Genomic DNA, 72,089 nt, shown 5'->3' with positions numbered 1-72,089 from the left:
TTTTAAGGGAATTTATTATTTATTTATTTTTTATGTTTTAACTTAAAAATAATGTATTGGTTTTGCCATATATGAAAATGAATCCGCCACAGGTATACATGTGTTCGCAATCCTGAACCCTCCTCCCTCCTCCCTCCCTATACCCTCCCTCTGGGTCGTCCCAGTGCACCAGCCCCAAGCATCCAGTATCATGCATCAAACCTGGACTGGCGACTCATTTCATATATGATATTATGCATGTTTCCGTGCCATTCTCCTAAATCATACCACCCTCTCCCTCTCCCACAGAGTCCAAAAGACTGTTCTATACATCAGTGTCTCTTCCGCTGTCTCGTATACAGGATTATGGTTACCATCTTTTGAAATCCCATATATATGTGTTAGTATACTGTATTGGTGCTTTTTCTTTCTGGCTTACTTCACTCTGTATAAAGGGCTCCAGTCTCATCCACCTCATTAGAACTGGTGCAAATGTATTCTTTTTAACGGCTGAATAATACTCCATTGTGTATATATACCACAGCTTTCTTATCCATTCATCTGCTGATGGACATCTAGGTTGCTTCCATGGCCTGGCTATTAGAAATACTGTTGCAATGAGCATTGGGGTACATTTGTCTCTTTCAATTCTGGTTTCCTCAGTGTGTATGCCCAGCAGTGAGATTGCTAGGCCATATGGCATTTCTTTTTCCAGTTTTTTAAGGTATCTCCCCACTCTTCTCCATAGTGGCTGTACTAGTTTGCATCCCCAGCAACAGTGTAAGAGGGTTCCCTTTTCTCCACACACTCCCCAGCATTTATTCCTTGTAGACTTGGATGACAGCCATTCTGACTTGTGTGAAAAGGTACCTCATAGTGGTTTTGATTTGCATTTCTCTGATAATGAGTGATGTTCAGCATCTTTTCAAGTGTTTGTTATCCATCTGTCTGTCTTCTTCGGAGAAATGTCTGTTTAGTTCTTTGGCCCATTTTTTGATTGGGTCATTTATTTTTCTGGAGTTGAGCTCTAGGGGTTGCTTGTATATTTTTGAGATTAGTTCTTTGTTAGTTCCTTCATTTGCTATTATTTTCTCCCATTCTGAAGGCTGTCTTTTCACCTTGCTTATAGTTTCCTTTGTTGTGCTGAAGCTTTTAAGTTTAATTAGGTCCCATTTGTTTATTCTTGCTTTGATTTCCAATATTCTGGGATGTGAGTCATAGAGCATCCTGCTGTGATGTATGTCAGCGAGTGTTTTGCCTATGTTCTCCTCTAGGTGATGTCTTAAAGAATCATGCATGTTGTGGCATGTGGCAAAATTTCCTTTATATGGATAAATAATATTCCATTGTATGTATATATCACATTTGATGGATGTTTAGATACTTCCAACCCTTAGATGTTGTGATTAGCACTGCTTTGAGCATGGCTGTGCAAATATCTCAAGACCCCATGTTAACTTCTGTTGAATTTACATCCAGAAGTGGAATTGCTGAATCATGTGGTAGTTCTATTTTTAGTTTACTGAGGAGCCTTTATACTGTTTTCTGTAGCAGTTGCACCATTTTAAAATCTATCCATAACACACAAGGATCTACTTTCTGTACCTGCTTGCCAAGAATTGTCCTTTCCTTTCTTTCCTTTTACCTTTCCTTTCATTCATATGTAAACACGCACACATGCACACACAATATTTTCCATATCCTTTTCCATTATTATTTATCACAAACTATGAATATATTTCCTTGTGCTATAAGTAGGATCTTGTTTATCTATTGTATATACTAACATTGTAGTTTGCATCTGCTAATAACCAGCTCCTAATCTATGCCTCCCCCACCCTTCCCCTCTTGGTAATCACATAGTCTCCTCTCTATGTCTCTCAGTCTGTTTCTGTTTCATAGATAAGTTCGTTTGTATCATATTTTGGAGTCCACATATAAGTGATACCATATGATATTTGTCTTTCTCTTTCTGACATCCTAAGTATTCTTTTTAATGCTAGTGTACAGTCAAGTGTTTACTTAATTTCATTTTCAAAACTTTTGTTGATATTGTATAGAAATCTGCTTGATTTTTAAAATATTTATCTTGTATTCTGCAAGCTTTTTATTACTTCTAATACTTGTGGTTTCTTCAGGATTTTCTATATATAAAAGTATGTTATCTCCAATATACTTTGACTTTTTCCTTTCCATTCTGAAGGCTTTTTTTTAAACAACAAAAACAATAATTCCTTTTCTTACCTGATTGCTCTGGTTATAGAACTGCCAGTATAATATTGAGCCAAAGTGTGGGATAGACTTCCTTGTGTTGTTCCCATTCTTAGGGGGAAAGCTCTCAGTTTTTCATTATTAAGTATGATGTTAGCTGTGGGTCTTTTACAGGTACCCTTTGATTGAGAAAGTACTCTTCTGTTCTTAGTTATTATGTGTTTTTAACCCCTATTAGGTGCTAGACTCAGGGAAATGCTTTTTCGGCAGGCAGATATGTTTTTTCTCCTTTATTGTATTAAAATGGCATAATGTCGATTGACTTTCATATAATGAACCAACTTTGCATACCTGCATAAATCCCACGTGATCATGTCATATAGCCTTTTTTATATGTTGTTAGGGTTTTTTTGCCAGTATTTTGTTGAGGACTCTTGCATCTGTATTCATAAGGGACATCGCTTGTATGTCTGTGTGTGATGTCTCTGTCTGATATTGGTACTAGAGAAATACTGACCTCATTTTGCCTGCTATATAGGGAAGAGACATGTGGAGTGAAGGATAAAGCATTGTTGGATTTAAGTTTAGTCAAGATTAGAGGGAGAAATTCTGGATGTATCAGTGTGGATTTGGGGTGAGATTATCAAGAGATTTTATTCTTAATTTCCTAAGCCTGTGTTAAGTGCTTGACATCGAATTATGCTGTTTGTTAACTATGTAGAGATACTATATACTTTGAATTTGTGCCCTATTTTCTGTATTAATATTTATGAAATTAGTATTTGTGAATCAGTTGTAATGTGCATTTAAAATAAGTTTTTTTTTTCAATTTTCCTACAAAGCAAGATGCCATTGAATAGCTGATGCTTTTAAAAAAGAGCTGTTAACCTTAAGTCTTGGAAATAAGCTTGTTTGTCTTTAAGATACGGAAACACATTTAAAAATTATAAATTTGCCGAAAAAGATGCAGCTGGTGTGTGGTTAACTTAGAATTCCAGTTTAATCTTCTTTGACTCCAAAGTCCATGTTTCTAAACAGTGTAAAATAGTGCTTTTGTAAAAAGATTTGTCTTTTACATGTGATTTGACCTAATGATCAGTGGTGTTTTTTTTTTTTTTTTTCTTTCTTTCTTTTTTTAAATAGAAAAGATTAAAATCAACATGGGACAAAGCTATGATTCTCGAGTCATGTAGACTTGTAGTCATAGGTTTTTCAGCTGCCATTTAGTCTCTTTGATGCTAAATGTCCTTATCTGTAAGATAAGGGTGTTTATAACTCCCCTAGAGTTTTGGAGATAAACAAATAGCACATTGTTCTGTACTTAGCTAATATGTAATATATTTATACTTAGGTGGAAGTTTATTTAAAGGAAGCACTGGGACTTGTGGCCACATCCTCCAAGAATAAAAGAAAAAAAGTACTTAAAATATGGAACGACCATGTATGTGAAAAAGAACAAGAGCCAGAACCACAGAAAAGCGAGGGAGAAACCAAACAAGTAGATGATGAAGATGCTGAACTGATCTTGGTTGGAGTGGAACATGTAAATGAAGATGCTGATGTGATCTTTGTGGGGATGACCTCAAATTCAAAACCAGTTGTTTCAAACATACTGAACAGAGTTACCCCAGGTTCTTGTTCAAGGAGAAAAAAGTATGTTCACTTCAGGAAAGATAATGCTCAGAAATTACAGTGTGTTAGTCATGTGACTCCTACATCAGAAGCAAAGATTGTCTTGCCAGTTTTGTCTTTGAATCCAAATGGAGAATCTTGTCCAACACATTTTCCAAAGGACAATGTCCATTGCAAGCCTATAAGTGCTTTAGGGTAAAATGGACTGACAAAAATTGACTTTCCAAGTGTAGCAAGTCAAAACAAGATTGTTGATCCCACAGAAGGCAATCTGATTGTGTTACTCTGTGACTTCTACTATGGACAGCATATAGGAGATAGGCAGCCAGAACCGCAAACTCACACAGCCTTTAAATGCCTCAGCTGCTTGAAAGTTCTAAAAAATGTCAAGTTTATGAATCACATGAAGCACCATTTGGAGCTTGAGAGGCAGAGAGGTGACAGCTGGAAATACCACACCACCTGCCAGCACTGCAACTGCCAGTTTCCTACTCCCTTCCAGCTGCAGTGTCACATTGAAAGTGTCCATACTTCCTAGGAGACCTGCACAGTCTGTAAATCTGTGAATTGTCCTTTGAGACAGATCAGGTTCTCTAACAGCACATGAAAGATAATCATAAGCCTGGAGACATGCCCTATGCATGCCAGGTTTGCAGTTACAGATCATCATTCTTTGCAGATGTGGATGCACATTTCAGAGCATACCATGGTAACATTAAGAGTTTACTTTGCCCCTTTTGTCTCCAAATTTTTAAAACTGCAACACCATACATATGTCATTATAGACAGCACTGGGAAAAGTTTTCATCAGTGTTCCAAATGTCGGCTACACTTTTTAACTTTTAAAGAGAAAAGGGAGCACAAGACACAGTGTCATCAAATGTTTAAGAAGCCTAAGCATCTAGAAGAATTACATTACTGTGAACACAACTGATTCTGAATCATCACCCCCAAATCTAAAAGTAGGAGGTCAAAAAAACCCCATTAATTCTACTTTCAGTAAGTCTGAAGCAAGTATTTCAGTCAAAGTTAAAAACCCCATTAAAAACAAAAAATTCAAATTATAGAATTATTCAATAATATCAAATATAGGGAAACCAATGTGTAATTTATGTGTTTTTGTTTTAAATACATGAAGTACACCTTTGTTTAAATATTGAGATGTTATTTAAAAATATAGTACATATTTTTCATATGTGTTTTAAAATGTAAAAATTATGTGTGCATGTGTTCATGAGAGAGAGAACGAGAGAGGTGGAGAAAGGAAAAGTAACAATGTATTTTGGTATTTCATGTTATTTGCAAGTTTGAAAGCTCTGCTGCTGCTGCTAAGTTGCTTCAGTCATATTCGACTCTGTGCGACCCCATAGATGGCAGCCCACCAGGCTACCCTGTCCCTGGGATTCTTCAGGCAAGAACACTGGAGTGGGTTTCCATTTCCTTCTCCAATGTATGAAAATTAAACGTGGAAGTGGAGTCACTCAGTCGTACCTGACTCAGCAACCCCATGGACTTCAGCCCTCCATCCATGGGATTTTCCCTGGAAGAGTACTGGAGTGGGGTGCCATTACCTTCTCCACTATACATATAATCTGTAGAGTGTTTTAGCAATGAAATTTTCCACTGTTTTCATGCCTTGAAGATCTCAGTATTAACTATATAGCCAGCTTGGAATGGCTTTGTTATGGTATGGTCCTGTGTGCTGCTGAACTCTGTGAAGTGCCTCTGTTGTGCTGATCTAAGTTAAAATGGTTCCAAAACCTGATGTGGAGAAGTTGATGGAGAAACTATGATGTGAGTTTGGACCAGACATGGGATTTAGTTAGAGGAGAGCTGTGGCTTCTCGTCCCAGTGGAGGAAGAGGCATGCATGCACTCCAGGCATGGAGCCAAGGCAGAAGGAACACTGTCTGAGAGTGTCTTTACCCAGCCCAGGGACATCTCAAGGACACAAACCGTTAAAATGCCTGTTAGGTGAGAGGCACCTGCAAAGATCAAGCAGGCCCTGTGTATCATTGACTGCAGTTGGAGAAGCAGAGATAGTTAATAGAAAGAGGCCTGGTGCCTGTGTACCTCCTGTTTAGTGATCAAAAGGGGAATTTGATTCATTCCATCCCCTTTCCCATTTGGCTGGCCTTTAGTCAATGTGAAGTAGCCCTATCGGTCTCCATCACAGTAGTAAAGCAAATTAAGATTCCCAAGGAAAAAAGGCTTGACATCCAGTTTGATTTGTACTGGACCCATAGTTTTAACTGAAAAGGATCAAACACAGGGACTCTTTTCAGTTTATGACTTGGGCTAAATTTAGTTCTCTTTCCCTTAAGCTACAAAGGAGTTATCTGAGAATAGTAAATGTAGTGGATACAAAGGTGATTAAACCCTCTATAGAACTTTTCCTTACCTTTTCCAGTTACATGTGTCTTACCCTAGTTTAAACATGTGACGATTTCAGTTTTGTATCTTATCTTGCCTTGGGCATGAATGTATTAAAGTTAACAGCTAATTCTTTGTTTAATTTCCCATTTTATCAAACTGAGTTTAGGTCTTACTTGACACAGTCTGATGTGCAGGAATTTTCTCGTTTATTTCAGTAATTATCAGGTCATAGAGTTATCATCCTTCCTCTACTCTATCCAACTATCTAGTCTATGATTATACTTGGGGAAACCTTTTTTCTTGTGATCTCCAAGGGTTCTTTCACAGACCTGCGGTGTACCCTCTAAGTATTGGTTCCTGAACATCAGCACACTTGGCTTCCTCTGTGGGTTCCTGGAGTTGAGTCTCCTCCTGGAGTTGAATGCCATACCTTCTCCACTTCTGGCACAGATACCTAGAATCTCTGTGCACCATTCAAGGAACCTGGAATCTTGGCTGTAGACCTATGCCAGGAGAAATCTCTCTGTTTCCTCTTCCTTTCTCCTCCTCTTTGTCTCTCCCCACTCTTTTTTCCCCCCTCCACAATTCATTTAAATCCTCTAAGCTTTCACAAAATGCTAGAAAGTGATCATCACCAAGGGGTTACCATCCCTCTCAGAACAAAAGAGGAAGGACTACAGATGACTAAGCTGTAGTGAGTCTCTTGTCTCCATTTTAGGTAATTTCCTGAGTGTGAATTCAAACACAAGTAAATTGTATTTATTTACTCAATGCTTGATTGATTGGTTTGCACTTTGAATATTTTACTAGGCCTTTCCAGTTAGTTTGCTTGGGCCAAAGCACTTTGCTAAGTGTCAGCTTAAACCACTTTTAGGTGTATAAAGAGTGTGTGTGTGTGTGTGTGTGTCCTTCTGGTCTCAGGTGAAAACTATGTATAAATGTGCAGACTATTGCATTCTTATCTCCTTTATTCTATTTCTGTAGTAAAAATATGAAATGTTTTATTTATATGTTTTTATTGTTGCTTAGGATTATCAACACTGTTACTGTTGTTTGCTCTGTAGTATGCTCCTAAGGAATACAAGTTGTATTTATTGCCAAATGAAAAGTTTCCAGTGATATGGTCCCTGACTACTTCCTCTCTTCCATTCTCTGTCATTCTACTCTACTATTTTCCCCACTGGTGCCCTGTTTTTGACAACACTGGCCTTGCTTTCCCTAAGCAAATTCCATTTCTTCCCAATCCAAAGACTTTGCAAATGCTCTTCTTCTGGAAATGCTCTTCCCCTAGGAGTGCATGGCTTGCTACATCCCTTGTTTGAGCTTCACAAATGCTGTTCAAATCACACAATGAAATCCTCACGCCCCTCCTTTTCCTTCTCCTCCTTAAAGGCACTTTAAGTCTCTACACTCTTCTTCCCTGTCCAGCCTAAAGTTCCTAGATTTTCACACACAGACACACACACACACACACACAAACACACACACACACACACACACACACACACACAACCTGAAAAGAGATAATAACATCAGGGCTTTGCTTCGTAAAATTAACTTGAGTAAGTTTCTGTGCCTGCAGAACAAAGATAGTTAATACTGAGTTGAGTTCTTTCAGGAGCTTCCTCTCTTTTTCTATTGATACCTCTCTATTTTTTTCAAGCAATGACACTTTGTGTTTTTTTACAAATGTATTGAATATCTGTCAAGATGACTATTTTGTTATTGCCTTTGGTGAATTTCCTTGTCTACTTTGCTTGTCCTTTCAGGTAAAATTTATTGTTTTATTAATGTCGCCAAAACATTGTAAGAAAAATTACTATTTATAAAAATAAAATGTTTTTTTAAAAATTATTTCTGCTGTTCATCTTTTTACAAGTAACATGAAATATTTTTGTTTATTTCTTTTTTTAAAAATAATCTTATTGTGTTGGCCAGAAATTCTAAACACTGATGTGTAAATGGGTTTTCTTGTTCTTAGTACCATCAAAGGCAATGAGGCTTAATGAATTTTTATTTCTGTTTTTAGATTTTAAAGAGAATTGTTCATTGGATATTTACAACATCTGTTGAGACATTTACTTTTCTTTCTTTCTCCCTTCATTTCCTTTTCCTTTCTTCCCGTGACTCTCTTCGTCTTTCTTTCCTTCCCTTTCTTTCCCCGCGTTTTGCTTGACTTGACCTTTCCTGAAACAAAAGGAATTCCACTCAGGGTTGAATATTACCGTCTCAGAATCCCATTCAATGTGTCATTTCTAGTATTGGAATTAACCTCCTCTTCCCCTTATTAGATTGGCTACAGTTGTATCAATGTTTCTGATTTTTTTTTTCAAAGAAGCAGCTCTTGTATTATTATCCCAACAAGTTTTATTTTTGTTGTTTTCTATTTTTGTTTCAATTCATATATACCTTCTACTTTCTTTAGGATTTTTTCTTTATAATCATATACTTTAAAAGCTTTCTTTACAAATTTTATGGAAATATATTTGATTTACAATGTTGTGTTTCAGATGTATATCAGAGTGATTTAGTTATGCATATTCATATCTATTTTTTTAGGTTATTTTCCATTATAGGTTATTGCATGATACTATTTCTTTTTTTTTTTTAACTAGATGGTTTAGGGCTTGACCTAACTTTATTTAAATAACCTATTTTGTCTGAATCCCAAATGGTTTTATGTATACATTTTTTTAAATTAAAATTTCATTCTCTATGATTTTCTGGCACGTTAATTCCAAAGATTTCACTACTTGCAGGCTGAATGTTTTAATTTATAGCTTACTGAGAATTAAGTTTTCCTTGGAGGTCTGAGGGTATGTGTGTATATACACTGGCATGTCTATATACACATCCTTTTCAGATTACTACATTTTTTAAAGATATATAAATATATTTTAAAAGATATTTTCTGTTTGTACGGTAAAAACACGAAATGTTTTCATTCTAGAAATTTGCTCCCCAAAGGAATATAGTATAAAAAGTAAAAGTATAAAACTATTCCTTTGAGAATAATCCCTACTAACAGAAATTGGAAATGTTAAACAAATGATTCATAACACTTCCTAAAGGTGGTAAGAAAAACGTTATTCAAGGTAAGAGTACTACAGCTGAGGTCTTATAATACGGGAGAGAGATTGATTTTAAGTCTGACTCCAGCAGGGACACAGCTGGGATTTATAGCTAAGGAACAGGGTGGGTCCATGTGATAGCAAAGAGAGACTGGGAGACTGAAAAGCAATGAACAACAACAGAGTGGGTGTCAGTGGATGGAAACTTATTAAGACGACCATAAGTGTGCCGGTGGATTCTGGCTCAACTGAGAGGATCATTGCTGAGGCTAGGCAAGACTGATAAGATATTGAGGTGAGTGATAAAGAATTTGATCTGATCTGAGGGTGGTCAGATCAAGGGTGAAGTATGTTTTCTAAACTGAAGTAGCAGAATCTAGCTTAGATTAGACTAAATGGACAGGCACCCCGTTATAAAGACATGAACCAAAGTTGGCAGTGCATTAATGAACTACTGCTGCATAACAAATTATCCCAAACTAACAGCTTAAAACAATATTATCTCATACTGCTGCTGAAAGTTGGGAATCCAGGAGTAATTCAGTTGAGTGTTCTGGCTCAGGTTTTCATGAGATTTTTCTCATCTGAAGCCTTGACATGGGCTGGTGGATTTCCTTCCAAGATGGCTTACTCACATAGCTGTTGAAACCAGTTTCCTTGCTGGCTGTTGGGAGAAAGCCTCAGTTCTTTCACATGGGCCTCTCTACTGGGCTACCTGAGTGTTCTCAAGATATGACTAAGCTGGCTTCTAGAGTGAGTGATCCAAGAGGATGAGCAAGGAGGCTGCAGTGCCTTTTATGACCTAGTCTCAGACACTTCATTTTCATTTCTACAATATTCTAACATTAGAAGTGAGCCACTAAGTCCAGCCTACATGTAAAGGGGAGTATAAGGTCCACCCTTGAAGGAAAGGACTTGTGGACATACTTTAAAACCCATGGCCACAAATTGTTTACATACTTGTATGTCCAAAATGCATTTTCCTGCAAATGCTTTCAAATAATTTATCCATTATAGCATTAACTTGAAGTTCAGGACCTTGTCATCTAAGTCAGGTCCAGATATGGACCAGGGTGCACTTGGGCACTATCTCAAGTGTTCAGTCACTCAGTTGTGTGCTACTCTTTGCGACCCGATGGACTGCCGCACGCCAGGGTTTCCTGTCCACCATCAACTCCAGAGGCGTGCTCCAACTCAAGTCCATTGAGTTGGTGATGCCATCCAACCATCACATCCTCTGCCGTCCCCTTCTCCGGCCTTCAATCTTTCCCGCATCAGGGTCTTTTCCTATGTGTCAGTTCTTCGCATCAGGTAGCCAAAGTATTGGAGCTGCAGCTTCAGCATCAGTCCTTCCAATGAACATGCAGGACTGCTTTACTTTAGGATTGACTGGTTTGATCTCCTTGCAGTCCATGAGACTCTCAAGTCATCTCCAACACATCAGTTCAAATTATAAAAGTGTAGTTCCTGTAGACCTGATGATCTGTGAGCAAAAGAGATGAGTTGATCTGCTCATTTCACAGCCAACATACAGTGCTGGGTCAGGCATAGATAACCTTCATAGACACTCCTGTTCCAGAAAGGGGAGGGGAGATGGGAGTCAACAGTAGCAGTTCTGAAATCCCACGGGTTCTTGTTGGCAGTCCTTTGATTAGGATTTAAGGCCTGGAAACTTCCTAGGCTTCAGTCTCTGAATTTTTAATTCTGCCCTCTGACATGATTCCATTGCAGGAAAGGTGGGTAGTATATGGTTACAGTGAAACAGTCTCCCTAGCCTACTTTCTGCTTGTCGAAGGTAGAAATCCAGAGGTCTCTTATTTTGTACTATTGCTGGTCCTTTCAGTCCAAGCTGAACTTAAATATGTTACCTTAAAAACTTGGTGTGTCTCCTGATAGTCTTACTGGTTTTCATGGTACAGCACTCCACTCCAAAGCCACCATCACACATATTTTCATAATAAGGCCTACTGTGTCTTGGTTTTCTGCTGAGATAGCTGAGGGATAACACCCTGAACCTTGGTAGAAGTCTTATTGTGTGACTGAAATGATCTCTGAGTGACACCCCTAAACTCTTTGGAGGGCATTGGCCTGCCTAAATAATGCCATGAAGCATCCCCTTCCAGCTTTATGAGGTTTAACAAAGAATTTTAAAGCCACACTCATTTTTAGACCACCTTTATTAAAAATAAATAATTAAATAAGAATTGATGTATAGGTGCTATAAAATGTTATATTTTAGACCACCTTATCTCAATGCTCGGGATAGAACCTTGTTTGAGAGCCATTAATTTTAGCATCCTCTGTCATGTTAAAAGACTGGAAAATTTCCAAATCAGCAAGTTCTGTCTAATTTTTTAATAATCTTCCTCTTAAACATTTTTTTAAATTTCCCTTTACACTTTACTATAGGCAGCAAGAAGAAATCAGGAAGCACTTTTGGCTGTTTGGCTGGAAATCTCCTTAGCTAGATATCTCAATTAATTAAGTACAGTTTCTCCTTCCTGGTACATTTTCTACTTTTCACAAACTGCAGATGTAGTGGACTTTTCTCTGCACACTCCCCAGGCTTATTTTTCCTGCTTCTACTTTCTGGCAGACATCCTGGGTGCCCCCATGTGATCCCACGTAGAATGTGTTTGCTCAGTGAGATAACGGGGATCGAATCCCTGGCTTCAGTGCTTCTGCTGGCCAGAGTTTATGTACCTTTCTCTAAGATCTTCATGTTTTTGCTATCCAACTTCCATCACCTGGCTAGGTCAATTCTGGAAGCTCATACTCACAAGCATACTGGCAGGGACTTCTATGCGCATGTGAGCACACACATGTACATGTACACAGTAACATCCCTGAGAGGAAACTTGCACACGTGCAGAATTACAAGCTTTCTTCTCTAGGAATATGAATTTTGGTAAGCACCTTTGTACTCACAACGAAAAAGTAACTTTCTTTGTCCTGGTTGTTTCCTTTCACTTGTTAATTAATCATGTCACCTTGCACTTCTAACTCTGTGCTGCTACTGCTGCTAAGTCACTTCAGTCATGTCCGACTCTGTGTGACCCCATAGATGGCAGCCCACCAGGCTCCCCGTCCCTGGGATTCTCCAGGCAAGAACACTGGAGTGGGTTGCCATTTCCTTCTCCAATGCATGAAAGTGAAAAGTGAGAGGGAAGTCGCTTAATCATGTCCGACTCTTCGCGACCCCTGCATAGGACTGCAGCCTCTCAGGCTCCTCTGTCTATGGGAATTGCCAGGCAAGAGTACTGGAGTGGGGTGCTATTGCCTTCTCCATCTGACTCTGTGACTTATCCTCAAAGGTTACAAAATCTTGGCATTTGCTAGTGACACGGACTGACCTGCAGAGCAGCGAGCAGGGTTGGAAGCACTCGCCATGAACAGCTGTATGACATGCGCTTGCGTTCTGCATTCTCCCATCACCTTGGACAGCTTCACAGTACCAGTCACATTGGTCTGATCCATGTGGGGACAGAAAACAAGGACCTTTGGGCTCAGCTGACTTGGAGAACCGCTCTCTCGGTGTGCACCTATCTAGGTCATTCCTTGTCAATGTTGTGCCCCTCTTGCTAGCCTACCACCCTTTATGGACAACAACATTCTGAGTGAGGCCTTCTGTTCTTCCTATCTGTGTAGCTTTCTGTGTGCTCCTGTCTACATGTGCCCCCAAGTGCTAACTCCATGTAGCAGGAAAAGGCCAAAGAGACACCTGAGCCTCCAAGAGCCCCAAGAGACTGTGATAGGCCTGGGTCTTATCCAATGTTGTGAGAAAGGTGCACATGGATACAGGGTCTCTTCAGATACAAAGAACAGAACCTGAGACCATAAAGGTAAGGTGGCATCCCTACACATCGTCCCTTCTGTTTAACACTACCCATGTACATGGAGTCCTGAACAGATGATGCCCTGCAAAACCTTCCCTTTCTGGGCCCACAGCTCATGCCTCCCTTGGGCAGAAAGCAGCTTTTCTAGCTCAAAGGCACCAAGAGGGCTTGAACCACCCAGGCCACAGTGATTTGCTAAATGTCAAGACTGTCTTTCAGTTGCTCTCATTAGGCCCAGGTAGGACTCCCTACAGTCACGCATCTCTGCTTGCCTACACAGCCCACATGCCAAGGAAGCCAGCCCCAAGTTGGGCCCAGGAGCGTCCAAGACGGTCACCTGGAATGCAGCTTCCCTCTGAGTGTCACCTGGTTTCAGATCCCCTATGACTAAATCAGAGATTTTGCTTCATCGAGACTGCTCGAATTCTCTCAGATGCAGACGCACACTTTTGCCCCTCAGGCCCCCAAAGCCAGTGGCAAGACCCCAGAGGAAAGAAGGAATTCACGTCAGGACTTTCAGCATGCACCATGGGGTATCTTTGGCAGGACTGCTATTGCCTAGACCCTGGACCCTGAAAACCAGCAGGCCCCGAACTGCCCCCAGGGGCTTCCCTGTCTCCCACTCTCCTGAGGTCCTTTGGGACATGCAATTACTCCTTACTCACTCCGTTCCCTCCCTCACAGGCTCATCTGGACAGAGGGTCAAATACGTACAACCATTTGTGCTTTCCTCGCCTTACTGCACTGAGAGGGAGGCAGGCTGGAAGTGCCTGGAGGCATGCCACGCTCACATCCTGTCTCTCCTAGGATGCCTGTGGTTTTGCAGGTACAGCTTACTTTAGCATGTCTCGCATTTTGTGTCACAGTGTGTGCCACACTCAGGGAGGGAATGTGCTGGCTGATGGGCTGCTCCTGGGCAGCACTGGCCCAGGACCTTCCCAGTTCTCCTTCTCACATGTGTGGAACAAGTCTCCAGTGCAGCAGGCAATCTTAGCCTCCTCACCATCCTGGGTCTTGCCATAGCCACATCCACCATTTCAACAGGCCAGCAGTGTTCCCCCAGACTCAGGGATCCATAGGCAGTGGTTTCAAAGTCCCACCCCACCTGATATGCCCTGAGTGAACCCTCAGACCATGAATCCCTTTTCCCAGTCCAAACACACACAACAACACAGTAGAAATGGTGAGCGTGTTTTGTGTTTGGTCTAATTGCAGATATCTGGAGCCATGGATGGGAGTTACCACTGGCCATCCTTTCTTCATTCCCATCCTGGACAGGGTCAGTGCAGAGATACGGAACAAACCACCTTCAGACTGGGAACGCCTCGTGCCTCCTCTTCTGGTTACTCAGCACCTCCTCTCCTGTCACGATCTCTGCATCTGCCCTGAGCTGGATACACACAAACACACACATAAACACAGCCAACACAAGCACATGTGTGTATACACACATGCTTGGCATAGGGACACAAATGCAAACAGGGAACACAGGTGTTTCAGGAGCTGACGACGCCCATGTCCAGCAATGTCGGAGATGGTGTCAGTCGGCACCATGTCCTGCCTTTGGGGCTCCCTGTCCACCTCTTCCCAAATTCATCCGATTTTCCCAAGGCAGCCTGAAGCCACTTCGAGCGCAGCATGTGTGGTGGTGGTGGTGAGATCTGAGTGGTGAATGTGGAAATTCACCCAAGATCCCAAAGTCAGCACACAGGTGCATTGGGACCACTGAGAGGATGCCCTTTCAATGATAGGCCATTGCAGGGTAAGGGGCGGGAGTGAAGGGCCCAGTTAATCTCAAACTCAGTGAGCAGCAGGAGGCTGGAGGATGGCAGGACCCAGGGACGGATGATTCTGACACAGACACTTAATTCACCCTGCCTCTAGGACTCTAGAGGAATAGGGTATCACCTAGGTATCACCTAGGACTCTCGCGCTGCAACCATAGCTGACTTGAGGGAGACTTACTTCACTCAGGGACACACCGAGTCCCCCATGCCCCCAGTCTCAGCAAGTCACCTGCTACATGCATAACCCAAATGCCGGCTCTGCAGCCAGCTTGCATGAGCCTGAGCATCACCATTTGGGAATGGATAGTGTCCCGGCTACGATAAGGCTGTCCCTCAGGGCCTACCTCCAGACCCCCTCACCACATATGTTTCTGTCAGTTATCTCTGATGGAAGAACCTTCCTCCCTGAGGTAGTACTTCAGGGGATCGTCCCACACGTCATTGCTGATGAGCTGCTGGCAACCCGAGCAAGGTCAACCCAGGGCTGACCAGGCCCCGAACCTTCCCATGAGCAGCCAAGAACTCCACCATCAATCATCAACTTTGTGCAGGCCCAAAGCAACCCCACATCAGCAATCCTGTTCGATTCTGGGCCATTGTGGCCTGACAGCCAGTTGAGAAAATTAAGGCTCCTGGTGTCCAGACTGTGGCTGGGGGATCCCCATTCAAAGTCCCAGAACCAGTGGACTGGAGTGGAATGACGTGCCCTGTATGTACCCTGCAGAAAGACAGGGAAGACTGGGGTGGACTCCACAGGTGGATCATCTACACGCTTGCACACCCACACTCATCACCCCGGGAGCCACCTTTTACCAGTGATGTCAAGGTAATACTCCTTAATGATCACGGTGTTCAAGAAGTAGGGTCAGTCCTTTTTCCTGAAAGGAAAAGATCAGCTTGCAGCAGGACTGCAAATGTCTCCACACCTGCACCTGCCAGGATAGGGAGGAGGGAAAAGGTGCAAGGGAAAAGGTGCAAACTGCTAGGGGCCTCAGCCTGCCTCCCAGGCAGGCATTAACAGCTTCCATGACGCCTCCTGAAAGTCTCACAGTGCAGGAACATGGCTAACAGGATCCTCCCACTCCCCGCCAGGTCCCATACCCACCCTTCCTCAGACTCCCTCACTGACCTTCAAGTCGATCATGTAGCCGAGAAAGTCTTGATCTTGGTTGCTGATCATGACGGAAACTTGAGGGTGGCTCATAATCTGCTTTAGGTCAAGGAGCCATTCAGGCCACACGCCGGCCAAGAAGAGCCAGGAGCATCAGCCCTAGTCTGGGGTGGAACAAGGATACTGGAACAGGCATCTGCAAGGAGCTGGGCACTGCCTGTTACCCGGCCACCGCTGATGTCATCAGGCTTTGCCATACTATCGGACACACTCATGGCTCTGGGCCCCTTGTGGTGGTGTGCATCTGAGGTGGTCTGCATTCTCCAAGCAGGGGCTGTTTCTGACCACTACTGTTCTCCTCCAGACCTGTGTATGCTGGGTAGTGGCATGTCACTGCTTACAGTCAGATTTGCAGTCCTGTGACAATCCTTGTTTGAAAGCAAAGGGGTTTTTGTGTGTGTGTGTGTGTGTGTGTGTGTGTGTGTGTGTGTGTATGTGTGTGTGTGTTGTGTGTGTGTATGTGAATGACTCACATGTCTCAGCTATATGCCAGGATCACCCACATTTACAGCACTAACTGTGTGCTGATGCTGCTCTGGTGTACCATCTCTGGTCATTCCTGACTTGGAGGCCTCAGGTGCTGCTCCTCCTCAGATGCAGGCCTGAAGGAGACACTCAAAGGCATGGCTGCAACATGTACATATGTAGCCCTGCCCAGACCCTACTCGGCTGTGCCTTTGGAGCTTGCCAATTGCCCAGGACCACATTTCCTTCAGGGGCCTCCAGCGCCCTTCCTGTGCCCTCGCCCCATCCCCTCCTCCTGCTCCTGCCCCATCTCCTCCTCCTCCTGAGCAGCGGACCCCAAGGAGCAGCGCAAAGGATACAGCTTTGGCCCAGAAGCCAGGGATGCCCTGGATGATGGCACTCCCCCAAGCCAAGTGATGCTTCCTCCTCTGATGGTAGGCCCTGCGGTTTTGCTCACACTCAGAGCTCAGTTCCACTTGCAGGGTGGCCAGTGCCTGTAGGGCATCTAGTGCCTGGTGCTCACTTGGGCTTCCCGGCCGGTCTTGGCCCTGCTTCTCCACCGTCTTCTCCTCCAGGTCCTGGGAGGACCACTGTTCCTGCTCCTCATCTGCCACAACCTCCACCTCCTCCATGATGTCTTCCGCAAGCAGCTGGAACTCCCGCCCGATCCCTGCCACGTCTCCGTTCACCAGGGTCTCACTGTCTTGCACCACCTCCACCCTAAAGAGCATGGCCTCTACACCTAGCTTGACAACTGGTGGTTGCAAGGTTCCAGCTGCGCACAGCATCAGGACGGCAGGCCGCAGGGTGAGGGGTGGGGGCTTCTCCCTGAGTACTGGGGCTCACAACTAAGAAGGTCCGGGGTCCCGGGACGCTCCCGCCTTCCTCTGACCGCCTCTCACGCTCCTCTTGGCCCAAGCTGGGGCAGATGTGAAGGGACACGATATAACAGCACAGACAATGGTGCATAATGGCGGCCCAGGCTGCAGTAAACCTGTGGGACCCACTAGCTCTTTGGGGGCGGGGAGTGAGGGGGATGGTCGGGAGGCTGGGAGTGGTGTGTTGGGGTTGGCGTGAGGCCAAGGAAAGGGGTGCCGGACAGCCCAGGCCAGGGTGAACGGGCCCTGGGACATCAGCCGAACAGGCGGGAGCCTAGGCTGTAAGCCACACACAGGCTCCTTGGCCAAATCTAGACCAAAGGCCGAGAGGGTAGTGGGTGGCACCCTTATGGACATGCCCCTAGACCGGAGGGCATCTTCCGCGGTTCCTGTGCTCCAGCGCCCCCACGTGGCCAGATTCTGCCCCAGGAATGTAGAGGGTTTTGCATGTGGCTGGGGTAGCCCCAGGCGCTGTCATTGACCTGGCTCTGGAAATTCCAACCACGGGTTCCTGCTCCGTGATCCGAACAACACACTCCTGTGTCCCCCAGACCGGCAATAACTGGGAGCTCTCCCTGAGTATCCAAAGGATATGCAGGGGTGCCAAGTGGCCGGATACTTTTCTTCATGGGACAGAGAGCCTGTTGCTGTCCTGATGCTAGGGGAGTAGGGAAAAACCCCAACATTTGCTACAGTTGATCTCCACTGTTCAGGGAGACCAGAGCCTTAGGGTGCAGAGCTCACTCTTTGTCTCTCTATCTTTGCTTCCGGCATAGCACTGTTTTGGGCAATCCTTCTGTATGTGTACCAGGGGCTGATGTCTGTGTGTCTCTGTCTCTCTAAGTAGTGTTGTTGCCGTCTGCCACTCTCTGGACAGCAGCTCTCAGAAAAGACGCTTATCCTTTGCAAGCCCTTCGCGTCCTGAGTGAGTTGCAGCAATGGGAGGTCAGACGGTTTTAGTCCACACGTTCGGAGAGTGCTTTCTCAACCTTGAGAGCCAACAGTGGGCGGTCACTGCTGAACTGCAGAATTGGACGTGCGACCCTCCCTCCCTCGCTGGACAGATGTGAACACTGCACAGGCCTGAGGTGGCTTGGCCACACTTTGCACAGAGGGAGAAATGGGGCCCGCTCTGCTGGCATGAGGGAACTCCCTGAACCTTGTTCAAATGCTTGCCGGGGAGACTCTAAAGACAGTTCCCCTTAAGTTCCATGACTCACCGGTGTCGGAGACATGCATGTCTGCCATTTACCCTATTGAGGCCCTTTCAAAGTGGTTCTGTTCTCCATGTGAGAACACATCCCAGCCTGCCCTGTCACCCAAGCCTGTGGGGCCTGGAGCAGCAAGAGGATCGAGCTAAGCCAGCCATCCTATAGTCCTGATATATGATATATGCATTCTACAAAGAGCTTGAACATGGGCAGGACCCACCTGATTCAGTGCAAGGACTGAGATGTGGGCTCAAGAGTGTTTGTTGGGGGCTTGAACAAAGGCAGGACCCAGCCTGGTTCATTGGAGCGACTGAGATGTGGCCTCAGGAGTGTCTGTCTGGATGAACAAGGGGTGGATCCAGCCGCGATCAGTGCAGGGACCGAGATGTGGGCTCAGGAGTGTTTTTCGGGTGCTTGAACAAGGGCAGGACCCGGCCTGGTTCAGAGAAGGGACCCAGATATGGGCTCAGGAGTATTTCCCACAGGTTTCAGCAAGTGCTGGACCTAGCCTAGTTCAGTGTAGGGAACGAGATCAGCCTGAGAGTCAAATGCACGCCAAGCAGTGTTTGTCAGGGTCTTGAACATATGTAGGACCCAGCCTAGTCCAGTTCAGGGGCAAAAAATGGGGTCAGGAGTGTTTGTCTGGGCTTGAATATGGGCAGGACCCAGCCGCTATCAGTGCAGGAACCAAGATGTGGTCTTAGGAGTGTTTGTCGTGGTTGATATGGGCAGGAACCAGCCTGGTTTGGTGCAGGGACCAGGATGTTGGCTCAGCAGTATTTGTCATGGCTTGAACTTTGGAGGGACCCACCCTGGTTCAGGGCAGCGAGTGAGATGCAGGCTCAGTAGTGTTTCCTGGGGGATTGAACAAGGGGAGCACACACCTTAGTTCAGGGGCAGGGAGCGATTTGTGGGCTCAGGATTGCTTGCTGGGGGCTTAAATAAGACCAGAAACCAGCCTTTGAGTCAGATGCAGGCCCAGAACAGTTGGTCAGGGACTTGAATATGTGCAGTTCCTGGCCTGGTTCAGTGAAGTTTCTGATGTGTGGGCTCAGGAGTTTGTCGGGGGTTTCAATAAGGGCAGGGCCCAACCTGCTTCAGTGCAGGGACCATGATGTGGGCTCAGGAGTATTTGCAGGGGACTTCAGCAAGTGCTGAACCCAGCCTAGTTCAGTGTGGGGAACAAGATATTGGCATAGGAGTGTTTGTCAGGGTCTTGAACAAGTGTGTGGATCACAATAAACTATGGAAAATTCTGAAAGAGATGGGAATACCAAACCACCTGATTTGCCTCTTGAGAAATTTGTATGCAGGTCAGGAAGCAACAGTTAGAACTGGACATGGAACAACAGACTGATTCCAAACAGGAAAAGGAATATGCCAAGGCTGTATATCATCACACTGTTTATTTAACTTATATGCAGAGTACATCATGAGAAATGCTGGACTGGAAGAAACACAAGCTGGAATCAAGATTGCCGGGAGAAATATTAATAACCTTAGATATGCAGATGACACCACCCTTATGGAAGAAAATGAAGAGAAACTCAAAAGCCCCTTGATGAAAGTGAAAGTGGAGAATAAAAAAGTTGGCTTAAAGCTCAACATTCAGAAAACGAAGATCATGGCTCCAGTCCCATCACTTCATGGGAAATAGATGAAGAAATAGTGGAAAAAGAGGCAAACATTATTTTTCTGGGCTCCAAATCACTGCAGATGGTGACTGCAACCATGAAATTAAAAGATGCTTACTCTTTGGAAGGAAAGTTATGACCAACCTAGATAGCATATTCAAAATCAGTCTAGTCAAGGCTATGGTTTCTCCTGTAGTCATGTATAGTTGTTAGAGTTGGACTGTGAAGAAGGCTGAGCACCTAAGGATTGATGCTTTTGAACTGTGGTGTTGGAGAAGACTCTTGAGAGTCCCTTGGACTGCAAGGAGATGCAACCAGTCCATTCTGAAGGAAATCAGCCCTGGGATTTCTTTGGAAGGACTGATGCTAAAGCTGAAACTCCAGTACTTTGGCCACCTCGTGCGAAGAGTTGACTCATTGGAAAAGACTCTGATGCTGGGAGGGATTGGGGGCAGGAGGAGAAGGGGACGACAGAGGATGAGATGGCTGGATGGCATCACTGACTTGATGGACGTGAGTCTCAGTGAACTCTGGGAGTTGGTGTTCGACAGGGAGGCCTGGCGTGCTGAGATTCATGTGGTCCCAAAGAGCCAGACACGACTGAGTGACTGATCTAAAATGAACAAGTGTAGGACTCAGCCCAGTTCAGTGTAGGGAGCGAGATGTGGGCTCAGAAGTGTTTGTCAGGGCTTCAACGTGGGCAGGACCCACCTGCTTCAGTGCAGGGACCGAAATGTGGTTTCAGGAGCATTTATCAAAGTCTTGAACAAGGGCAGGAACCAGGCGGCTTCAAGGCAGGGCGTGAGATGCGGGTACAGGAGTGTTTCCAGGAGGATTGAAAAAGGGGAGGACATAACTTAGTTCAGGGGCAGGGAGCGAGTTGTCAGCTCAGGATGGTTTTCTGGGGGCTTGAACAAAGTAGAAACCATTCTAGTTCAGTGCAGGGACGGAGATGTTGGCTCAGGAGTGTTTGTCAGGGATTTGAATGAGGGCAGGGCCCAGCGTACTTCAGTGCAGTGAGTGAGATATGGGCTCGTAATGTTTCCTGGGGTATTGGTCAAGGGGAGGACACACCTTAGTTCAGTGGCAGGGAGAGAGTTGTCGGCTCAGGATTGTTTGCCGGGGCTTGAACAAAGGCAGGAACTATCCTGGTTCAGTGCAGGAACCAAGATGTTGGCTCAGGAGTAGTTTGTCAGGGTCTTGAACAAGTGCAGGACACAGCCTAGTTCAGTGCAGGGACAGTGATGCAGGCTCAAGAGTGTTTGTCGGGGGGGTTGAACAAGGGCTTGACCCAGCCTATTTTAGTGCAGGGACTGAGATGAGGGCTCAGTAGTGTTTCTGGGGGTTTGAACAAGGGAAGGACTCACCTTAGTTCAGGGGCAAGGAGCGAGTCGTCGGCTCAGGATTGTTTGTCAGGGCTTGAACAGAGGCAGAAACCATCCTGATTCAGTGCAGTGATGGAGATGCTGGCTCAGGAGTTTTTGTCAGGGATTTGAACATGGGCAGGACCCAGCCTAGTTCAGTGCATGGACCACGATGCAGACTCAGGAGTGTTTGTTGGGGGTTTGAACAAGGTCAGGACCCAGCCTACTTCAGTGCAGTGACCGAGATGCAGGCTCAGGAGTGTTTGTCGTGGGTTTGAACAAGGGCAGGACCCAGCCTAGTTCAGTGCTGGGACCGAGATGTGGGCTCAGGAGTATGTGTTGGGGGATCGAACAATGGCAGGACCTAGACTCGTTCAGTCAGAGAAGTCAATAGCACCCCACTCCAGTACTCTTGCCTGGAAAATCCCATGGATGGAGGAGCCTGGTGGGCTACAGGCCACAGGGTCACTAAGAGTTGGACACGACTGAGCGACTTCACTTTCACTCTCATTCTTGGAAAAGGAAATGTCAACCCACTCTAGTGTTCTTGTCTTGAGAATCTCAGGGATGGGGGAGCCTGGTAGGCTGCCATGTATGGGGTCGAACAGAGTCAGACACAACTGAAGAGACTTAGCAGTGGTAGCAGCAGACTCGTTCAGTGCAGTGACCGAGATGTTGGCTCAGGAGTGTTTGTCAGGGTCTTGAACAAGTGTAGGACCCAGCCTAGTTCATTGTAGTGAGTGATATGTGGGCTCAGGAGTATTTGTCGTGGCTTGAACATGGGCAAGGACCCATCTGCTTCAGTTCAGGGACCGACATGTGGGTTCCAGAGTATTTGTCAGGGTCTTGAACAAGGGTAGGACCCAGGCGGCTTCAGTGCAGGGAGTGAGATGTGGGATCAGGAGTGTTTCCTGGGGGGCAGGGAGTTGAACAAGGGGAGGACACACCTTAGTTCAGGGGCAGGGAGCGAGTTGTCGGCTCAGGATTGTTTGCCGGGGGCTTGAACAAAGGCAGGAACCATCCTGGTTCAGTGCATGGACGGAGATGTTGGCTCAGGAATGTTTGTCGGGGGTTTGAACAAGGGCAGGACCCAGCCTAGTTCAGTGCAGGGACTGAGATGCAGGCTCAGGAGTGTTTGTCAGGGTCTTCAACAAGGGCAGGACCCAGACTGCTTTTGTGCAGGGACTGGGATGTGGGTTCAGGAGTATGTGTTGGGGGATCTAACAAGGGCATGATCTAGACTGGTTCAGTGCTGGGAATGTGATATGGACACAGGAGTGTTTGTTGGGGTCTTAAACAAGGGCAGGACCCAGCCTAGTTTAGTGCAGGGACTGAGATGTGGGCTCAGCAGTATGTGTTGGTGGATCTAACAAGGGCATGACCTAGACTGGTTCAGTGCACGAACTAAGACGTAGGTTCAGGAGTATTTGTCGGGGTCTTGAACAAGGGCAGGACCCTGGCGGATTCAGGGCAGGGAGTGAGATGAGGGATCAGGAGTGTTTTCTGGGGGATTGAACAAGGGCAGGACAGACCTAATTTCAGGGGCAGGGAGCGAGTTGTGGGCTCACGGTTGTTTGCCGGAGGCTTGAACAAAGGCAGGACTCAGCCTGCTTCAGTTCAGGGACTGAGATATGGGCTCAGGTGTATGTGTTGGGGGATCTAACAAGGGCAAGACATAGACTGGATCTTGTGCAGGGCATGAGATTTGGGCGCAGCAGTGTTTGTCAGAGTCTTGAACAAGTGTAGGACCGAGCCTAGTTCAGTGCAGTGACCGAGAGGTTGGCTCAGGAGCATTTGTCGGGGCTTGAACATGGGAAGGACCAACCTGCTTCAGGGCAGGGCCCGAGATGTTGGTTCAGAGGTATGTGTTGGGGGACTAACTAGGGCAGAACCTAGACTGGTTCAGTGCAGTGACTGAGATGTGGGCTCAGGAGTGTTTCTCAGGGCTTGAACATGGGAAGGATACAGCCTGCTATTGTGCAGGGACCAAGACTTGGGCTCAGGACTGCACTGGAAAAAAGGTGATTCCATTACTAATGAGTGTAATGCCTATATATAACAATTAGGTGTAACTAGTCCATTGTGCCATTTAGGAGCACCTCAAGATGCAAGGCAAATGCAAGGAAGTAGGAAAGGGGGAATTAACAGTACCACAATTATAATGGGGGACTTTAATACCCCACTCACACCTATGGATACATCAACTGAAAAGAAAATTAGCAAAGAATCATGAGCTGTAAATGTACTTTTGTGTGTTATCTGCCTTTACACTTACTGTAGTGCCTCTAGTATGGCAGGAGGAGATACTATATAGTTGGCCATATTTAGTAGTGTCAGGAAGTTACCTAGAACAATTGGTAGAGTTGGGAAATTGATAGAAAAGTCCTAATACAAAGATGTACCTTCTAAACTAGTGCTATCTTCCTTTTTCTTAAGTGGAGAAGTACTCACCAAGAAAGTGAAATCCCAGATATCAGGTTATATGATCTCATAATTGGAATTTTCCTAAGATAGCAGTCTACATGCATATAAGTGAGTCCTGGCTCGAGCCCCGTTAATTATGCTAAATGTTAGAACATGTCTGATAGAACACATCTCCGACAAGTCTCACACACCCTCCCTAAATTAATATCTCTTGAATTTCTAAGCTATGACTCTCTACTTGGTATAGTATCATAGGCTGAGGCTTTAAGGTTGTAAAAGCTCATAGAGGACAGAGACCACATTAATTTATTACATTTGGAAATATCTCCTCAAGGCCTGCAGCCAGGTCTGGAGCAGCTGCCATCACCCTAAATGTCCAGAAGCTAGATCTGAAATCTGCCCTTCATTCTCCTCTCCAACTTCCTCCATCTTATCACCAACCTGTGGTGTTGTCTGTCCCTTGCCCTGGAAAGATACTTTGTTCTTACAGTCTTCATCATCTTCCGTGGGTGCCTACCCATTGCCTATATTTCATACTGTCTGCTGATTGAATGAACACAATTTATGAATGGAAAGCAGAGGCTGAAGACAGGCCTGCACAGAAGCTTCTGAAGTTACCTAGCGGGAATCTGCATTGACATATGGCTATGTTATTAGTGACTTGAATCCTTTTAACTCGGTCATCTGGGAAATGCACATTTTCAGTCTGAAACTGGCACAAAAGGCTTTTTTAAAATTATTTCATTTTTGTGTACACCTTCTCTATAGTGTCCTATACCTGGTACTGTTACCTCCAAATATTCCCAGTTGAATGTGCCTTGGGCCTGATATGCACATATTCTGTCTTTTAGGCTTGGCTAAGATGGGAGGTTCAGAGGTCTTGTTGACACAATTTCTCAAGTTGGTAGAGGACTTACAATCTACAATCTTTATCAATTACCAGGACATGTCCTTTGAAGGGCTGCAGGTGTTAACAATGAACTTGCCTGGACCCGTGCTTTTGTGGCCCTAATGGCCCTTCATAGAACTGAGGACCATTTGATTATCCTTAGGCACTTCAGTTTGGACTGGATTTTATCCTTTTGTTTGTTTTTTAAGCAGATGTATACTTTGCAAGCTAGAATTGGTCTTGTGGGGTTCTCACAAATCCAGAGGACTGGCAGTAAGACTGGTGGCCATAGATGAGAACTTTTGCCATGGAAAAGGTGACCTCATCACACCTGCAACACTCCCACACCTCTGTGGGAAAGGCCCAGGTGGCTCCAACCATTTGTGGGAGACCTTGTGATCCTGTAAGCTCCCCAATGGCTAGTGCAGCCTATTGTCTTGGTTAGGGAAGGTTAACGAAGGCATGATTACCATAATGTGCTTGCTTTGTGTCATCACTAAAGTAATAGGCAGAAATTGTTTTAGATAACATCCATTTGCAATGACCATTCCTCAGGATTGGTGAGGTCCTATCATCAGGATTCAGAAGGAAATCAGTGTGAAGGATTAAAGGAGCATACTATATGTTTTTGACAAGGTCATGCTGACTTGCTGATGTGTGTACTTTCTTCTACAACTTTCTGTAAATTATGCCCCTTCCATTATTTCCTATGCGATATTTACCCATATAATAGAAGAATGGCCATCCTTGCTGAATCTCTGAGGAAACAGTGAAAAATCTTAGGGGGCATTAGGAATCTGTGAGGATTATCAATTGATGGGTAAGAGAGTTGTTTACGATTTTCATTTCGTTGAGAACCTAAGTAAGTACGGTGAGTAATATTAAGTACTTAGTCCAGTCCGACTCTTCCTGATCCCATGGATTGCAGCATGCCAGGCTTCCCTGTCAATCACCAACTCATAGAGCCTGCTCAAACCCATAACCACTGATTCCGTGATGCCACCAAGCATTTCATCTTTTGTCTTCACCCTCTCCTCCAGCCTTCAATCTTTCTCAGCATCAAGTTCTTTCCCAATGAGTCAGCCTTTCATTTCAGGTGGCTAAAATATCCAGGATCCAGTTTCAGCATCAGCCCTTCCAATCAATATTCTGAACTGATTTCCTTTAGAATTGACTCCTTTCATTTCCTTGCAGTCCAAGGGACTCTCAAGTGTTTTCTCTAACACCACATATCAATAGCATCGATTCCTTGGAGGTCAAGATTCTTTAGGTCCAATTCTCATCTCTGTACATAGCTTTGATGAGACTGACCTTTGTCTGCTTTATAATGTGCCGTCTAGCCTGGTTGTAACTTTTCTTCTAAGCAGAAAGCATATTTTAATTTCCTGAACAGAGTCACCATCTTCAGTGATTTTGGAACCTGCTCCCCCCAAATAAAGTTTCTCAGTGTTTCCGTTGGTTCCCCATCTTTATGCCATGAAGTGATGGGACTAGATGCCATGAATCTCATTTTGAATGTTGAGTTTTAAGTCACCTTAATCACTCTCCTCTTTTACTTTCCTCAAGATACTCTGTAGTTCTTTCCGTGTTCTGCTACATGAATCATGCCATCTGCATATCTGATGTTATTGATATTTCTCCCAGAAAACTTGATCCCAAACCCTGTTTCATTCAGTCTGGCATTTTGTGTGATGAACTCTTCATGTAAGTTCAATAAAGAGGTTGACAGTACAGCCTTGAAGTACTCCTTTCCCAACTCAGAACCAGTCTGTTGTTCCATTTCCTTTTCTGACTGTTACTTCTTGAACTGCATACAGATTTATCAGGAGGCATATAACATACTCTAGTAGTCCCATGTTTAGAAGAATTTAAAATGTTTTGTTGTGATCTACACAAACAAGACTTTGGCATAGCCAAAAAGGAGTAGATGTTTTTCAGTGGTTCTCTTGCTTTTTTGATAACCCAGTGGGTGTTGGTAATTTGATCTCAGGTTCTTCTGACCTTTCTAAATCCAGCTTGAACATCTGGAAGCTCATGGTTCACATTCTACTGAAGCCTGGCTTTGGGAATTTTGAGCAGTACTTTGCGAATGTGTGAGATGAGTGCAGTTAAGCAGTAGTTTGCACATTCGATGGATTGCCTTTTATTGCGGTTGGAATGAAAACTGAACTTTTCCAGTCATCTGGCCACAGCTGTGCCTTCCAAATCTGCTGTCATGTGGAGGGCAGCACACTCACAACATCATCTTTTAGAATGTGAAAGAGCTCAACTGAATTCCATCACCTCCACGAGCTTTGTTTATAGTTATGCTTCTAAAGTCCAACTTCGCATTCCAGGATGTCTGGCTCTAGGTGAGTGATCACACCATTGTGCTTAACTGGGTCATGAAGATGTTTTGTGCATAGTTCATCTGTGTATTCTTCCCTCCTCTTCTTAATAGCTTCTGCTTCTGTTACGTCTGTACCATTTCTGTCCTTTATTGTGCTCCTCTTTGCATGAAATTTGCCCTTGGTATCTCTGATTTTCTTGAAGAGATCCGTAGGCTTTCCCATTCTATTTATTTCCTCTATTAACTGGTTTTGATAACTGAGGAAGGTTTTATCTCTCCTTGCTGTTCTTTGGGACTCTGCATTCAAATGGGTATTGTTTTCATTTTCCCTTTTTTGTTTTGCGTCTTTGGTCTTTTCAGATCTTTGCAAGGCCTCATCACTTTGTCATTTTGCATTTCTTTTATATGGGAATGGTCTTTATCCCTGATTACTGTACAATGTCACACCTCCACCCATAGGTCTTCAGGCACTCTATCAGATAGAATCCCCTGAATCTATTTATCACTTCCACTGTATAATCATAAGCGTTTTGGTTTTGCATGTGTAAAATATGCTAATCCCCTATTTCATGCAGAGAAATCTTCACCCAGACTTTTTTCAAAGAAATACAGAGAACCCTTTCTGTTATTCAGGAAATACATGAAATATAGCTGTACCTATTTGATGTTTTAGCTCAAATATCAATTTCTGATTCATTGAAAATTCTCTATTTCATGCATACATTTCAGTTCAGTTTAGTTCAGTCCCTCAGTCATGTCTGACTCTTTGCGACCCATGAATTGCAGCATGCCAGGCCTCCCTGTACATCACCATCTCCCGGAGTTCATTCTAACTCACTTCCATCGAGTCAGTGATGCCGTCCAACCATTTCATCCTCTGTCATCCCCTTTTCCTTCTGTCCCCAATCTCTCCCATCATCAGAGTCTTTTCCAATGAGTCAACTCTTCACATGAGGTGGCCAAAGTACTGGAGTTTCAGCTGTAGCATCAGTCCTTCAAATGAAATCCCAGGGCTGATCTCCTTCCAAATGCACTGGTTGGATCTCCTTGCAGTCCAAGGGACTCTCAAGAGCCTTCTCCAACACCACAGATCAAAAGCATCAATTCTTCAGTGCTCAGCAATCTTCACAGTCCAACTCTCACATCCATATATGACCACTGGAAAAACCATAGCCTTTACTAGACGAATCTTTCTTGGCAACGTCTCTGCTTTTGAATATGCTATCTAAGTTGGTCATAAGTTTTCTTCCAAGGAGTGAGCATCTTAATTTCATGGCTGCAATCATTATCTGCAGTGATTTTGGAGCCCCATAAAATAGTCTGACACTGTTTCCACTTTTTTGCCATCTATTTCCCATGAAATGATGGGACCAGATGCCATGATCTTTGTTTTCTCAATGTTGAGCTTTATGCCAACTTTTTCACTCTCCTCTTTCACTTTCTTCTAGAGGCTTTTTTGTTCGTCTTCTCTTTCTGCCATAAGGGTGGTGTCATCTGCATATCTGAAGTTACTCATATTTCTCCCAGCAATCTTGATTCCAGCTTGCACTTCTTCCAGCCAAATGTTTCTCGTGATGTACCCTGCATATAATTTAAATAAGCAGGGTGACAATATATAGGCTTGCGGTCCTCCTTTTCCTAATTGGAACCAGTCTGTTGTTCCATGTCCAGTTCTGTTTCTTCCTGACCTGCATATAAGTTTCATGTGTACAAATCTAGAAAAAGTTTCATATGGGAATAATTGAGATTTCATATTATAATATGAACATTTCTCCCCAGATTGTTATATGTGAAATACACAAAATTCCAAGTCTCATATCAGAAGACCTTCATTCAAGCTTTCTTGATGGAAATATAGAGAATTTCACAGCTCAAGCATAAAAATCTGTGGGAAAATTCTGCATTTCTTGTAGGAGAATGAATGCACTTTTTTCAAATGTTAAATAGACAGTATTCAATATTTCATGAAGGAAAGACAGCACAAAGATTTTCAAATGAGAAATATGAAAAAATTCCATATTTCATGTGAGAAAAACCTGTGACTATATTTTGATATGTGAAATAGCCATTTTTGTATTTCCTGTCAAAGAATCTGCATCCTGGTTTTCATATCTCTAATGTGAAAAATTCCACATTTTATGCAGAAAATGTTGTATCTAACTTTCATGTGAGATGTACAGAGAATTCCACATTTCAAGTTGGAAAAATTGTCCCCAGATTTGTATATGTGACTGAAATTTATATTTCACATTCTGGAATATGCATCTAGATTTTCATATGTGAAACTGAGAATTTCATCTTTTATGAAGGACTATGTCATTTCAGATGTCTGTACTTGAAACAGGTAATACCTTCATCAAGAGGTGCCTTAATTCCTATTATTCTTCTGTCATTTGGGTGTTGTTATCTGGATACCTAAGTTATCATATCTCCCACATAAATTTTGTCTAGCTTGAGATTCATCTAGGATTTTATTTTTTCATGATGTCCTCTGCACAGAAGTCAAATAACCAGGGCAACACTAGATAGCTTTGACTTATTCCTTTCCCGATTTTGAATCACTTCATTGTCCCGTGTCCAGGTCTAACTGTTGTAAATTTAATAGCGTACATGTTTCCCAGGAGACAGGTAAGGGATTCTAGTATTCTTTTCTCTAAGAATTTTCCAAAATTACTTTTCTTTTTTAATGGTTTGTGTGCGATTCACAGTGTCCAAGTCATTAGCAGAAACAATTAAGCAGATATAGATGATTATATAGTCCATACATCAATTCATGTGTACCTGTTATGACTGAATCACTAACTACACATTCCTGTGTTTTTTTGTTTGTTTATTTTTTGGTCATTGTTCTTGTCGTTTTCTCTCTTTATCAAGTAGTCAAGTACCAACTGGTAATTTCCTATGAACTTGCCAACTTATTCTACAGGAATTAAATTATGCCCATGGCAGTCTCTGACCCTTGAGACTCACTGAATGGAGTTAAGATTTGAGATTCGAAATCAGACATCGGTACTCTGGGAAAATGTCAGGAACATTCAAAATATAGCTAGATATATTCAAGTGCTGACTTTTTGAGCCCAGTTATGCTATTATATTTTATGTGGAAAGTTCTGCATTTCTTCATGCTGATGACAATTCATCATTAAGAGAAATTTTCTAGGGGGAAAACAACAACAACAAATGTGCTTGATTGCATGTTGGAAGTCAAAGTAATGCCAGTGACATGTGTACGTAAGCAACGTCCCATCAAACAGAGTAATTCATGTCCACTAATGTTTCATGTTTTGCTGTCAAGGAAAAAAGAATAATAGAGCTTTCCAGGAAACACTGAGAAGTTCAAAGAAGGCAGAAATGTAGAAGGATATGAAATGCACCTCTCTCAATGTATAGATCAGAAGTAATACTTCTACATGGTCAATAGTTTTCCCAGAGCATCAGATAAATACTAGCAGAAGACCCTAGTCCCCAGAGTATCCCATGTGGGTGACATACATGGGAGGGAAGGAATTAAGATGTGAAGAAGAGTATAAGAGGAAGCAAAACAAAACCTGAGCCTTGTGGTGGGAGATGGAGAAGCAGGGAAGAGATTTCCAGAATGAGGCAAGCCCCTTCAGTAAAGGGTAAATTGCTTTGGACTAAAAGGAAGCAAGGTAGAACAGCTGATGAAATATTATTTATATAGAGCAAAAGTTACACAGATAATGTGTCCCATGGCTCTATATGGCCCAAACTGCAATGCAGCTCAACCAGTGTGCATGGGGTCTGGAAGCTGGACACGGGATTTAGAGAGCCATCCTGGGAGAGGACTGTTGTTGGTTATGTGGAGATGGCCTGACGGAGCACGTATGAGTAGTTGTGTAGCAGAAAATGCCTTTTGAGAAATCCCAAACTGCCAAAGAGGCAGGACCTTACTGCTGTGTCACACTCAGGAGGTAGAGATACCTTTGTAGCCATTCCTCTTCCTGCCTGTTAACACCTACTACAAGGCAATAGAGAAAGACCAGTCAGAAGTACTACTCATGCTTCTGCAAAAACACGCTAGAAAAGGATCCCATTAAGGCCAAATCTCTTCTGCCCGTGGCTGCTGGCTCCTATTCATAATTGTCACCACCAGGATTCAAGCACTCCAAGCAGCTGTACCACATCCTGTGCTCACCCAGCCAGACCCCGGTGTGCCACAAGTTTCTCAGGGCAGACTCCTTTGGTGACCACATGTGAGGAAGGACAAAAATTACACCAGAGACCCAGGGATAGAGCCATTAAGCAAGAGGATTGGAAACCTTCCAACCAGTTGTGCATGCTGCAAATTAAATATACATGATTAATGACACAGACCCTGTATCTATGGAATACATCAAAAGATGAGAAGAGGCCAAAGGAAAGATAATGAATATGCTATCTAGGTGACAGAGTGCAAAAGACTGTTCTGTACATTTGTGTCTGTTTTTCTGTCTCACAGATAGCGTCATCGTTACCATCTTTCTAAATTCCATATACATGCGTTTGGTATACTCCTGAGCCTGGGCATTTTCTTTACTTTGGCCTCTCCTCATTTTTTGATGTATTCCATAGATACAGGGTCTGTGTCATTATCGTGTATATTTAATCTTCAGCACGCACAACTGGTTGGAAGATTTCTGCCCAGGCTCAGGAGTATACCAAATGCATGTATATGGAATTTAGAAAGATGGTAACGATGACCCTATATGTGAGACAGCAATATAGACATAAATGTACAGAACGGTCTTTTGCACTCTGTAACCTAGATAGCATATTCAAAAGCAGAGACACTATTTTTCCAACAAAGGTTCGTCTAGTCAAGGCTATGGTTTTTTCTGAAGGTCATGTATGGATGTGATAGTTGGACTGTGAAGAAGGCTGAATGCCAAAGAATTGATGCTTTTGAACTGTGGTGTTGGGGAAGACTCTTGAGAGTCCCTTGGAGTGCAAGGAGATCCAACTAGTCCATTCTGAAGGAGATCATCCCTGGGATTTATTTGGAAGGAATGATGCTAAAGCTGAAACTCCAGTTCTTTGTCCACCTCATGTGAAGGGTTGACTCCTTGGAAAAGCCTTTGATGCTGGATGGGGTTGGGGGCAAGTGGAGAAGGGGACGACAGAGGATGAGATGGCTGGATGGCATCACAGACTCGATGGACATGAGTCTGGGTGAACTCCAGGAGTTGGTGATGGAGAGGGAGGCCTGGTGTGCTGCAATTCATGGGGTTGTAAAGTGTAGGATATGACTGAGCGACTGATCTGATCTGATCTGATCTGAAGAGAAGGCGAGGGTGGGATGATTTGAGAGGTTAGCATTGAAACATGTATATTATGATAAGAGAAACAGATCTCCAGTTTGGATTTGATACATGAGAGAAGGTCCTCAGGGCTGGTGCACTGTGATGATCCTAAGGGATGGGATGGGGAGGGATACATGTAAACACATGGCTGATTCATGCCAATGTATGGAAAACCTACTACAATATTTTAAAGTAATTAGGCCCCAATTAATATAAATGAAATTTTAAAAATATATATATATATATATATATATATATATATACTTTAAAAAAAGCCTGCTGGGTTTCTCCAGTGATCCTGTGGGTTTAGAATTTCCCTGCCAATGCAGGGGACATGGGTTTGATCCTTGGTCTGAAGAGATCCCACATACTACCAAAGTAGATAACCTTTTTTTCCCCCAACTACCTAATCTGGGTGCCCTAGGGCTTCTGCTTAGCAATAGAAGGGAGAACCATGAGACGGTAGCTAACTGCAATGAAGAGTAGTCCCCAACTACTGTAACTTGAGAAACTTTGTGCACAGCAATGAAGAAAATGCAGCCATAAATAAATAATTTCTAAAAAATATAAATAAATTCTAGATTTTTAAATTTCTTTCATATAATATGAATTTCCTGTATTTCATTGAATATCCAGATGTTGGATTGACTGCTTGAAATATGGAATTCCTATATTTTAAATATAAAAACCAAGGGCACTATTCCTAAATGAAATATAAATTCTCTATATTTCACATATAAGTATTTTGGTGTAGACTTTCTTATATGAGTCTCTAAATTTCACATAGGAAAACATAGGTGTCAATTCTATTTGAAAGTTGCTATTCTCTATAATTCACTTTTGAAATTCAGGATGATTATGCTTCCTACTGCACATGTGGAATTCCTTAATTTTGTATGAAAATTTGAATGTAGATTTTCATAGATAAACAATGCAAATTTCTGCATTTCAAATTTTTACCACTGAAGCTATCACGGAACTTTAATAGTTTTAGGAAAACATCCAAGATTTTCTAAAATTACCACCCAAAAGAGATGCCCTTTTCATGATAGCTGACTGTGATGTAAAACAGGAAGTCAGGAGATACGTGGGTAACAGGCAAGTTTGGACTTGGGTACAAAATGATGCAGAACAAAGGCTAAATGCAGAGTTTTTCAAATACAAAGGTTAAACATGGAAACACGACAGTGTTCTTGGACTCCAAAATCATTGGGGACAGTGATTACAGCCACGAAAATAGGACACTCTAGCTCCACGGAAGAAAACCTATGATAAACCTAGATACAATGTGCTGAGAAGCAGAGACATCATTTTGTTGACAAAGGTCCGTTTAGGCAAAGCTGGTTTTTCCTTCCCCCCACCCCCAGGCAAAGCTAGTTTTTCCTCCCCCCGCCCCCTCAGGGGATATGTATGGATGTCCATCTTGTGTGAGCCTACAAAGCATGGCTTAGTTCCACTGAGTTAGACAAGCCGGGGTTCATGTGATAGATTGGTTAAGTTTCTGCAATGGTGGTTTCAGTGTTTCTGCCATCTAATGCCTTCTCTTAGCAACTACCATCTTACTGGGATTTCTCTTACCTTGGAAGTGGAGCATCTCTTCACTGCTGCTACGGCGAAGTACAGCTGCTGCTCCTTACTTTGGATGTGGGATATCTCCTCCTGACTGCTGGCTGTTCCAGTGCCACAGAGCCACAGCTCACTGCTCTAGTGAATTAGGAAATCTCAGTAATGGCCACAGGAATGGAATGTCAATTTTCATTCCAATCCCCCAAAAAAGGTAATGCCAAAGAATACTAAAACTACAACACAATTGCCTTCATCTCATGCACTAGTAAAGTAATACTCAAAATTCTCCAACGTAGACTTCAACAATATGTGAATTTAACTTCCAGATTTTCAAGCTGGTTTTGGAAAAGACAGAGGAACTAGAGATTAAATTGCAAACATCTGCTGGATCTCTGAAAAAGCAAGAGAGTTTCAGAAAAACATCAATTTCTGCTTTAGTGACTATGCCAAAGACTTTGACTCTATGGATCACAAAAAACTGAAAAATTCTACAAGAAATGGGAGTATCAGACCACCTGGGCTGTCTCTTGATAAATCTGGATGCAGGTCAGTAAGAAACAGAACAAGGCATAGAAGAGCAGGCTGGTTCAAATAGGAAATGGAGTAGGTCAAGGCTATATTGTCACCCTGCTTATTTAATTTATATGCATAATACATCATGAGAAACACTGAGTTGTATGAAGTACAAGCTGGAATCAAGCTTGCACCAAGAAATATCAATAAATACAAACATGCAGATGACACCACCCTTATGACAGAAAAAACGGAAGATCTAAAAGTCTCTTGATGAAAGTGAAAAAGAGAGAAAAAATGACTTAAAATTCAACATTCAGAAAACGAAGATCATGGTATCTGGTCCCATCACTTCATGCCAAATAGATAGGGAAACAATGTTAGACCTTATTTATTTTATTGGTGGATGGTGGGTCCAAATCACTGCAGATGGTGACTGTAGCCATGAAATTAAAAGATGCTTCCTCTTTGAAAGAAAATTTATGAGCAACCTACACTGTCTGTTAAAAAGCAGAGACATTACTTTACCAACATATGTCTGTCTAGTCAAGGCTATTGTTTCTCCAGTAGTCATATATGAATGTGACAGTTGGACTATATAGAAAGCTGAGAAGAATAAATGATGCTTTTGAACTGTGATTTTGGAGAAGACTCTTGAGAAACCCTTGGACTGCAGGAGATCCAATCATTCCATCTTAAGGAGATCAGTCCTGGATGTTCATTTGAAAAACTGCAGTTGAAGCTGAAACTCCAATACTTTGCCCAACTGATGAGAAGAGCTGACTCATGGGAAAAGACCCTGATGCTGGGAAAGATTGAGGGAAGGAGGACAAGGGGATGACAGAGGATGAAATGGTTGGATGGCATAGCAGACTCAATGGGCATGAGTTTGGGTAGACTCTGGGAATTGGTGATGGACAGGGAGACCTGGACTCCTGTGGTCCATGTGGTCACAAAGAGTTGGATATGATTGTGGGAATGAATTGAACTGATCTGAGCCAATATACGGATGTGTGAGTTAGACTATAAAGAAGGCTGAGTACCAAAACTGAGGTTTGAACCCTGTCCTGAATGCAACTACTGAGAGTCCCTTGGACAGCAGGAGTCCAACGCAGTCAATCCTAAAAGAAACTAACTGTAAATATTCATTGGAAGTTCTGATGCTGAAGCTCAAGCTCCAATATTTTGGCTAAAGGACTCATGAGAAAAGACTGCCACTCTAACTTATCATGAATCATTGGCTCTAATGTGGGAAAGATGGAGTGAAGGAGAAGAAGGCAACAGAAGTTGAGTTGCTTGGACATGCTGGAATCTACTGACTCAACAAAGATGAGTCTAAGCAAATTGTTGGAGACAGGGAAGGATTGGGAAGGCTGCAGTGATGCTGTTTATGCTGTTACAGTGTTGGAACTGGCCAGTCAACTGAAAACCAGCAAAAACTCTGTCTCATATATGTCAATCAGGAGGAGATTTTTGAACCCAAAATATGGAATTTTCTATATCCCCTTAGGAAAATTAAATGCTTCTTTATGAATTATGGATATCTCTCCATTTCATTTATGAAAGTCTGGGTGGATATTTCACTTCTTAATCTATGAGAGATTCAATTATTCAGGAACCAAATTTTAATACAACGATGTTTACATGTAATACAGAGTATTGTACATTTCAAATGTGAAAATGAGGGTATTCATGTTCTTATGGGACATGCCATTAGAAAATCTGGGTGTCCATTTTCCTATATTAAAGATGAAATTCTCCATATTTCCAGGACCAAAAACTGAGCACAGTTTTTGTTACATGAAATATGTAATTGTTTCTATTTCCCTTTTGAAAATATAGGTTTGAACTTTGCAGTATGATAGATGAAATCTGTGGAATTCATGCACTAAAAGGTGGGTCCTTGATAATTTAACATGAATTATGGAATGCACGTTATTTCATGTATAAAAATCAAGGCACATATTTTCTTGCATGAAATATGGTATTCTCAACTGAATGTTAAAGTTTAATACCAAACAAAATTCTGTAAAATAGTTATCCATCACTTAAAAATATATACTAACAAAGTTGCTTAAAACATAGTATTCCTTATGTTTTTTATTTCATCATCTAGATGTAGATGTTTCTAACTGAAATAGGAAATTCTCTATATTTCATGTATGTAAATCTGCAAGCAGGGTCTCCAATATGCGGTAGTGAATTCTCTATATTTGACGTAAGAAAAACTGCTGAGGAATCTTGGACATGGCAAAGTCGGATTTTTGTTCCTTTCACATGTGGAAACCAGGCCACAATTTGTCTTATAAGATATGAACTGTACATATTTCAGATATGAAAATTTGAATGAAGAAATTTTATATGAAATATATATTTAGTCAAACCTTTGTTTATCCATAAGTCATGTATGGAGGTAAGAGATGGACTATAAAGTAAGGTGAGCAGGAAAATTAATACTTTTGAACTGTGGTTTTGGAGAAGGCTCTTGAGAGTCTCTTGGATGGCTAGGAGAAATCCAACCAGTCCATCCTAAAGGACATCAATCCTGAATATTCTTTGCAAGGACTAGGGCTAAAGGTGAAACTCCAATATTTTGGTCACCCGATGTGAAGAACTGACACATTGGAAAGGATCCTGATGCTGGGAAAGGTTCAAGGCAGGAGGAGAAGGGACAACACAGGATGAGAAGATTGGATGGAATCACTGAATCAATGGATATCAGACTGAGTAAACGTAGTGAGTTGGTGACCAATAGGGATTCCTGGCAAGCTCCAGTTTATGTGGACACAAAGACTTGAACATAATTGAGCCACAAAACTGAACTGAACATGGCCTTGTCCATCAGAACAAGAATCAGATTCCCCCTCAGTTAGTCTTTCCCATAAGGAAGTTTCCACAAGCCTCTTATTCTTATTCATCAGAGGGTAAAGAGAATGAAAATCATAATCACAGAAAACAAACCAAACTGATCACATGGTCCATAGCCTTGTGTAACTCAATGAAACTATGAGTCGTGGGTGTAGGGCCACCCAAGATGGACAGGTCATGATGAAGCGTTCTGACAAAACGAGGTCCTTGGAGAAGGAAATGGAAAACCTCTTCAGTATCCCTGCTTTGAGCAAGCCATTAGCAGGATGCTATGGCAAAATATACCATACAGAAAGAAGAACTCCCAAGGGTGGCAGGTGCCTGATATGCTACAGGAGATCAGTTGAGAAGAAACTACAGAAAGAAAATTCTTGTTCCATGAAGGCATGGAACCAAAGGAAAAACAGCACCCAGTTGCAGATATGACTGGTGATGGAATGAAGTCCGATGCTATAAAGAGTAATGCTGCCATACAACCCAGCAATCCCACTGATGGACATACACACCAAAGAAACCAGAAATGAAAGAGACACGTGTTCCCAAATGTTCATCACAGCACTGTTTCTAATAGCCAGGACATGGAAGCAACCTAGATGACCATCAGCAGATGAATGGATAAGAAAGCTGTGGTACAATTACACAATGGAGTATTACTCAGCCATTAAAAATAATTCATTTGAATCAGTTCTAATGAGGTGGATGGAACTGGAGCCTATTATACAGAGTGATGTAAGCCAGAAAGAAAAACTCCAATACAGTATACTAATGCATATATATGGAATTTAGAAAGATGGTAACGATAACTCTGTATGTGAGAGAGCAAAAGAGACACAAATGTGTAGAACAGTCTTTTGGACCCTTTGGGAGAGGGAGAGGGGGATGAATTGGGAAAACAGCATTGAAACATATAAATATCATATAAGAAACGAATCACCAGTCCAGGTTCGATGCAGGATGCAGGATACATGAAGCTTGGGGCTGGAGCACTGGGATGACCCAGAGGGACGATATGGGGAGGGATATGGGAAGGGGATTCAGGATGGGGAACATGTGTACACCCGTGGTAGATTCATGTTGATGTATGGCAAAACCAGTACAATATTGTGAAGTAATTAGCCTCTAATTAAAATAAATATATTTAAATTTAAAAAAGAGTAATGTTGCATAGGAACCTGGAAGGTTATGTCCATGAATTACGGAGAATTGCAAGGGGTCAAACAGGGGGTGCCAAGAGTGAGCATCAACACTTTAGGAATCAGTGAATTAAAATGGACTGGAATGGGTGAATTTGACTCAAATGACCACTATGTCTACTACTGTGGGCATGAAGCTCTTAGAAAAAATGGAGTAGTGGCCATAGTCAACAAAGAGTCTGAAATGTAGTACTTGGAGGCAATCTCAAAAATGACAGAATGATCCCTACTTGTTTCCAAAACAGACAATATTACATTCATCTAATTCTATGCCACTATAAGTAATAGTAATGTTGAAGGAAATGAAGTAATAGCTTTTTCTATGAAGACCTACAAGAACTTATAGAACATACATGCATAAAATATGTCCTTTTCATCACAGGGGAATGGAATTCAAAATGGAAAGTCAGGAGACACCTGGAGTAACACGCAAATTTGGCCTTGGAGGACAAAATGAAGCCACTCAAAAGCAATAGAGTTTTGCCTAGGGAACACACGGCTCATACAAAGCACTCACTTCCAGGAACACCTGATAAGATTCCAAATGTTCATACTGAAATCAGATTGATTCTTTTATTTGTGGCCAAACATGGAGAAACTATATACAGTCAGCAAAACAAGACTGGGATCTATTGTAGCTCAGATCATGACCTCCTTGTTGCCAATTTCAGGCTTAAATTGAAAAAAAGTGGGGAAACCACTAGAATTTTCAGGTAGAACCTAAATCATAACCCTTTTGATTACACAGTGAAAGTGACAAATAGATTCAAGAGATTAGATCTGATAGAAAGGGTTTCTGAGTAACTATGGACAGAGGTTTGTGAAAGTGTACAAAAGGCAGTGATCAAGACCATCCTCAAGAAAAAAAAATGCAAAAGCCAAAATGGGTTTCTGAATATACCTTACACGTTACTGAGAGAAGATGAGAAACTTAAGCAGAGGGGAAAGGCAAAGACATATCCATGTGAATACAGAGTTACAAAGAAGAGGAAGGAGAGATAAGACAGCTGACTTTAGTGAAAAATGCAAAGAAACAGAGGAAAATGATGTAATGGCAAAGATAAGATATGTTCACGAAAAATAGAGATACCAAGGGAACATTCCATGCAAAGATGATTGAAATAAAGAACAGAAATGGTACTGATTTAACAGAAGCAGAATGTATCAAGAAGAGCTGTAAAGAATACACAGAAGAACTATACAAAAAGGATCTTCAATACCCAGATATCCATGATGGTATGATAGCTCACCTAGAGCCAGATATCTTGGAATGTGAAGTCAAGCCATCTTTATGAATCATCACTATGGAGAAAACTAGTGGATCCGATGGAATTCCAGTAGAACTATTATTCAATATGCCAGGACATTTGAAAAACTCACCAGTTGAAACAGGACTGGAAAATATCTGTTTTCAGTCCAATCCTAAAGAAAGGCATTACCAAAGAATGTCCACTATCACACATTTTCCCCCATGTCAAATGGGAGAGAAGTAATGCTCAAAATTCTCCAATCCAGGCTTCAGCAGTTCCTGAACAATGAGCTTCCACATGTTCTAGCTGAATTTAGAAAAGTGTGAGGAACAAAAGATCAAATTGCCAACAACCATGGGGTCATCAAAAAAGTAAGATATATAAAAAAAGACCTGTTTCATTCTTTATACAGAAGCCTTTGACTGAGGGGATCAGAAAAAATTGTTAAATACATTCAAAGTGCTGGGAAAACCAGACCACCTGAACTGTCTCCGGAGAAATCTTATCCAGGTCAAGAAGCAACAGGCTATGGAGCAACAGGGTGCTTTCAAATAAGGAAAGGATTATACCAAGGCTGTATATTGTCACCCTGCTTATTTAATTTCAATGCAGGGTACAAGTTGAGAAACCCCAAGCTGGATGAAGCACAAGCTTTAAATAATACTGCTGGGAGAAATATCAGTAAACTCATAAAAGAAGATGACATCAGCCTTATGGGAGAAAATGAAGAACTAAAGATCTTAGTGATGAAAATGAAAGAGAAGAGTGAAAAATCTGGCTTAAAATCTCAACATTCAAAGAACTAAGATCATGACTTCTGATCCAATCACTGCTTAGTAAAGGGACAGAGAAACAATGGAAAGAGCAAAAGACATTATTTTGGGGGGTCCAAAATTGCTTCAGATGTTGACTTCACCATGAAATTAAAACATCCTCCTTGGAAGAAAGCTATGACCAGACTAGACAGCATACTGAAAAGCAGAGATATTGTTTTGCCAACAAAGGCCCACATAGTCAAAGCTATGGCTTTTCTAGCAGCATATATGGATGTGAGATTTGGAGTCTAAAGATAGCTGAAGGCAGAAGAATTGATGCTTTTAATCTGTGCTGTTTGTGAAGACTCTTAAGTGTCTCTTGGCCTTAAGGTGGCTAAAGGAAATCGTTTCTGATTATTCATTGGAAGGACTGATTCTGAAGGTGAAACTCCAATAATTTGGCCACCTGATTCAAATAAATGACGCATTTGAAAAGACCCTGACGCTTGGAAATATTGAAGGCAGTAGAAGAAGAGGACGACAGAAGATGAGATGGTTGGATGGAATCACCTACTCGATGGACACGAGTTTGGGTATGCTCAAGGAATTATTGATGGACAGGGAAGCATGGCGTGCTGCAGTCCGTGGGGTCACAAAGAGTTGGACAAGATCCAGAAACTGAACTGAACTAAACACAAATGTAGAATCACCTATATTTTTACATGCCAATATAACGATGCTGGATTTACCACCTGATATATTGCATTTCTTTTTCACTTCATGAAAATATGGAAGCTGTTCTTCTTACATGAAAGGTGGAATTCTCTCCACCTCATGCATGAAAATCTGGGCGGTGGTTCTCTACCATTAAATGTGGACATATGTATATTTCACATATGAAAACCATGGCACTGAAGATTTGAATCTTCGATCTGAAGATAAGAAGAACCCGTATGAAATTTCAATTCTATTTCACAAATGAAAATCTGGACACCACTGTTTCTTCATAGAGAGTGTTTGCATTTCTCAAACATATATCAAAACAAAGAGTTTGTTTGATGAAATATGTAATGTTCTGTATCAGCTGTATCACAACTTAGGTGCAAATTTTCCATCTAGAATTTTGGACTTCTATGGGAGAAAGTCAAGTGGAACTAAAAAGCCTCTTGATGAAAGTGAAAGAGGAGAGTTACAATGTTGCCTGAAAGCTCAACAGTCAGAAAACTAAAACCATAGCATCTGGCCCCATCAGTTCATGGGAAATAGATGGGGAAACAGTGGAAACAGTGTCAGACTTTATTTTTGAGGGCTCCAAAATCACTGTAGATGGTGATTTCAGCCATGAAATTAAAAGACGCTTACTCCTTGGAAGAAAAGTTATGACCAACCTAGATAGCATATTGAAAAGCAGAGACATTATTTTGTCAACAAAGATCCATCTAGTCAAGGCTATGGTTTTTCCAGTAGTCATGTACGGATGTCAGAGTTGGACTATGAAGAAAGCTGAGTCCTGAAGAATTGATGCTTTTAAACTGTGATGTTGGAGAAGACTCTTGAGAGTGCCTTGGACTGCAAGGAGATCCAACCAGTCCATTCTAAAGGAGATCAGTCCTGTTTACTTTGGAAGGAACGATGCTAAAGCTGAAACTCCAGTATGCTAAAGCTGAAACTCCAGTGCTTTGCCCACCTCTTGTGAAGAGTTGGTTGACTCATTGGAAAAGACTCTGATGCTGGGAGGGATTGAGGGCTGGAGGATAAGGGGAAGACAGAGGATGAGATGGCTGGATGGCATCACCCACTCAATGGACTTGAGTTTGAGTGAACTCCGGGAGTTGGTGATGGACAGGGAGGCCTGGCATGCTGCAATTCATGGGGTTGCAAAGAATCGGACACGACTGAGCAACTGAACTGATCTGAAGTGATATAGTATTTGAAATCAGAACGGAGATTTTACCATAAAAACCTGGAAATTTCTATATTTCATACAAAGAACTGATTCTTCAGCTACAGAAACACCTATGTTTCCTGTTTGCGTGTTTCCTGTGCCTTGAATATTAATTTGTGTCTGTATGTGTGAGTTGTTGACACTTTCTTGTATATTTTTATGTGTGGTTGTGGGTTCTTCCACAGCTGATGAAGAGATGAAGCTGACAGATCACAAGATGTGTAAGAAGAAGAAGGATCTCTCTTCATTTCCAAGACAAACCATTCAACAGCACAGTAAACCAAGTCTGTCCTGACCAGTTATGCTGAAGTAGCTGAAGTGGAACATTTGTATGAAGATTTGAACGACCATCTAGAACTAACATCCAAAAAAAGACATCCTTTTAACCATAGAGGAATGGAATACAAATGTAGAAAGTCAATTGATACCTGGAATAACGGACAAATTTGGCATTGGAGTGCAAAAGGAATCCAGTCAAAGTCTAACAGAGTTCTGCCAAGAGAACACACAACATATAGCACGCACCCTGGTCCACCAACACAAGAGAAGACTCTACTCATGGATTCACCGTAAGTTCAGGACTGACATCACATTGCAGCCAAAATGGAGAAGCAATATGTAGTCAGCAAAAACAGGATGGTGACCTGACTATGGCTCAAATCATGAATTCCTTATTGCCAAATTCAGACTTAACATTTTAACGTAGAGAAAAACATTAGACTATTCAGGTATAACCTACGTCAAATCCCTTAAGAAAGGCTTCCTCAGTGATTAATGCAAAGAAATAGAGAAAAATAATAGAATGGGTATGACTTGAAGTCTCTCTAAAAAATTAGAGATACCGAGGAAATATTTCATGCAAAGTTGGTCAAAATAAAAGACAGAAACTTCACGGACCTAATGGAAGCAGAAGATATTAAAAAGAGGTGGCAAGAATACACAGAACAGATCAGATCAGTCGCTCAGTCATGTCCGACTCTTTGCGACCGTGTGAATCGCAGCACGCCAGGCCTCCCTGTCCATCACCAGCTCCCGGAGTTCACTCAGATTCATGTCCATCGAGTCAATGATGCCATCCAGCCATCTTATCCTCTGTCGTCCCCTTCTCCTCCTGCCCCCAATCCCTCCCAGCATCAGAGTCTTTTCCAATGAGTCAAGTCTTCACATGAGGTGGCCACGGTACTGGAGTTTCAGCTTTAGCATCAGTCCTTCCAAAGAAATCCTAGGGCTGATCTTCAGAATGGACTGGTTGGAACTCCTTGCAGTCCAAGGGACTCTCAAGAATCTTCTTCAACACCACAGTTCAAAAGCACCAATTCTTCGGTGCTCACAGAAGAACTGCACAAAAAAGTACTCATGAACCAGATAGCCAAAATGACCACTCACCTAGAGCTAGACATCTTAGAATGTGAAGTCAAGGAGTCCTTATGAAGCATCTTTATGAACAAAGTTTGTGGAATTGATGGAATTCTACTTGAGTTATTTCATAGCTATGGGAATGCTTCATTCAATATGCCAGCAAATTTGGAAAACTCAACAGTGGACACAGAACTGGGAAAGTTCATCCAATTCCATAGAAAGGCAATGCCAAAGATTGTTCACACAACCATACAATTGCCCTCATCTCAAACGAAAGCAAAATAATGTTCAAAATTCTCCAAACCAGGCTTCAACAGTACATGAACCATGAAATTCCCGATGTTCAAGCTGGATTTAATAAAGGCAGAGGAACTAATAATCAAATATCCAACATGTGTGGGGTTATCAAAGTGACAAGAGAGCTCCAGAGGGGGGAAAAATCTATTTCTTCTTCATTGTTTATACCAAAGCTTTTGACTGTGTGGACCAAAACAAACTGTGGAAAATTCTTAAAGTGATAGGAATACTGGATCGCCTTACCTGCCTCCAGGAAATCTGTTTCAGCTTAAGAAGCAACAGTTACTCTTTGATTTCTTTCACCAGTGTTTTATAGTTTTCTATATATAGGTCTTTAGTTTCTTTAGGTAGATATATTCCTAAGTATTTTATTCTTTCCATTGAAATGGTGAATGGAATTGTTTCCTTAATTTCTCTCTCTGTTTTCTCATTATTAGTGTATAGGAATGCAAGGGATTTCTGTGTGTTGATTTTATATCCTGCAACTTTACTATAGTCATTGTTTATTTCTAGTAATTTTCTGGTGGAATCTTTAGGGTTTTCTATGTAGAGGATCATGTCATCTGCAAATAGCGAGAGGCATACACACTGAGGAAACCAGAAGGGAAAGAGACATGTGTTCTCCAATGTTCATCGCAGAACTGTTTATAATAGCCAGGACATGGAAGCAACCTAGATGTCCATCAGCAGATGAATGGATAAGAAAGCTATGGTACATATACACAACGGAGTATTAGCCATTAAAAAGAATACATTTGAATCAGTTCTAATGAGGTGGATGAAACTGGAACCTATTATACAGAGTGAAGTAAGCCAGAAGAAAAAACATAAATACAGTATACTAATGCATATATATGGAATTTAGAAAGATGGTAACAATAACCTGGTGTACAAGACAGCAAAAGAGACACTGATGTATATAACAGTCTTATGGCCTCTGTGGGAGAGGGAGAGGGTTGGAAGATTTGGGAGAGTGACATTGAAACATGTAGAATATCATGTAAGAAACGAGTTGCCAGTCTAGGTTTGATGCGCGATACTGGATGCTTGGGGCTGGTGCACTGGGACGACCCAGAGGGATGGTATGGGGAGGGAGGAGGGAGGAGGGTTCAGGATGGGGAACACATGTATGCCTGTGGCGGATTCATTTTGATATTTGGCAAAACTAATACAATTATGTAAAGTTTAAAAATAAAATAAAATTTAAAAGAAAAAAAAAGAAGCAACAGTTAGAACTGAATGTAAACCACCGAATGCTTCCAAATAGGGAAAGTTATGACAAGGCTGCATACTGTCACCCTGCTTATTTAAATTGTATGTAATATTCACTTCAATAGGTCAGCGGTGTCCAAATCTTTGTGACCCATGAGTTTACCCAAACTCATGTCCGTTTTGTTGGAGATTCTAACCATCTCATCGTCTGCCATCCCTTTCTCTTCCTGCCCTCAATATTTCGAAGCATCAGGATCTTTTCCATGAGTCATTTGTTTGCATCAGATGGCCAAAGTATTTCAGTTTCAGCTTCACCATCAGTCCTTCCAATGAAAACCCAGGACTGATCTCGTTTAGGATGCACTGATTGGACCTCCTTGCAGTCCAAGGCACTTTCAAGACTCTCCTCTAACATCACATTTCAAAAGTATCAATTCTTGGTTCTCAGCTTTCTTTATAGTCCAAATAACACATCCATACATGACTACTGGAAAAACCATAGCCTTGACTAGACAGACCTTTGTTGGCAAACTAATGTTTCTGCTTTTTAATATGTTGTCTAGGTTGGTGATAACATTCCTTCCAAGGAGTAAGCATTTTTAATTTAATGGCTTCAATCATCATCTGAAGTGATTTGGAGACGCACCACCAAAAATAAATAAATAAATAAAAATTAAAATAATGTCAGGCACTGTTTCCACCATTTCCCATTCTATTTGGCATGAAATGATGGGGCCAGAGTCCATGATCTTAGTTTTTGTAAATGCTGGGGTTTAAGCCAAATTGTTCACTCTCCTCATCACTTTAATCAAGAAGCTCTTTACTTGTTTGTAACTTTCTGCATTATGTGTGGTGTCATCTTCATATCTGACCTTATTGATATTTCTTCCAGCAATCTTGTTTCCAGCTAGTGTTTCTTTCAGCCTAGCATTTTTCATGATGTATTCTAAATTTAAATTAAATAAGTAGGGTGACAATATACAGTCTTGATATACTCCTTTTCCTAATTGGAACCAAAATGCTGTTCCATCTCCAGTTCTAGCTGTTGCTTCCGGACCTGCATACAAGTTTCTTAGGAGTCAGGTCAGGTGGTCTGGTATTCCCATCTCTTTCAGAATTTTCCATAGTTTATTGTAATCCACACAGTCAAAGGCTTTGGCATAGTCAAACAAGCAGAAATAGATATTTTTCTGGAACTCTCTTGCTTTTTTGATGATAGTAGCTGCCGCTGCTGCTGTTAAATCACTTCAGTCGTGTCCGACTCTGTGTGACCACATAGACGGCAGCCCACCAGGCTCCCACATCCCTGGGATTCTCCAGGAAAGAACACTGGAGTGGTTTGCCATTTCCTTCTCCAATACCTGAAAGTGAAAAATGAAGTCGCTCAGTCGTGTCTGACCCTCGGTGGCCCCATGGACTGCAGCCTTCCAGGCTCCTCCATACATGGGATTTTCCAGGCAGGAATACTGAGGTGGGGGTGCCATTGCCTTGATGTTGGCAATTTGATCTCTGGTTCGCGTGCCTTTTATAAAACCACTTTAAACGTCTAGGACTTCATGGTCACACATTATCGAACCCTAGCTTAGAGAATTTTGAGCATTATTTACTAGGGTGTGAGGTGAGCACAATTGTGTGATAGTTTGGGCATTCTTTGGAATTGCCTTTCTTTGGGATTGGAATTAAAGCTGATTGTTTCCATTCCTGTGACCACTGCTGAGTTTTCCAAATTTGCTAACATATTGAGTGCAAAACTTTCACAGCATCATCTTTTAGAATTTCTCATAGCTGAACTGGAATTCCATCACCTCCACTGGCTTCATTAATAGTGATGTTTCCTAAGGCCCACTTGACTTCTCATTAAAGGATGTCTGGTTCTAGGTGAGACTAAGTGATAACACCATTGTGATTATCTAGGTCGTGAAAATGGTTTTTTTTATAGTTCTTCTGTGTATTCTTGTGACTTCTTAATATCTTCTACTTCTGTTAGGTCCATACCATTTCTGTTTTTATTGAGCCCATTTTGGCAAGAAGTGTTCCCTTGGTATGTCTAATTTGTGAATAGACTCTAGTCTTTTGCATTCTATTGTTCTCCTCTATTTCTTTGCGTTGATTGCTGAGGAAGACTTTCTAACTCTCCCTGATATTCCTTGGAAGTCTGCATTGAATGGATAAATCTTTCCTTTTCTCCTTTGCCTTTGTCTTGTCTTTTTTAACAGTTCTTTATAAGGCCTTCTCCGGCAGCTGCTTTGCCTTTTGTTTTCCTTTTTCTTTTTCTTGGGGATGGTCTTGATTCCTGTTCCCTGTACAATGTCACAAACCTCCATCCATAGTTCATATGTCGTGTACAACATGCTAAATGCCAGGCTTGAAGAAGCACAAGCATGAATCAAGAATGCTGGGAGAAATATCAACAGCCTCAGATACTTAGACGAAATCACTCTTATGGCAAAAAGTGAAGAAATGTAAAGAAGCTCTTGATGAAAAGGAAAAAGAGTGAAAAATGTGGTTTAATACTCAACATTCAAAAAGTAAGATCATGATAACTGGTCTCATCATTGCTTAGCAAATGGATGGAGAAACAATGAAAATACCAAAAGACTTTATTTTGGGGGGCTCCAAAATTATTGGAGATTGTGACTGCAGCCATGAAATTAAATGGTACTTACTGTTTGGATGAAAAGCCGGGAACTACCTAGACAACATATTCAAAAACAGAGACATTGTTTGCCAGCAAAGGTCCACCTGGTCAAAGCTATGGTTTTTCCAGAGGTCATGACTGGAAAGACAGCTGAGCATGGAGGAATTGATGCTTTTAAAATGTGGTGTTGGTGAAGACTCTTGAGAGTCACTTCCACTGCAAGGATGTTAAAGTAAATCAGTCCTGAATATACATTGGAAGCACTAATCCTGAAGCTGAAACTTCAATAGTCTGGACCCTTGATGTGAAGAATGGACTCATTGGACAAGACCCTGATGCTGGGAATCATTGAAGGCAATAAGAGAAGAGGACGACAGGGGATTAGATGGTTAGATGGCATCATCAACTAGAAGAACATGAGTTTGCGGAGGTTCTGGGAGTTGGTGATGGACACGGACATGTGACATGCTGCAGTACATGGGGTCATTAAAGTTGAACACGACTGAGAGACTGAACTGAATTGAACTCAAATGTAGAAGTACCTATATTTTTACATGCAAATATAGTGATGCTTGTTTCCCTCCATGATATATCACAGTTTTTATCTCACTTTATGAAAATCTTGAACCTCTTTTTCTTATGTGAAATTTGGACTTGTCCATCCTTCATATCTATCTAGATGGTGGTTTTCTACCATTAAATGTGAAGTTCTGGATATTTCACATAGGACAATCTTGGCAGTGGTTTCTGAAGATATGGAAAACCCTTATGAAAATGGAATTGTCTTTATGGTAGAAATGAAAATCTTGGCACCCCTATTTTTAATGAATTAAGGAGTTTGCTGTATTTCTAATAATATATACCAAACAAAGGATTGATTCCATGAAGTGGGGAATGGTTTGAATGTACTGCATGAAAACCTAGGTGCTAAGTCTCCATCATGGAACTTGGACTTCTCTATACTTCATATTTCAGCTTAGAATGGAGATTTTCCTATAAGAAAATGGAAATAGCTGTATTTCATATGAAGCACTGGAAACATCTATATTCACTGTTTGCTTATGTTTCCACGTGCCTTAAACATTTGTGTGCCTACCCACATGAGTTTGTTGCCCACGTTTGTGTGATTTTCTGTGTGGATTGTGTCCAACCACAGCTGACAGAAATGAATGTTACAGACCGTGAGATATGGAGCAAGCAGAAGGCTGCACCAGGCATCCACAGAGTGTGGGAGACTGGCCCATGCATCTCTGAGGTCGTCCTGTTCAAGACAGGAATGAGGAAAGAATGGCCAGTGACAACACAGAACAGTGTATTCACAAATTTGGGCTTACATCAAGAGACATAAAGAAGCTCACAGTTTCTGCTGTGTTGATACGCATGTGTGCAGAAAAAGTATGTGGAAGGCTTGAGGACTCATCCAGTGTAAATCCAGTGGTGTGGGGCTTTTAAAGCATAACCTGTGGACCTTTCAGTCTATGATAACTGGGCTGGCCTGTCGAAATGGTGGATATGGCTATAACTGGATCTAAGTCTGTGAAGAGGTGAAGGTCCTTCAGAAAAGAGTAGAGACTGGAAAGAGGAGGAACAGAAATAATTATAACAGTATAACAGGATAATTATACTAAAGAAATTCTTGTACAGGTAAGGAAGCTTTAGGACCACTACAGATTTCTCAACCTGTGGATCTGGCAAAGGGATTGAGAACCCTCGGAATTTGACTCTGGAGGACAGTTGGATTTAATTATAGAACTTCCACAGGACTGAAACAGACTGTTGGAGGGCACAAACAAAATCTTGTGTTCACCAGGAGCCAAGAGTAAGGGCAGTGTCCCCACAAAAGACTGAGCCAGACTTGCTTGTGAGTGTCCAGGAGTCTCCAGCAGAGGCATGGTCCAAGAATGGGATGCAGCAGGGTGGTGGGCATTGAATACAAGAGTGCCTGCTCAAGTCCTTTTGAAGAAGGTCCCGATTACTTTCATTACTCATACCATAATTAGGCCTGAACAGGGCCTAGGTTCACTCACAGTCTGTCACTCCCATCAGGAAGTTTCCACAAGCCTTCTTACCCTTATCCATCAGAGGGCAGACAGAATGAAAACCACAATCACAGAAGACTAACCAAATTGATCAAATGGATCACAGCCTTGTCTACCTCAATGAAACTATGAGATATGCCATGTAGGGCCACCCAGGATGGATTGGACATGGTGGAGAATTCTGGCAAAATGTGGTTCATTGGAGAAGGGAAATGGAAAAGCACTTCAGTATTCTTGCTTTGAAAACCCCATGAACAATATGATAAGCCAAAAAGATAGGACACTGAAAGGTAAACTCTCCAGGTTTGTCGGTGTCCTATATGCTTCTGGAAATAACTAAAAAAGAAGAGATGGAGCCAAAGGAAAAACAACACATAATTGTGGATATGACTATGGATAAAAGTACAGTTTGATGCTGTAATGAACGATATTTCATAGGAACCTAGAATGCTAGGTCTATGAAGGAAGGTAAATTGGAGTGGTCAAACAGAAGATGACATGTGTGAACATCAGACTTTCAGGATTCAATGAATTAAAATTCACTGCAATGGATGAATTTAATTCAGATGAACATTCAAAGGCTGTACAGTTTATACAAATGCACATTTATATAAACACAGGCATTGAGATAAAGCCTCATATTCCTCTTAATTATTTCAGAGTAGAAAGTGAAACTATGAAGGTGAATATGTAAATTTACCATTGAAATAAGAAAAATGTAAGAATTTGTTGGTATCACCAACATAAATTTTAATCTACAGTATCCTGCATGATCAAGTTCCTACTTGGGAGATCAGTTGTAATTAGTAATTATATGAAAGAAATTATATGTAATTATATGAAAGATGGCTGATGAGTTGACCTTGAAAGAGAAGTAGCAGATGCATCAGTGATTGTTTGCACTGGGAACCATGCCTCCCAGTTGCAGTTTAGGGAAAATATCCTCATGGGCTGACATATTGCTGTATCTAACTGTAAAGGTACAAGGCTGATCATCAGTCAAAATCATGTATCTGCAAAGGAGATATGATGTGGTACTGAGAAACAGAAATAGTGGTAGTAACAAAATTCTCCCTGTGACCGTTTGCTTGATTGTAGTTGCTCTGTGAATGCTGATGTAAAAAGATCAACAGATTTTAAACATCAGTTTGATCTATCACAATTTGCTCTTTCAGTCTAACTGACATTGATGATGAAGGAAAAAAATCACTTTGAGTTGGGACACTTGCACTAGCAACTATGTGGCTTATAGAAGGATTTCATATGAAAGACACACTTACCATTGTGGAGGCTGAAAATACACACTCTCCTCTAGTTTCGGGAAGAATCCAGGAGATACGATCATCCACATTACTCCTTCCTTTAGCATGCTTCATCTTGTAATCTCAAACTAATGAAGGTACTGGAGAGATATTTTTAGTGCCAACTCTTCTTTTCATTCTTAGTAAAAGTTGGGGGTAGCAATCTCAAACTAATGAAGGTACTGGAGAGATATTTTTAGTGCCAACTCTTCTTTTCATTTTTAGTAAAAGTTGGGGATAGCATCGCTTAACATTTGGATTATGAGATAACTTCAACTAAAACCAAAGAAGAACATTATTAGTGATTTTTCAAACCAAGGTAAAATAGAGAAACATAGCCAGACAAGGTAAAATAGAGAAACATAGCCAGACTCAAAATATCGTTCCTTTAAACATACAAAGATAATAGCCTCAAATAATACACCTCCACTAATAGTTTTAAATACTTAAATATTCAAATTTATTTCCTCATGTAACAATATATTATATATCCACACCATATACTCCTTTAAGTGCTTCAGGATTTCTGTCTGGTTCCAAGTTGTTAGGGGAACTTAAAATTTATATTTGTTACACTTAAAATGTCAATATCCAGCTGTTCTCAACTTGAGAAGAATAGAAAAATATTTCAGCAACATATTATCTGAATTTTAAAGTCAGTTTTTGCCACCTATGTTGACAGTTAAACTGTCACTATATTTAAAAAATAGATATTACCTATAATAATTGAAAGACTTCTTTTTCTTCTGCCAGACAGTCAGCTCGTGAAGCAGATCTTAGAAAAAGCTGTCACATTCTACAGGTGCTTGGAGTTTTGGAACCCTGGTAGAGTCAGTTTTGCTGAGGAGCCAGCAATCACAGGCAGAAATATTATGGCGCTAAGGGGATCATCTTCTAGCTTGTGGTGGCAGGAGCATGGGTGGTAGATCTGGCTAGTCTTTTTCTGTCGGCTGATAGTAGGTCTTAGCATGTGACAAGAGGGGAAAATTCAATACTCTCACCACCTCGCTGGGTGACTGAGCCCTATGTTTCTGCTTATTTGTCAGTTTGGGAATTTTCAAAAGCCATTCCTTTCTACACACCTTGTCATCACAGATCCAACATTCCGTCTCCACATAGTCAAAAACCAACCCTCCCAGGTTGGCTTTCTAACCTCATGTTTCATCTTCCAGGCCCTATGCACACTACTTGACCTGCATTGCAGTTTGGGGGATGCAGGACCACACAACACATTCTCTATTTGATTCTCACTCTAGACAAACTAAATGTCATCATCTTCTTCACCTTGCTTCCTTTCAGTCAAAAGAAATTTAAGTTTAGTGAGGTGACTTATCTGAATCCTCAATCTATTCCTTGCTTCTCCAAATCCTAACCCAGGACACATATTTGTTTCTATTTGTCTCGTCCTCCTTCTCCCATCTTCCCTCCGTTCTTCCCAGTTATGTCTACTTTTCATATAGTCTCTCTTAAGCAAGACCGTCTGCTAATATTCATTTGATGCTCTGGAGGAACTGTTGCCTTTATAGAAGGGTTATTTGTGATGCTTCCATGGAGAGAGTTGCACTCAATGTGCTCTTTTATTTTCTGTCAAATCAGAAGTTTTGATTTCCTTTCTAGGCAAACTAGGTAATTCTTTTAGACATGCTGATGAAACAACAAATTTGCTTGACATAAATTAATCTGTCTGATGGGAGGCTACATACATACTCACATAATTGGTACTTCACTAACATGAACATTCAAATAAACACATTTATTTTTTATAAAATTTCTGCTAATGAGAAATTCTCATCAATTCCAGATAAGTGATGTTACAGGAATTGTGCTCAAAGTCAGTAGTTCCTGAAAATATCTAGCTATTTATCAAACTGTCCTGACATTTTCCCAGAGCACAGATTCCTTCTGTCCTGGAAACTTAACTGTTTTAAGAGGGTATTAAAGGCCATAGAATGGCATGGGAATAATTTAATTCTTGTATAAGAAGATGACAAATGCCCAGGAATGTAACAATATGTAGATATATATAAAGAAAAGAGAACAAGCAGGTATAGTTAGTCGTACTTGTGTAATATTAATAGGTAAACCTTAATTTGAGTTTGGATCATAGAAAAAAGCAAGGGAGTTTCATAAAGTCATCAGCATCTACTTTATTATCTCTTACTGGCTTAGACTATATGTGAAAATGAGGTCATTCAGTCGTGTCTTACTCTTTGTGACCCCATGGACTGGAGCCTACCATTTCCTTCTCCTGGGGATCTTCCAAACCCAGGTACCAAACTGGTTCTGCCCCATTGCAGGCAGATGCTTTATCATCTGAGACACCAGGGAAGACCATTGACTGTGAGGGTCACAACAAATTGTGGAAAATTCTTAAGGAGATAAGAATACCAGACTACTGTCCCTGTTTCCACGGAAGGCTGGAGGCAAGTCAAGACACAGGAGTTGGAATTGGACAAAGAACAATGAACTGGTACAAAATAGGGAAGGAAATGCTGTGCTATGCTAAGTCACTTCAGTCATGTCTGACTCTGTGTGACCCCATAGATGGCAGCCCACCAGGCTTCGCCGTCCCTGGGTTTCTCCAGGCAAGAACACTGGAGTGGGTTGGAGCTGGTGAGGCATTCCACTCGTGACAAAGTTCATGAGGAAGGAGGCTCGGCATACACAAAGGCGGGATTGAGCCTTAGGAGTTCCCCTGGATATTCTCGAGCATCTACCCCCCCCCCTCCAAAACCAGAGTCTGCCTACTTTATTGCTTTGTGCTCTCAACTCTGACTTTACTGGGGGCTGTCCCCGATCACCATCTCGCTCTCTCTGTCAAAGAGTTAACTTACAGCTCCAATTAATAAAGTTCCTGGGCAACTAGGAGACTTTAAATCCAAACCCTTCAGATGGCTCTCTAACTCCTCTGACAAGTTTACCCGGACTCCTACAGCTATGCATATGATTTTTTACAGTCTCCCAGTCTCGAGAGGCATGGGAAGCTTAAGATATTCAAATAGCTTAGAGCCTCTCAGAGAGTTAGAAACTGTCAAAATAAAACTAGTAAAAGATTTCATTGATGAGCCAATGCTTGTTGCCAAGTTTTCACATCCCCTAAATTGTATCCTTGAATGTGTATTAATTAATATAGTTAGTATGTAGAAAAACTAAGTAGTGGCCTTGGTGTTAGTAACTTTAGACCCTTAAGGTAATAAATTCTTTCCTTTGTTGTAAATCCATTACACATCCGCCCTATAGGAATGCAATTTTATCTTTGGAAGATGGCGCCAAACCTTAAAGTAATTACTCTTAGAGAAAATAAGCCTTATGGTTGACAAATCTTTGTCAAGGGCCATAAAATGTTAGTAGGCCTTCTGGCCAAAAGATGATGTAAGTCACCTAAACCATTTGTACATGATAAATTTGCAGGAAAGAAACCCTGGTTTTTGATAAGGATCAAAAACTGCTGACTTTGCATCCCCTATTATCCTCTATGTGTAACTTTGGGTATAAAAACCCCTGTTCAAAATAAAGCTATGGGCCTTGATCACCAAAGCTTGGTCTTCCCATGTCATTCTTCCCCTTAACTTCCAGCTTAGTCTCCATGTGGAGCGTGGATATCCTCTGCGACCATTTATTTGCCTGGGCTTCTAAGACCCACTTGAGAAGGTGTCTAAGGTGGGGCAACTTCCGCTATTCGAGAAGGCGCCTGCAGCCTCCGTGGTCAGAGCTAACCTGGTGTCACAGGTTATATTGATTTTCCATGTAAACCAAGCTACTTAGCTTATTTTATCCACTGAATTTTCCTACTGAGCTACCCTCATTCTATTATTCTTCATATCTTTGATAAATAAATAAATAAGTAGTTGCCGACGCCATCTCCCCTTCAAATACCCTGGATCAGCCAGGGCTGGACCTTGGCAGCTTAATAGATTGTACTATCTGTTCATCTCAATATTCATAAAATTTTTATATGATGTCTGCCACAAAGAGATGAAGCCGAAACTCCTGTATTGTCATCATCTTAGCAGTGTGGTTGGACTTGGACATTTAAGGTATTATGTAAGAAGTATGTGGGCTATGTTATAACTTCCTTCTATTTTAACTGTCTGTCGGATACTCTTGGGAAGGGGGAAAACAATGTCTACCATGTGGGAAGAGAATTATAGATTTCATCCTTAGGTTCTTTGATGCCTAAGAGTATTCTTTGTTATTGGTGAGTGTCCAGCCTCCCGTAGGAAGGTAGTATCCTATTATAGGAAGGCCTGGTTGAAACTCCGGGCATCTACTGAGGCTTGTCTGGTACTGCCATATTAGCAGGTTTGTGTTTTGTTATTGCCAGACATAATAAACATCTAAGGTCCCATTAAATTTTTGCTAGGTGACTGGGAGAGTACCATAGTTTGTACAAAAGTTAGGATGGAGTAGCTTGGTTATTACTGAAATGCTTTCAACTTCTGAAACTCAGCCAGTTGTCTTGAGCTTTTTGGCATTTATTATTATTATTATGTTTATTTTTTACTTTACAATATTGCATTGGTTTTGCCATACATCAACATGTGTCTGCCAAGGGTGTACATGTGTTCCCCATCCTGAACCCTCCTTCTAGTTCCCTCCCCATACCATCCCAGTGGTCATCCCAGTGCACCAGCCCCAAGCTTCCTATATCCTGCATCAAACCTGGACTGGCAATTCGTTTCTTATATGATATTATACATGTTTCAATTTGAATCCGTTCTAATGACGTGGATGAAACTGGAGCCTATTATACAGAGTGAATTAAGCCAGAAAGAAGGACACCAACACAGTATGCTTCTAAGTCACTTCAGTCGTGTCCGACTCTGTGTGACCCCATAGACAGCAGCCCACCAGACTCCGCTGTCCCTGAGATTCTCCAATCAAGAATACTGGAGGGGATTGCCACTTCCTTCTCCAATGCATGAAAGTGAAAACTGAAAGTGAAGCCTCTCAGTCGTGTCTAATTCTTAGCAACCCCATGGACTACAGCCTACCAGGCTCCTCTGTCCATGGGATTTTCCAGGCAAGAGTACTGGAGTGGGGTGCCATTGCCTTCTCCACAGTATACTAATGCATCTATATGGAATTTAGAAAGATGGTAATGACAACCCTGTATGCGAGAGAGCAAAAGAGACACAAATGTATACAACAGTGTTTTTGACTCTGTGGGAGAGGGAGGGGAGGGATGATTTGAGTGGGCATTTTAATTTGTGCCTCTTTATATTTTTGAATTAGCCATTTCTTCAGCCGAAATCTCTAACATAAAAGTCCAAAGGAGAACCTAGACATACACTCACAAACACATTTTTAATCTGATGTGCACACACACACACAAGCACAGTCTCAGTCTTATATACTCAAAACACAATTATGAAAGGAAAATAAAACCAAAGGACTCACAGAAGGAAACCTACGAACTGCACAGAGTTCTCTGATATTTGTTTTTAGGCTTAAGGTTGGAAGTTATTTTGTAGTTGAATGATTTCAGTCTAGTGACATTTTAAGTCAGAATGCTTTGCTATACATAACGTTGTTCTGGATCCCATGGGATCTTAGAATATTTTGCATGTAAAACTATTCTGTGATTTGCTAAAATGAAAATAATGCAGGGTAACAATGTGGAAGTCATTTTGACCTCATTAGGCCCTGCAGTTACAATTTTGCTTGTTATATTTTAAGCATCCAATTTCATCCTCTAACCTTCTCCATCCAATATTTCTACTTTTTGCCTCAATTTGCCGTATTTACCTCACTTACATTTTTGTTTTTACTTTTACAATTTTCAGTTCAGTTCAGTTCAGTTAAGTCTCTCAGTCATGTCCGATTCTGCAACCCCATAAATTGCAGCACACCAGGACTCCCTGTCAATCAACAACTCCCGGAACTCATTCAAACTCACATCCATTGAGTCGTTGATGCCATCCAGCCATCTCATCCTCTGTTGTACCCTTTCCTCCTGCCCCACATCCCTCCCAGCATCAGAGTCTTTTCCAATGAGTCAACCCTTCCCATGAGGTGGCTAAAGTACTGTAGTTTCAGCTTTAGCATCATTCCTTCCTAAGAACACCCAGGACTGATCTCCTTTAGGATGGACTGGTTGGATCTCCTTGCAGTCCAAGGGATTCTCAAGAGTCTTCTCCCACACCACAGTTCAAAAGCATCAAGTCTTTGGTGCTCAGCTTTCTTCACAGTCCAGCTCTCATATCCATACATGGCCACTGGAAAACCATAGCCTTGACTAGATGGACGTTTGTTGGCAAAGTAACATCTCTGTTTCTCAATATGCAATCTTGGTTGGTCCTAATTTTCCCTCCAAGGAGTAAGTGTCTTTTAATTTCATGACTGCAGTCACCATCTGCAGTGATTTTGGAGCCCCCAAAAGTAAAGTGTGACACTGTTTCCACTGAAACCGTTTCCATTGTTTTACAATGAAAGTCTGAATCTGTTTCCATTGTTTTACAATTTTAGGCACCAATTATAAGGTAAATGCATAAAGGAAAGAAAATTTGAATTCATGTACAATGTTTCCCTAATGTATTGAGCTATTTTCTTTATTCTTTTGAGAATTAAATGCATTTATCTGTTGAAACCATCTGGGAAATGATCATCAAGGTAAAGGATCATTTACCAGGCTTCCTTTGGTCAGACAATTGAAGTACAGTTTACTAATATGCTCTCATGAAGGAACAAAAACAGCAGCTTTTCAACATGATATGTTGAATATCCTTATCCATGCCTCTTCCAAGTTATGACAGAGGATGACATGAATTAATCCTGTTCTTTTTGAGAAGGACCTGCCACTCAAAGCAGAGCATGAAAAGAAGATAAAAGGGACTGAGAAGGGTTAGTCAGTACAAGGCAATGAAATATAAGATGGAATTGCCTTTAAGGTGATATTGCTCAAAGCATGGAAATTTGACGTCATGGTAAGACACCTGAAATTTAAAACAAGGCTATTGGACTTTGGTCTTGAAATGATTACTAAGGACACCAATTTCAATAACTCTTACAATGGCTCCAAAATGCTCACCTCTCTAAAGCATAGTATTCTCTCTTACATTTAGCAAAACATTTCAGTGAAAGAAAAAGAGTGTGATTTTTCTACCACTCCCTTAACTACACAGATATTCGACAGATTTCACTGTCCGTTAGCTGCAAGAATGAGAACGTTGAACTTAACTTGGTGTTGTCCTATGGGGGTTACCATACCAAAACAGGGACATGACTTGATGTTCCCACTGCCATCTGAAGGAATGACCACAAATTTGAGATTGCCAATATTTCTAGGTAGTCTTCATGACAGTGTGGATAGTCCAACAAGCAGGGACTCTGTTCAGAATATTTGGAACTGAAATATATTTAGCATCCACCATTGATTTTGATCCTTGCTTACTCCATGACTTTTCTAGATTATTAAAATAAATGATCCCCTTTCTTCTTCTCCCCTCCCCTCCCCTCCTTTGGATACATGTCTCTGTAACTACTCCTGCATTTTAGGGAACTGTGGCTGAAACAACATGCTTAGAATGGGTTATTGTAGACTGTAAATTTCATAAAAGCAGCAATCATTTTATAATTTGAAGTCCCACACAACTTTCATGTAAATATAATAAATATGTATCAACTTGTAATAATTTTTCAATAAATAGGAAAGGTGAATTATGATAAGTGCAGGTTATCGGATGCTGTTAATGTGTAGAGCATTTGGTTACTTCATTTCTTTATTGATAATTTAGTAAATGCTTAAAATGTGTCATTTGCAGGCTCTAAGTTTCACCTGATGTGAAAGATACATTAAAAAATGAGAGTAGACATAAAACACATTGAAGACATGATATCTGTGCTCACCTTGGTAGGAGGGCAAACAGAAGTTCCTTTCAACCCCAAGAAAGAATTGAGGCAAAAATTTGAGAAGGGTCTTAGCATGACTGAAAATAGTTTGTGTGATTGTAGCTCCAGAAGAGAAAGATAATGAAATTACTAAGGAAAATATATCATGTCTTCAAAGAACTTGTTGACCATGCTGATGTGCTGCAAACACCATCAGGAATGTATCTGTCTCTGTGGGGACAGATAAGCAACATTGAAACATGTCTTAGGAAATATAGAGTGGATCTTGGTGTCAGGAAATAAAGGCATGCCTTAAGGACAGTAGAGCAGAAATAACCCTACAGCATACCACCTGTAAACTATATATCTTGTGCTTACCATGGGACAATCACTGATTATGTCATGTTATCTTTGGTACACAGTCATGGTATAATGGTGATCATGATTTTGGACATGCTACACTGTCTACATTTAAAGGATGAAATTGAATTTCTATAATGAAGAAAATCTGCTGTCTAACCTTTTAAGACTCTACCAGTAACTAATAGAATATAAGGTAACTGTGAACACACTAAGGTACATCCTGTGTATTTCCATTTTTCTGACTTTATTTGCATCTCTTCCTTCACCCATGCCATCCTAATTGAGCCACCCATTCATTTCAGCAGGGATGATTTCAGAAATCACTTTACATCCATTATCTATTTTCCCTTGGTTCTCATTTTTTTTTTTTTTTTGCTTACAAACATTAGATCAGGTGTCATTTACCTAGAATGCATAATAATTTTTTTTCTTGAAGGTAGAGTTTATAAAACCGTGTAGTAAAATAGCCAGCCATTTGAACTAAAGCCTAATTTTACTATTCATTATTTGAAAATACAAAATGAAACTATGAAGATGAATACGTAAATTTATTGTCGAAATGTAAGAATTTTAGGTATTTGTTGACATCTCTGAATGTAAAGTTCAATCTTCTTTTTTTTCTTATTTTTATTTTATTTTTAAACTTTACATAATTGTATTAGTTTTGCCAAATATCTAAATGAATCCGCCACAGATATACATGTGTTCCCCATCCTGAACCGTCCTCCCTCCTCCCTCCCCATACCATCACTCGGGGTCGTCGCAATGCACTAGTCCGAAGCATCCAGTATCGTGCACAGAACCTGGACTGGCAACTCATTTCTTACATGATATTTTACATGTTTCAATGTCTTTCTCCCAAATCATCCCACCCTCTCCCTTTCCCACAGACTCCATAAGACTGTCCTATACATCAGTGTCTCTTTTGCTGTCTCGTACACCGGGTTATTGTTACCATCTTTCTAAATTCCAGATATATGCGTTAGTATAATGTATTGATGTTTTTCCTTCTGGCTTACTTCACTCTGTATAATAGGCTCCAGTTTTATACACCTCATTAGAACTGATTTAAATGTATTTTTTTAATGGCTGAGTAATACTCCATTGTGTATATGTACCACGCCTTTCTTATCCATTCATCTGCTGATGGACATCTAGGTTGCTTCCATGTCCTGGCTATTAGAAACAGTGCTGTGATGAACATTGGGTTAACACGTGTCTCTTTCAATTCTGGTTTCCTCAGTGTGTATACCCAGCAGTGGGATTGCTGGATCATAAGGCAGTTCTATTTCCAGTTCTTTAAGGAATCTCCACACTGTTCTCCATAGTGGCTGTACTAGTTTGCATTCCCACCAACGGTGTAAGAAGGTTCCCTTTTCTCCACACCCTCTCCAGCATTTATTATTTTTAGACTTTTTGATCGCAGACATTCTGACTGGTGTGAAATGGTACCTCATATAGAAAACTATAAAACACTGGTGATAGAAATCAAAAAGGACACTAATAGATGGAGCAATTTACCATGTTCATGGATTGGAAGAATCAATATAGTGAAAATGAGTATACTACTCAAAGCAATTTATAGATTCAATGCAATCCCTATCAAGCTACCAACAGTATTCACAGAGCCAGAACAAATAATTTCACAATTTGCATGGAAATACAAAAAACCTTGAATAGCCAAAGTCATCTTGAGAAAGAATGGAACTGGAGGAATCAACCTACCTGACTTCAGGCTCTACTACAAAGCCACAGTTATGAAGACAGTATGGTACTGGCACAAAGACAGAAATATAGATCAATGGAACAAAATAGAAAGCCCAGAGATAAATCCATGCACATATGGACACCTTATCTTTGACAAAGGAGGCAAGAATATACAATGGATTAAAGACAACCTCTTTAACAAGTGGTGCTGGGAGATCTGGTCAACCACTTGTAAAAGAATGAAACTAGAACACTTTCTAACACCATACACAAAAATAAACTCAAAATGGATTAAAGATTAAACGTAAGACCAGAAACTATAAAACTCCTAGAGGAGAACATAGGCAAAACAGTCTCCGACATACATCACAGCAGGATCCTCTATGACCCACCTCCCAGAATACTGGAAATAAAAGCAAAAAAAAAAAAAAAAAAAGGATCTAATTAACCTTAAAAGCTTCTGCACATCAAAGGAAATTATTAGCAAGGTGAACAGGCAGCCTTCAGAATGGGAGAAAATAATAGCAAAGTAAGCAACTTACAAACAACTAATCTCAAAAATATACAAGCAACTCCTACAGCTCAATTCCAGAAAAATAAATGACCCAATCAAAAAATAGGCCAAAGAACTAAATAGACATTTCTCCAAAGAAGACATGCAGATGGCTAACAAACACATGAAAAGATGCTCAACATTATCAGAGAAATGCAAATCAAAACCACTATGAAGTTCAATCTTCTTTAGGCTCCACAATCTGACACTTATTTGATAGGTCAGTTTTAATTACCATGGTTTTCATATGATGATGATTGTTGATCAGTTGACTTGAAAGAGAGGAGACAGATGTGTAAGCGATCTTTGGCATTGAGGATCATGAGTGGCCTCTCTCTTGAGGATAGGAAAAGGGCCGTCATGATCTGGCATATTGCTATACATATGTGACTGGAAATTTAGAAGGTTCCGCCATCAGTCCGGAATAAATGTTCTGTAATGCAGATACAATGTGGTTCTGAGTAGGAGATGTAGTTGTAGTAGCAAAGTCCTCACGGGGTCATTTACCTGAGTGTAGCTGCTATGTGAGTGCCAATTAAAAATGTTCAACGTTTTAAAAACAGCAGGTTCATCTACTACAATCTGGTCTGTTTGTCTAAGTGGTATTGGTGATGGGGAAGGTAAGTCACATGGACGTATTAACAAATATCTGGCTGCTATGAGGCTTTGGTATGTATGGCACATTTAAAGTTCTGGAGGCTGAAAATGCACTCTCTCCACTCGTTTCTCGAAGAAAGTCAGAGTTATGATCATCTTTGTTGACCCTTGCTTTAACATACGTCTTGTTATCTTGAACTAATGAAGATATTAGAGACACATTGTTAATTCCAAGTCTTCTTTGCATTCTTACTAAAAGTTGGGGATGGGCTTTTTGGAATTTTAATTTATAGTAGGTCTGTAACTAAAATCAAAGGAAAACTTATTTAGTTTCTTTATAAACCAAGGTAAAATTGACAATCAAATCTAAGCTATAAAAATTTATTCCTTTAATAACACCAATTAAATAGCATAAATAAAACACCTCCATTAGTAGTTTTAACCGGTAACCTGTTAGAAACAATTATGCTCAACTAAAAATATGTTGTATATATACAGTAAATACCACTTTAAGTAGCTTCAGGAGGTGTATATGGTTTCTCATTGCTAGGAGTTTTTTAAACATCCAATATTTTAACCTGCAGCTGTTCTCAACTTCATAAAATAAAACTTTTTTAAAAAAAATTTACTATCTCAATTTCAAATTCCGTTTTAGCTACATATGTGAACATGCTTTCTAGGTCACATCATCCAATCTTACATATTACTAATAAGTTAAATTTATGGAATACCTTGCTCAAAAGAGAGATGTTTTCTTCTTCCAGAAAGTCAGCTAGTGAAGCAGATCTTTGAAAAGTTTGTCGCTTTTTAGTAAACCCATAAAGGTTAAGCTGTCAAACTAAACTTTTCATACTGTTGGTTTCAAATATTCTGAAAGGTTCCTTTCTTTTCAAGACCTTTTTAAAAAGTTCTTCACTGATCACTATACATACACCACTCTCATCCTACCTAATAGATTCCAGCTGATAATTTGCAACTATACTCCAAAGTTTTGTGGAAATGTGAAAGAAAATCATTCAGCTCATCTGTTTCAGAGACAGAATTTGTGTAGCATAGCCTTTTTATCACAAGATCCTCAGACAAAGCCTGAAAAGCATATTCTTCAATCATAGATCTCAAAACTGAGTCCCTAGTAAGTGTATAATCATACAAAGAAGATCTAACGGAGGTTTCTGAACCAGTTGATTCATCCTTAGGAGTCCCATCTTGAATTTCTGAAGGAATATGTGCCATCTCAAAGAAAGTCTTTCTTCAGATATTTTTCTCATTTGTCTGATTTTACACACTGCAACTTCAAATGCTGCTTGGCTGGCCTACAGACCTCTCTAGACCATCACAGAGGTCCTCAAAGTCACCTAGCAATTGAAGGGTAACTGTGACATCACAAAGTCACTAGTCTCCGAGCAATTGAAGGGTAATGTTTAACCAGTGCTTACTTCAGCATCAACTTAAATACACACTGCTTACAGAAATACTAACCAAAACCATGAAGGCTGCAAAACCTCATTCCTAAAGAATTTTTACACAGAAAACTCATATTAATAAATCTATTTGAAATCTGAACTATAAGTGCTTTATCATCCTTACATACACACATTTTTAATATTCATTACAGTTACCCATGCAAACTTGGATCTGCTTGCTACTGTGAAGTAAAATCAATCAACGGACTGAGTTTCAGTGAAAGCATGTGTTTATTGCAGGACCGAGCAAGGTTTTCTAGCAGTCTTTGGGGCTTCAAAGACCAAAATTCCCAAATACATTCAGGGGAAGGATTTTAGTGACTGATCACATACCTGTGATCAGTTTTGGGGCATTGTACTAATGGCCTGTTACTGAGGATATTGGGAGTCAACATCATCGACCGTCTGCTTCCAACTACTCTGTGGTCTATGTACGTACATTTCAGCCTGGTTGGAGCTTTAACATCTCTAAAACTGTTCACAGTGTATTGCTCAGAATGTTATCTATGGCCTTTGAGGAGGAACTAAAGACCTTTCTGCTACGTCTGCTACATCACCTCAGTCGTGTCTGACTCTATGTGACCTCTTAGACAGCAGCCCACCAGGCTCTCCCGTCTATGGGATTTTCCAGGCAAGAACACTGGAGTGGATTGCATTTCCTTTCCCAAAGTATTAAAGTGAAAAGTGAAAGTATCATTACTATCTTCTGTTGCTTGATTATTTTCCTTAATTTCTGGCTTTTCTAGCTTCTCTGATTAAAATTACTCTTGGAAAATGAGGAGGTCTACAGGCTTCCCAGCTCTTGAACTGTTTGAGTCAGCAACAACTTTGGCTATTTCCTGTTGACCTGGAGCATGGAGTTGGAAATAATTCTGAGATCTAAGTTTGGTTTCAACATTTAGTGCTCTGGAAGCATATCTACCTATTTTATATAGATATTTGTATATCTATATACATAAATATGCATATAAATATGTATATCTGCTGTCACTTCAGTCGTGTCCAACTCTGTGTGACCCCATAGATGGCAGCCCACCAGGATCCTCTGCTGCAGGATTCTCCAGGCAAGAACATTCGAGTGGGTTGCTATGTCCTTCTCCAATGCATGAAAGTGAAAAGTGAAAGGGAAGTCACTCAGTTGTACCGATCTATTTGTGACACCATGGACTGCAGCCTACCAGGCTTCTCCGTCTATATATATATATTTCTATATCTGAGTATTTTTTCAATAAACCTGGACAAATTTTGAAAATTGGTAGCATGTAAGATGCAGCCAATAAAACATATTTTGAAGTATTTCCACTTACATATATTCAATAACTGAGTAGAGTTTTGAGTCATTCTACATTTGGGTTTTACTTTTTCCATGTTGTTATACCTAATTGGAATTAAAAGTCAATGTACTTTTTTGGTACACAAACACATACACACATGGGTATGTATGTGGATATGTCAAAATAAAATTTTAGGCAACATTATTCAGGTGGCCAAACACTTTGCTTGCTCCCAAGATCTTAAATGAACTGTTTGGGAAGCCCAACATTGCTTAATAAATTACTGGCTGAATGCTTTAGATCCTGTTGCTGAAAGGCTCTCCTTTAATCTAGCTCATCTTCCACTATTCTTTCTGTAATAATTGATGGCGTTCATACATATGAGGAAACCTTGAGGCCATACAATTGCAACTCTCATTTGCTTAGAATGGATAAGAAAGCTGTGGTACATATACACAATGGAGTATTACTCAGCCATTAAAAAGAATACATTTGAATCAGTTCTAATGAGGTGGATGAAACTGGAGCCTATTATACAGAGTGAAGTAAGCCAGAAGGAAAAACATAAATACAGTATACTAACACATATATATGGAATTTAGAAAGATGGTAACGATAACCCTGTATACGAGACAGCAAAAGAGACACTGATGTATAGAACAGTCTTATGGACTCTGTGGGAGAGGGTGGGAAGATTTGGGAGAATGGCATTGAAACATGTGAAATGTCATGTATGAAACGAGATGCCAGTCCAGGTTCAGTGCACGATGCTGGATGCTTGGGGCTGGTGCGCTGGGAAGGCCCAGGGGGATGGTATGGGGAGGTTGGGAGGGAGGAGGGTTCAGGATGGGGAGCATGTGTATATCTGAAATTAAAAAAATAAATAAATAAATAAAAAATAAACATCAAAAAAAAAAAAAGAAAAAAAAAAGTGAAGAAAGCTGTTGCTCTCCCCACATTGGATACAATTTTAAACATTCAAGTCTGTAATAACATAGGAACATGTTGGAACCACATGCACAATGGTCAACTAGCTGGATTTAGGATAACAGCTCCCCAACTTAATGTCTAAAAAAGATGCCAAGTGCATTGCGCATAGATCATAAATAGGCTCTTCTGACTAGCTGAACATTGAAATTATGAGGTATACATCAAAATTACTTCTCCATAATTCAGTATGTAAAGTTTTCTTTCATCACTTTCAACTTCTGGTAACAAATATTTCAATAGAAATCACTGATGATCAAAATTTATCTTGCTTCATGCCACCGGGGTTCAGCTTCCTGCCCCCATCCACATCATTTATCTTGTTCCTTGTCCTCCTTTGTATTTTTGAGGTAGCCACATTAGAGAAAATCTAACTAGATAACAAAAACAGTCTCAATATATTATGTTAATGGAAAAATATATTATAGGCTGTGTATTTTGCAATATTTTACCCAGTTGTCACAGAAGTATGGCACAAATGCTCTAACAGGCAACTTAAAACCAGCAGTATAATATATAATAGGTAACTATCATAGAATATTCTCAGAAAACAATTTCTTATTCAAAACATTGAGGGAAAACAAAGGTACGAGAATACAGTAATTCTCAGTGTTCATAGGAAAACATAGGATAAACAGTATATTTGAATTCTCTGCTGCTGCTGCTAAGTTGCTTCAGTGGTGTCCAACTCTGTGTGTCCCCAGAAATGGCAGCCCACTAGGCTCACCAGTCCCTGGGATTCTCCAGGAAAGAACACTGGAGTGGGTTGCCATTTCCTTCTCAGTATTACACAAAGTAAGATCATGACATCTGGTCCCACAGTTTCATGGGAAATAAAAGTAGTGACAGATTACCTCTTTTGGCTCTAAATTCACTGCAGATGGTGATGGAAGCTATAAAATTAGAAGACAATTTCTTCCTGGAAGAAAAGCTGTCACAAATTTAGAAAGCATGTTAAAAAGTGAAGACATGACTTGATCAATGGAGGCACTTTGAGTCACATCTATGGTCTTTCCAGTAGACATGTACAGATGTGAGAACACCAAACTGCTCTGCTAGGAATGACTTGTGTGTATCCATTGAATTGCAAGGACATAAATCCAGTCAAACATAAAGGAAATCAACTCTGAAGAAGAATTAGAATCACTGATGCTGAAGATGAATCCCCAAGCTTTGACCACCTGAGTAAAGAAATGACTCTCTAGAAAAGAATCTGATTCTTAGGAAACAATGAAATCAGGAGGAGACATGGGTGAGAACGAAGGAGAAGGTTGTATAGCTTCACCCATTCAATGGATATGATTTCAGGCAGACCCTGGGTGATGCAGAGGGCAGAAAGCCCTTGTGTGCAGTCCAAGGGGTCACAGAGAGTAAGACATGGCTTTGTGACTGAATAACAACAAGATTTCAGTTAATAAAATGGATCTTCCATGGTCATGGTGAAGTTCTCATAATGTTAGAGGAATAGGAGAAATCGTCCATTTTCTCCCACACAAATCCATCAAAGGATCGACTGCACATGGAACACCTTCTAGAAATCAACTTGAATGATGTTGATGGTCCCAAGAAACCGAGAACTGAAAACCCACCTCTTAAAAAGCAGGTAGGACAAAATAAGAGATGTAAGTGAAGAAAAGGTTTTAGGGATCAAGACGCCCCTTGGAGAGAGAGTCGTAAAAGAAGGAGAAAAAAAAAAAAAAAACAGAACCAGGGGAAAAAGAACAAAAACACAGATTATGCCAATAAATGCAATTACTAGCCAAAAAGTCACTCAGATTCTTCTGTCCACAGTCATACATGAGGTCTGGGAGGAGACCTGTGGTGTATCAAACACAGTATTGTTAGAACCAGGATTTAGTGCCCTGAGGACAATCTGATGGAGCTAATGTGACAAAGAACATAAACCATGGGAAAACTAGAGACAGCCATTTTAGAAAGGACTTTTCCTACAAGAAGGCTCTAAGTCCACATAGTGAACCATGGCACACTCACAGACCAGAAAACTAGAAAATACCAAAGAAGACCAAGCCAGCTTCCATTGAAGACCCTTTCCTCCATGGAGGTAGAGAGGAATGTATATGACTGCCAGAGGCAGAAGGAAATCGATTACTAAGTATCTTGGTCCTGCAGACATCCCCTACCATGCTCTAAGCTGGTTGAAATTTGCTAATGATGAATTCCTGAGTTCATGGACAGTTCACATAGGCCGGGATCATGACAGCCTGGGGTCAGCTACCCTGAAGAGACACATGGAACACCTGAGGCTGTGGGCTCTGGCACAGGTAGCAAACTGTGTGGTTGAGACCAGAGAGCTGCATAAGGCATGGGCCACCTAGGACTCTGCCCTGTCTTCCAACCAGCCACCTGAGATTTTGGACTTGTGAAGAGCAAAAAGCACAGAGCCAATCATGGTCATTGCCCTTGCTGAGCACCTAAGTGCCTGACTGGCTGGGAAGTGCATGAAACACACGACCTACTTGGGACAGTGCCCTCACATATCAACAGGGAGGCTGAGCAGTGTGGACCCAGGAAGAACATGTCACATTTGTCAGTGGCAAGCCCAATGTGGTCAATCCACCTCAAGCACCCCTACATATCCCAGAGGTATTTGTTTTCAGTGTCCCACCTCACCACCAAAACACCGAGCAAGTGAGGTCAAATAAGAGGCTACCACACCCTCGTTTCATGTTGAAAACCAGATATGGAGAGGCTTTCAAATAAAAGAAGGAAATATAAACAAAGGAGCATAAGCCAACCCAGAAGTGATAGGTTCAACAGAATAAGTCTTCAATTAATGCTGAGACTGTTCAACTGAGGGACAATAGTAGAATTTGACAACAAGCACAAGCTTCAACTAAGGACTATCCGACACTGTACGGACACAAAAATGCAAACTTTTTGGTTTTTAATTGTGAGATCTATTTCTATATGATTTCTTTAACTTTTAATGGTACTGGGCTATTTAGTACCCTAAACTTTTATTTCTATTAACTATTAGTACCGTTAAAAAAAAACACATACATCTGTGTTTTAAACACTTCTTATATATATAAGAATGAATTTGACCTCCGTTTTCTTTTTTCTTTTTCTTTTTTTTTTTTTGCACTATTTAAATGAGTCTAATTTTTATTCTTGGTTCTTAACTTTTGCTTTCCAAAAATGGTTATCAATGTTGTAACTTTAGGAATACAATCTTTAGGATCTGATTTCACTTATGAGGGCATCAGATTTCAGACACGCTGAAACCATAATCTCAAAAACCTAGCCAATCTTGTCACATGGACTGCAGCCTTGTCTAACTCAATGAAAGTAAGCCATGCCCTGTGGTGCCACCCAGGATGGGTGGGTCATGGTGGAGAGGTCTGACAGGATGTGGTCCATGGAGAAGGGAATGGCAAACTACATCAGTATTCTTGTCTTGAGAACACCATGAACAGTATGAAACACATGATAGGATACTGAAAGAGGAAATCCCCGGGTCGGTTGGTAGGTATCCAATATGCTACTGGAGATCAGTGGAGACATAACTGCAGAAAGAAAGAAGGGATGAAGACAAAGCAAAACTAATATCCAGATATGGGTGTGACTGGTAATAGAGGCAAGGTCTGATGCTGTAAAGAGCAATATTACATAGGAAATTGGAATGTCAGTTCCATGAATCAAGGCAAACTGGAATTGCTCACACTGGACATGGTAAAAGTGAACGTCAACAGTCTAGGTATCAGCGTACAAAAAGGGACTGGAATGGGTGAATTTAACTCCGATGACCATTATATCTACTACTGTGAGCAGGAATCCCTTAGAAGAAATGGAGGAGACAGCATGGTCAACAAGAGTCTTACATGCAGTACTTAGATGCAATCTCATAGATGAAAGAATGATCTCTATTCGTTTCCAAGGCAAACCATTCAATATTATGGTAATCCAAGCCTTTTTCCCAACAAGAAATGCTGAAGAAGATGAAGTTGAATGGTACTATGAAGACCTGCAAGATCTTTTAGAACTAATATCCAAAAAAGATGTACTTTTCATTAAAGCGGACTGGAATGCAAAGGCAGGAAGTCAAGAAACACTTGGAGTAACAGGCAAATTTGGCCTTGGAATACTGAATAAAGCAGGGCAAAGGCTAATAGAGTTTTTCCAAGAGAACACACTGGTCAGAGTAAACACCCTCTTTCAACAACACAAGAGAAGATGGTCAACACCAAAATCACCAAAATCAGATTAATTCTACCTTTGCAGCCAAAGATGGAGAAACTCTATACAGTCATCAAAAACAAGACTGGGAGCTGACTGTAGTTCAGATCATGAACTCCTTTTTTTTTTTTTTTGCCAAATTCAGACTTGAATTAAAGAAAGTAGGGAAAACCACTAGACCATTCAGGTACGACCTAAGTCATATCCCATATATTTAAGGGACTAGATCTGATAGCCAAAGTGCCTGATGACCAATGGGTGGAGATTCATGACACTGTACAGGAGACAGGGACTAAGGCCATCCCCATAGACATGAAATGCAAAAAAGCATAATGGCTGCCTGAGGAGGCCTTACAAATAGCTGTGAAAAAAAGAGAAGCAAAAAGCAAAGCAAAGAAAAGATATATGTATCTGAAAGCAGAGATCCAAAAGAATAGCAAACAGAGATAAGAAAGCCTTCCTCAGAGATCAATTCAAAGAATTAAAAGAAAACAACAGAATGGGAAAGACTAGAGTTCTCCTCAAGAAAATTAGAGATACAAAGGGAATATTTCATGCAAAGATGGGTTCAATAAAGGGAAGAAATGGTAAGGATCAAACAGAAGCAGAAGATATTATGGAGAGGTGGCAAGAATACACAGGGAAATTGTACAAAAATGACTTTCAAGACCCAGATAATCATGATGGTGTGATCACTCACCTAGAGCCAAACATCCTGGAATGTGAAATCGAGAGGGCCTTAGAAAGCCTCAGTACAAACAAAGCTAGTGGAGGTGATGGGATTCCAGTTGAACAATATCAAATGTTGAAAGATAATGCTGTGAACGTGCTGCACTTAAAATGCCAGCAAATTTGGAAAACTCAGCAGTGGCCACAGGACTGGAAAAGGTCAGTTTTCACTCCAGTTCCAAAGAAAGGCAATGACAATGAATGCTCGAACTTCTTCACAGTTGCACTTATTTCACACGCTAGTAAAGTAATGCTCAAATTTCTCCAAGCCAGGCTTCAGCGATACATGAACTGTGAACTCCAGATGTTCAAACTGGTTTTAGGAAAGGCAGAGGAACCAGAGATCGCATTGCCAATATCCGATGGATCATCAAAAAAGCAAGAGAGTTCCAGATAAACACCTATTTCTGCTTTATTGACTATGCCAAAGCCTTTGACTGTGTGGATCACAATAAACCGTGGAAGATTCTGAAAGAGACGGGTATGCCAGACCACCTGACCTGCCTTGGAGGAACCTATATGCAGGTCAGGAAGCAACAGTTAGACCTAGGCATGGAACAACAGACTGGTTTTGAATATTAAAAGGAGGACATCAGGCTTTGTATTATCACCTGCTTATTTAACTTGTAGGCAGAGTACATCATGAGAAACGCTGGGTGAAAGAAACACAAGCTGGAATTCAGATTACCGGGAGAAATATCAATAACCTCAGATTTGCAGATGACACCAACCTTATTGCAGAAAGTGAAGAGGAACTAAAAAGCCACTTGATGAAAGTCAAAGAGAAGACTGGAAAATTTGGCTTAAAGCTCAACATTCTGAAAACGAAGACCATGGCATCTGGTCCCATCACTTGATGGGAAATAGATGGGGAAACAGTGGAAAGATTGTCAGACT

General features: G+C 41.1%; 1 protein-coding gene, 1 long non-coding RNA gene and 2 pseudogenes across 2 annotated transcripts; 2 read left to right on the top strand and 2 right to left on the bottom strand.

Moving 5' to 3' along the window:
* The window catches only part of LOC133243806 (zinc finger protein 280B-like), a 16,621-nt pseudogene extending 11,865 nt beyond the window's left edge, over positions 1-4,756 (top strand).
* A 9,036-nt stretch (positions 4,757-13,792) lies between these two features.
* Positions 13,793-14,425, top strand: LOC133243855 (uncharacterized). The gene is made up of 2 exons (XR_009735212.1): positions 13,793-13,930; positions 14,320-14,425. It is a non-coding gene; the product is annotated as an uncharacterized LOC133243855 (long non-coding RNA).
* Positions 14,426-15,241: 816 nt separating this feature from the next.
* On the bottom strand, positions 15,242-17,315 carry LOC133243805 (testis-specific Y-encoded protein 1-like). Its single transcript, XM_061410550.1, is given in 6 exon segments — positions 15,242-15,343; positions 15,460-15,598; positions 15,698-15,771; positions 15,773-15,823; positions 16,021-16,098; positions 16,887-17,315. Coding segments are annotated over 6 exon segments (849 nt in total). The 3' UTR covers positions 15,242-15,265.
* Positions 17,316-62,123: 44,808 nt separating this feature from the next.
* LOC133243841 (heat shock transcription factor, Y-linked-like) lies at positions 62,124-63,818 on the bottom strand (annotated as a pseudogene).
* Positions 63,819-72,089: the final 8,271 nt, after the last annotated feature.

The sequence above is a fragment of the Bos javanicus genome, chromosome Y (genome assembly GCF_032452875.1).
Source record: "Bos javanicus breed banteng chromosome Y, ARS-OSU_banteng_1.0, whole genome shotgun sequence".
NCBI classification, from domain to species: Eukaryota; Metazoa; Chordata; class Mammalia; order Artiodactyla; family Bovidae; genus Bos; species Bos javanicus.
This window is presented reverse-complemented; position numbering and strand designations above follow the sequence as displayed.